The 72,089-nt window shown below is 43.0% G+C and overlaps 1 protein-coding gene and 1 long non-coding RNA gene across 3 annotated transcripts; one reads left to right on the forward strand and one right to left on the reverse strand.

Annotated features, from left to right (window-relative positions):
• Positions 1-16,466: 16,466 nt before the first annotated feature.
• LOC102559447 (carbonic anhydrase 2) lies at positions 16,467-35,231 on the reverse strand. 2 transcript variants are annotated; one of them, XR_009460685.1, is made up of 8 exons: positions 35,123-35,231; positions 34,294-34,491; positions 23,553-23,671; positions 20,846-20,938; positions 19,994-20,056; positions 18,851-19,006; positions 16,776-17,352; positions 16,467-16,724 (listed from the first exon to the last, which is right to left on the reverse strand). XR_009460685.1 is itself a non-coding variant. In XM_019486801.2 (7 exons), the coding sequence occupies exons 1-7, from the start codon at positions 35,154-35,156 to the stop codon at positions 17,233-17,235; spliced, it is 783 nt and encodes a 260-aa protein (XP_019342346.1). In that variant the 5' UTR covers positions 35,157-35,231; the 3' UTR covers positions 16,467-17,232. The 2 variants fall into 2 exon arrangements, 1 of the variants encoding a protein (XP_019342346.1); XM_019486801.2 differs by having other exon boundaries at positions 16,467-17,352.
• A 292-nt stretch (positions 35,232-35,523) lies between these two features.
• Positions 35,524-43,948, forward strand: LOC109282987 (uncharacterized). Its single transcript, XR_002090016.2, has 2 exons — positions 35,524-36,297; positions 43,027-43,948. It is a non-coding gene; the product is annotated as an uncharacterized LOC109282987 (long non-coding RNA).
• The last annotated feature ends 28,141 nt before the right edge of the window (positions 43,949-72,089 follow it).

Consider the following 72,089-nt stretch of genomic DNA (forward strand, 5'->3'; position numbering starts at 1 on the left):
TAATTGAAAGAATTTCCATTGATTTAACTGGATTCTGGATCAGAACCTCGGTCTTTGTTCTATCTAGGAAATTGCCAACAAAGGGGTCAATTACTGCTAACTAGGATGGTAAAAACTTATCCAGTAAGATTAGGACTATTCTTTCATCTGACATAGGCTATGAAGATCCATGAGATGATTAAAAATGGTTTTTAGGTCATATCTGAATTGGTCATTTGCAACAGGATCAGATGATTCCTTAGTCCATTACCAACCCCCAGTGTAAGAGTTAATTCAGGCCAAAGCCTTTTTTCAAAGTTAAGTGTTGGTATGTTATTGGCAGTCCTCCAGTTCTCTGAAATACTAGCTGCTTTTCAATGAAGCTGTTTTGTTACTTTGATACACTGGACCATATAGTGCCATCTGTTTTTAAGATTGATTCCCCACTGCAGTCAATGGGGAGCTCTTAGAAACTGATGACGTGATAAGTCCCTTTGTTCTTTTATTCCCTCAGAATCCTGGGCTGAACGCTGCCCTGTCCTGTTGATCAACTGAGCACTGATCTCTCTTGAGCTTTTCATCACTCTGCTTCTGACAGTACCTCATTTCCACACCCAATAAAGAATAATCCCAGGGTAGATACTTTCCTGTCATGCACTTTGAGAAACACCGCTGCAATGCAGTAATTGCCATCTCCTTAACTTTGGTTGGCTCCTTTTTGCCTGTTGTTCTAAATCCAGACTGACTAATGTATTTAACATTGTTTAAGTGTTTTCCTACGCTTGTTGTTCCCACTTCCTTCAGTTTTTGCTACATTCACTATGCTATCCTGGCATAGGCCATAGGGAGTAGTGTTGTGGAGTCACACTGTATCAAAAGGCATTTCTACCTTGAGGAGGTTACTCTTTCTGAAGTGCAGATGTAGTTGGTGGCAGTAACCAGACTGGAAGTAGGGCTCTTGCCTTCTGCTTACTCTTCTCCATGCCTCCATTGCTTCATTAATCAAATCAATCTAACAATCTGATTTTACAAATAGGTTTTGGTCCCAACTAATTCAGATAGTTTTTTGTGCTGTAATTCATAAAAGTTAATATGTTATCTTAACTAAATCCAATACCTGAATACATGCTAAGATACATTTTTGTACCTATGAATACTAGGTCTTACATAGTTCTACAACTAGGTCTGTATACTAGGTCTTACATAGTTCTCAACAAATTATGCAATGGCAGTAATCCATCTGATGACTACACCCTTTTTTTAAAAGCAGATATAACAGTAATTTACAAAGTTATATCTGCACATGATTTAAGATTTTTTCCCAATATTTTTAATATTTGACATTAATTATAGTACACTTTTACAAGTAATTCTATGCCAATATGTTGTTCATAAGAAGATGCAGTATTTTAAGTTTAAAATTCGTGGATTAATTTTGATTGCACACGAAGAATGTTGTTCTGTGCAATGACTGTATAAGGTTCTCAGAATCTGTTTTCTGATACACTGTACTGATTCCAGATGTTTTCTTCCTGAAAACATTCCCTAAATTCTGATTCTTGATAAATCAGCCCACAGCCATAGCCAGCTAGCACGGTTTTACTTAACAGGGCAAATCCTTTATTTCATGGTATTAGTACAATAACAAAAAGGAAAAAAAACACTTTAAACTATGAGGAAAAACTGCTTGTCAATCTGCTCCTGAGGCACAGGCGACTGGTAGGGGGGCACCCCCCTGAGATTAGCTCCTGACTTGGCACCGCTCAGGGCAGGACAGGTTTTCTTGCCACGTGGGCCAGCAGTGTGTGGGGAATGGGGGGGACTACACTGCGGTGCAGAAGTATAGGAGTGGATATGAAGAAGTATAGGAGGGGCTTTTGGCCCGCCCCTGGACCCGCCCCCAAATTGTACCCCCACAGACTCGGGAGGCACCAGTCACCCCTGTCCTGAGATTTATAGTATGTTCCACCCTGTCGTCCGAACCTGTGTTATGGACATTGTATGTATGATATTTTAGCATAAAAAGCGTGTCTAAGATCAAAATTTAAAACAATCCAACTTGACAAACATACCCCTATTAAGTTGAGAGATCTGTGTAAATTGATAAAAGGAGAGAGTTGTTATATAAATGATGGAAGATAAGAGATGCTCACTTTATTTTACTTGAGCAACGTGTACTTAATTTCTTACTACAAAGGCAGCCAGACATCTTTCACTTAACATGCTCTTGTTGGGTAATCTACGGAAAGCATGTGTATTCATTGAAAAAATACTGGCTTATTTGTTGCATGAAGATATTTGTCAAGTCATCGGAGCACCTGGTGTCTTTGAGAAAGTGTTAAATGTAATTGGAGAGAAAGAGAGCAATGATTTTATTTCAGCGTCACAGTATCTTGTTATAAACAGTGACCGACCTACTTTACTCTTATCCCCAGACTAGAAGGTTTAAGCACTACACAATGGACCATTTCTTTGCAGTTATATCACTCAGAGGAAATCTATAATAATCATACTAAATTATCTGGAGTTATTTGAGATTTATTTTAGCCAGAGTAACAGAACAGGAGCCAGATTAATTCTTCCTTCATCTTCACCAACTCTGCCCATAGAGAAGTCTGTCTTGGACTGTATTTCCTTGTTTCTTTCTTGGGAAAGCTGACTCGCATATTCCTGCAGTCCCCCTCCTCTGGACGCGATAGTGAGGTCAGTATGGATCTGGGATTCCCTCTGGGGAGAGGTTTTTGATTGGGGGGGGGGGGTATAGGAGGGTAGCAGAGGAATGGGCAGGTAGGGCCCTATGGGGTGGGTGGCAGAAGCACACCCACATGTCAGCCTCTTTCTGGGTCTTTGTAACCTGGGGAGAGTAAAACCTTAACTTTTCACAGGGAAGCAGTGGAAATCAGAGCTGCATGAATGCACACACCTGTTGTTGATCTCCATTGTATATAAGATTTGGAGATGTCCCTCACAGCCTTTTCAACTGTATCGCAATGATGAGACAACGCCGGAGGGGATCTCTGTGAGGGGTTTTGTGAATATTTCCTCCCTAGAGCCTTCTTTCTTGGGCTTATGTTATATATGAGAGGGGAAGAAAGAGGTCCAGAACTGGGCCCTGTGGCTTAAGTGGGAGGGCCAAAATGCAGGGGCTCTCCTCATGGGAATGCATGTTGTTGTATAGGTAAGACTATCTCTGTGGATATTCCCTGCACCCCAGCATGGAGGGTGGGCTTTGGTAAGGCAGGGCATTCAGATGAGGAGTGGTTGAGGGCCAATAATTTATCTGTAGGACTAGATGTAGCTGTAGACCCCTCTCTAGCATGTGTATGGCAGAAACATCACAAATCACCTTTAAAGTACCGACGGGTAAAATTTTACAGTGTTGAATAATTTTATGCATGAGTTATCACATAGTACTCCTTGGAGCTACTTACATGTGTAAAGTTACTTATGTATGAAATAGTCGCCTTTTAAGGGCCTTAGGCTTCTTTGTTCTAAGTGCACTATTATAAATCTCCATTTTAGTCTACTTCTATTAAATTTAAAAATGAAAAAAAAATCTCAAGGTACCAAAGTTCTCTGATTTTTTCACATGCTTATACTCTGAGTCATAGTTTCAGATTTGTTGAAAAAGAAACTGTGCTCTCGGGCTGAGACTTGATCTGCTTAGCTTCACCCAGGAGTAATTATTTACAGAGGTGTTGCAAACCCCTGGAATTAAGGATTTATAATGGAAACAGTGGCAGACACTTGACTCTAGCTAACTGTGTCTCTATGATACCTCTGCCTGCCCTTTCCTGGCTGGGTTTGCTGCATTAGATTTCACTTCCAGCTTAAAATAAATGCCTTGCAGTAGCTGAAGTTGTTGAGGCTGCTGGTATTTTCAGCCTTGGAAATCTGTAGAGACTGACTCATATTCTTCACAGATTGGTGATGTAGACAGCAACATGCAGGGTGAAAGCCTCTGTGCTGCAAAACTGACTGCTTAAGAGGAGGCTGTACCAGCTGTGCTACTGCCTGGTGCTAATCCTGACTCCCTTGTCACTATTTAAAGGGCTAAGAGGAAGCACTCTCTCAGAAGTAGCTCTATTCATCTGGCAGGCAGTGGGTCATCCCTTATAACCTACAAAGTGAGAATGGTCTTGTGAATAGCACCTAAACCTTGCCCTCTAGATACCTGAGTTTTATTTCTGGCACTGACACAGATTTTACTCTCTGACTTTGCTTCCATTTTCCTACGCACAAAATGGGTGTGTGACACATGGTACCCTATAGCAAGGTTGGTTAAGTCTTTGTGAGGGACTTGCATAGAATAGTGATGGAAGCCATTGTCTTCATCCCATAAATGTTGTCCTCTGTCCATATCTTTGTCCAGTGGTAGCTTCCAGTGTGAATTTTGCAGTGTGATCAGAATGAGGACAGGTCAAATATGAAGAGAGGCTGGGATGAGACGAGTGGTATTTCTTCAGCTTATCAAATCTTCTCTCTTCCACAGGGGACTTCTACTTAGAATTCAACATTAAGTATGCCAACTCCCTCACCAAATGAGAGAGGCAGGAAACTCCTCAAAGTTCAGGCATAACTGACACTGATAGAATTATTGAGAGTTATGGGTTATGGTTGGCTGTGTAATCCCTTTCAAATGTTATTTCACAGTATTGCAACCATAATAAATTTCCATGAGAGAGTCATATTTTAAAGAAAAATCATATAGTAAAAAGAAATCTTTACATTCTGTTATGTTACTTTGGTTTATCAAAAACTGTGAAAGTTTAACATTTAGGACTAGATCCGTTAAAAGACTTGGGTTCCTATTAGGTATGTCCCACAGTATCTAACCTTGTAGGGGCCTTGTCCCCAGAGTGGAGTACAAAACTCATATTTAGGTGCCAGAACTACCTCTACAATGTATGGAAGAATTTGACACCTCAGTTTGGTTTGGATGATCCAAAAAACCTTCACACTGAGTAGGGAACTGCCTAGAGCTACCTAGTGGTAACCCATGAGCACTGGCAGGTGCCTGACATCTTGCTCATTCCTGGAATTTTAAGCACTTCCATCCACTTGGAAGCCAGAACTCAGAATCTAGTCATTGGATAAAAAATAGAAATGATGCTAGGGACAGAACCTGGACTCTTCTGTACCAGAAACGTGTCCTGTTTCTACCGTACAAACACACTCATCCTGGTGCTTTCTTTTTTCTGGTCTCGAGAATATTGTACTCTACACTACCCAAAGCCCCAGCTTCAACAAGAGGGATGAAGAGCCTTTCCACCCATTCTACCCTGTAGCCTGGGGTCAAGAACACTTCCTTGGGAATGTGAGAACTGTGGGTCCCCTCTTTCCATGCCCCGCCCCCCGGCAAGCTGAAGAGGAGCTGGTTCTTTTTGTGCATTTATAATTTTCTTTTCCATTTTACTCCATTTGGATGCTGACACCAATCTACGCCCTAATCCAGCCATGTCACATGTAGGCAGACTCTAATTTCTGTGTGGAGATCCATGGCAGAAAGGGTGGCTTTATTCAGGTGTTTACAGGTGCCACCTTGCAGACCTGGGACCCAGATGTGTAGTGAGCAGAGGGGGACAATTATGCCAGCTACTGGAAGTCTTACCTGCCCTAGCTCTCTGCACTCTGGTGGCAGCTGCTACTGCTGTTGCTGTGATGCTTGTCACTGTTGCTGTTCCTAGTCACTTTTGACTTTTGGGTCTCACATTACCACAAGCCCTATCTTTACACAATGCTAAATTTTCTCAACATGGGAGAATGAATAGGCATCAAGTTTTAAAACCACTGTGGAAAAGATCTGACAGCTTTTCAGACGCCCATTATTAGCCAAATCACAGGATATATGCAAAGCTTGTGCCCATTTTCACCCATGCACTGCTCTCTTAACTTTAGGCTCTGGCAGCCCTCCCTGCATCCTTCACTGAATGCAGATTAGGCTTGCTGCCGTACCTAATCAGATTTTCAGTCTGTGAATTTCCTGAGAGTCTAGTTTTATTACATCTGCAGTCACCGGTAATGCAGTGAATAGGACTGACAGCTGTCTACCACAGGGCTGCTCTTGGCTTCATCCTTCATCTTTCTGGGCAATCAGTTTTATTTGAACCTTTTAAAACACCTTTTCAATTTAGGCTTTTTTACCATAATAATCTGTTTCTTGTAAGCAACCATAGTGGAGTGTATGGATTCTGAATGCACAGTATTTTGGAGGAAAATCTCAGACCTAGATTAATATTTTTTCATCTTTGTTATTAGAAATGAAAAGACCGGGGGTTATTTCTATGGTCCAAGTGAAAAGGGTCTAAAACAGCAGTTTAATAAATAAAGGCAACACCAATAAAAAAAAATTACATTTTGCTCACCTTTTGTATGGCTTATTAGTTTTGTATAACGATTGACATAGTGGTTTTCTTCGCTACCTGTAGTCTAAGTAAAACAGTTACAAGATGACAGAGATAAACACATTCAGTACAGCATGATTGCATTTGAAAGCAGAACATGTGGTAGGACCAGGGACAAGTTTTTAAAAAATAGACAAGCTAATAATACATCCCATTTTGAGTGAGTCAAAGAAAATGGAAAGTGACAGACTAGGCCTTTGGAAATGAGGCTGACATTTATCATCCAATTAGATATATTATTCTAAACAGGCAAGTTTTGTGATCTACAAAATCATTAATGTACTATCTTATCTTGCAGGGGTGTAGGTTGTAGCCGTGTTGGTCTAAGGACATGGGCAGACCAGGTTCCTTGGGTATCTTTTATTAGACCAACCCAAATAGTTGGAGAAAAGTTATTAAGCAAGCTTTCGGGTTCAAAAACCCTTCATCAGGCTAAGGAAGAGCACACACCAACTGCTGAAACTTCCTTAGCCTGACGAAGGGTTTTTGAACCCGAAAGCTTGCTTAATAACTTTTCTCCAACTATTTGGGTTGGTCTAATAAAAGATATCAAATTCACCCAAGGAACCTTGTCTGCCTATCTTATCTTGTGGTTTTTTTGCAATGTGGAAGGTGCTTTACAAGAAAGGTAGTTATTTCATTATTTCTTAGTGTATAGGATCTAGATGCCTTTCAGTTCTGACCCACCTTAACATCCTACTGTCTTGCTCTATGTTCCTTTTATAACTACCCATAAAGATTTTCATAGTTTACTTTTTCCCCAAAGAAACTTGGATAGTTACTTAGCCCTTGGAAAATCCCCAGAGAAATAGAAATGAATATTTAAGCAGGAATGAGTTATCATACCTGTCTCTCTGGGAATTTTAGAGAACTGGGTAACTGTGTGGAAAGAAGGGCTAAAAAATAGAAAATAAGAGTGGGATCTTGCAGACATTTAAAAAAAAAGAGTAGCTGATCATGTTAAGAGTCCCTGATCATTCCCAGTCCTGCAGGACAAACTCTGGAGAGAGAATTTTCTATGGAGGCCTTCGTGAAGTTCCTCCCTGATGGTTCTCTTGGGCCCAGCGGGCCTTAGCCTTGCTGGGCAGCTGTGGAGGGTCAGGAACTTTGGGTTAGGAATATCCTCATGGAGGTTTTGCCCCAGTTCCATGCTAATGATATGACACTCCTTGCTCATATAAAGTCTTTCAAGGAATCTCTGAAACGGGAACAGCAAGAGATGTACCTCCTGTGGTCTTTACTTCAGCCTGCCCTTCCTCCTTGCAAACCCATCCAGCCCCTGCTGCCTTTGCCAAAGTCAATACCTAATCATATGGAACTACTTGATGTGGTCTGAAGAAGGGGGAGCAGTGAATCAAATGTGATCCATCTTTCACCACACCCTACACTGAAGTGAAGAGATCTATGTGCCAGGAGTAGCTTCTATATGTGGACTGGGGGATCCTTGTCTGGGAAATCAGGACTATTAATTTTTGTGAACAGTTACTTGCATGCATATATGTTTGCATGATCAGGCACTAATGTTGTATATTCCTTCCCCCACAGTGGTGAATTATTCTCCAGAGACAGAGAATCCTGAGCTATGTTATGATATGCAGAAAGCAGAACATGATATTTAAGAAGGTACAGCGGGGGCATTTGTATTTATTCTGGGATTACAGCATCAGTTAGTTACATCTGTCGGCTTCATAATTTGTGGAACGATGATCTTACTTTACTGAGTTTCTAAAGCCTTTTCAAATGTTTTTTTTTTTAAATATGCAGTTTGGCTATGATTTCATTCCCATTTCAGCAGGACTTAATCGAGCATAATGGTTCCAAAGAGAGTAGGAGGAAATGACGTATTTCATGCTCCTTCAAGTTGATCTGCAAAATGTTGTCCTTTTAAATCTGTTTCAGGACCACGCACTAGGCAAAATTAGTGTTTACATTTTGTTCCTTCAAGCTTCATTTTCCTTTTGTCTGCAAGGTGCTCTTTTCATTACTGTTATTGTCATATCATTCCTCTAAGCATAATTGTGACTGGCCCTGAAAATATAAGAGATCTTCAGAAAGAAGGATCTAGATGCCTTTCAGTTCTGACCCTTTGATTCTAGGCATATGTATTTTACCCACGGACAGTCAAGTGATTAGATAGGATTTTACAAGTTGTGGAGTGACATGTAAGCCACATGATGGTGTTCATGAGCATTATCAAATGCAAGGAACATTTGATGATGAGCCCTTTACATAGGCCAAATCCTTCCCAAAGTGATAAAATTGGGGTCAGTAGAAGCGCTAAGGAATCCAACCCCCAGCCTCAGCAGCAACAGAGAGGATGCCATGGACCTGCCGAGACAGCACTATCCAGAGTTGCTGCTGCTTCTGCACTCCATGCAGGTTGCAACAGCTTCTGAACCAACTGTCCCTGTCCACATATGGAGCGCTGCGTGAGGATCATAGTGAGGTGTGGTAGGAGAGGAGCTCTTGCAGAGTGGTGGTCTGGTCCGCACTCTGAAATGTTATGGCTGAACGTGGTTGGGAGCCATGGTGTTAACTGGTGCTGGACATGGTTTAAGGGTTAGTACAGGCTGAGACAAACAGCGGACTATATCATGTCATCAAAGTGATTAAACCCTCCTCAGGCCAAGGTCAGTTCTCTTAGCTCACATTATGCAGAGCATGGTTCTTCATGCATACAACACAGTCACAGTCACACTCCCCTGAGGTAACATTTCATAGTACAGGCCAGGCCAGGCCTAGGGCATGCAGGGGTTATGAGCTCCACTTTTACAGAAGAATCCTGCCATCCCATAGCATCTGAAGCCCTCCCCAGCCACTGAGAAGCAGAATATCACCCTGTGCATTTAGTCTACACTGTGGGCTGGGAGAAGGGGATATCCAGCACTGTGCCAGCAGCAGTACTGGGCAGAAGATACGAGGCACAGTCAGGTTCCCTTTGCTCCCCTCCAGGCTCAATTTGATCAAGGTACCTGTACCTTTTGAAAGCATCCTCCAGGGAAACAAAGCCTTGTGAAGCTGAGTTTTGCTGCCTTGGAGCTTGAAAATAAAAGCGTACATTCCTCCAGCAGAGCCAGCTTCTAGAGCCAAGAAGACACCCCTTGTAGTGGCATCCATTAGTGTTTCTGTAAAAAGTTAGGCCTCGATCCACTAAAGGACTTAGATGCCTGAAGTTAGGTGCTATAAGGCATAACCTATAAGCATATAACTCCTATGATGGTATTCAGAACCCAGAGTTGTGTGCCCAGGCTCCCAATAAAATGTGCATGGTGGAGAGAGGTGCTCCAGAAGGGCTATTCATGTGCATTGAACAGGAAGCCACTAAGATCTGGCCAATAGGAGATGCCGAGTACTGGTCTATCTGAGTTCCATCTCCGGATCTTAGGCACCTGGTCAGTCAGCATCCAGAGTCTGGAATCCTTTTCTAGAGCAAGTGTTTACGCCTACCTTTGGAAGAACAGCGCAGGATCTGCTAGTGTTGGTGGAGGAAATGTGAATCTATAGCTTGGTGGTTGAGGCACTTATCCACAGGGTAAGCCCCTAGGCTTACTGGCTCAATCACTAGTGACTAAGTTATAAAAACGAAGAAGCGGCATTTTGTAGCATTCCCAGTTCTGTCAGTGTGTTTATGGTGTACTCTTAGCAGGCCTATTGGATCAGCCCTCCAGAGGACTTAAACTCTACTGAGTTTCTGGATTCCAATGGGGAGTACGTAAGAGCTCAACACAACCTTGGCAGTGCTGGGTGTGCACAAAAGTAAAACTACTAGTGTCTAGGGCCCTTTTAGGCTGAACAGGAGGCACTGTCTTTTCAGGTAGTGCTGTTGAATGGAACTATATGGATAACAATTTTGGACATCTACCTGCTTTTTTAGCTCAGGCCCTCAGTTAATAAAGTCCATGTAGCACATAGCAAAACTCTTGGACCTTGTAGGGTCAATCAGACTCATGTTGTATTGCACTCAGTCTTTTACTCTGTGTAAGTCCCTTACCTGGAAGCAGAGAAAGAGCTGATGTCCTCCTCGATTTCTCCCAGTTCTGGACCTGCTGACTAGGGGGCATCCCAGGGCCAGGTGTTCTGGACTCTCATCTCCTCACCATGTCTTTTTCAAGGATAGTAGTAGCATGAATTCCTAGAGGCAGTCTGTGTCCCATGACTAGTCTCCAGGCACCAGAACACCATGTGAATCAGACCATACAAGCTAGTGGATACTAGTGACATTATCCCATTCATTGAAACTCGTACTGAAGACAAAACAACAAAATCATAAAATTAGCATCATTTTTGCTAACCACCTGCTCTGATCGCTTCAGATATTAATTGAAGCCCTTCCCCATATTTCTTGTCTATTTAGATTAGAATTTTTCCAGGTCAGTGACTGTTCCTTGCTGGGTGCATCCACATGTGTAATTACCCCAATGCAATAAACTCCAACGCAGTTCATGCCAAAGTCAGCTGCTCCCAGGTGCAGCGTTACATGTGTGCCCAGGATTGCAACAATTTGAGCTGGGGGTGGAGCAGCCCCAGGCTGGCAGGGTGTCTGGAGGCATCAGCTCCAGGCCTTGGCTGGCAGCATCAGACGATACAGGGGCTGGCTGTGGCATGAGAGTGATGAAGTTCAGGGTTAGGTGGCAGGCACTCAGCAGCCCCTGCACTGTAGCACTCTCATGCATTGTGCGGCAAAAATTACTCTGCCATAGGATAGTACTGGTCCTGGACAGTACTATTCTATGGTGGACTTAGTTTACTGCACCCTAATACTGGTGCATATGTAGAAGGTGACACTTTATTGCACAGCTAATTAGCCAACTACAGCAAAGCACATGTGTAGATGTACTTGATGTGTAACAGCAGGGGGTTGGACTCTGGCCTCTGGAGGTCCCTTCCAGCCCTACTTATCTATGATTCTATGAGTTTGTACAGTACCTAGCACAACAGGGCCCTAGTCTAGTTAAAAATGGGGTTTCCAAAAGCACCTAACTGATTGCAAAACACAGGTCTGACTTAAAAGAGGCTTGTGCTCTAAGCTTAGGTAAGTACTTTGGGAAATTTTCCACCCCATGTGCTACAGTAAAACAATTAAACGTGAATATTAGCTGCAAAAGCAGGGAAGCGTTAATAGATATGAGAACAATTTTAACTTTCCACTGCATGCCCTTTTTGCACGTCTTAAATTGGCCGACGGAGAGATTCTTCCAGTGTGAGGGAATCCTTTTTTGTCGGGGAGAAGGAGGGGAAGGATTCGGCAACCTTTGGGAATTTGGGGTTGACAACTGTTCAGTAATGGTAGGCCAAAATATTGCAGCTCAATCCTAAAATGGGTCACAGCTGATTTCCCTTGCAGCCGCTGCATGGGCTTGGCAATCCAGGTGCAACCTCTCCATAGGTTGGAAGTTGCCAGCCTCTGGTGTAGACCAATCATGACTGCCATTCCAGCTCCCCCCTCAGCTTGAGAGACAAAAGGGACATGATGGCCTCATGATACCCTCTGACTGTTCTTATTGATGATTAGGTTGCTAAAAATTTCCTGTTACTAACGGACTAAAAATGACTCAAACGTTTCATTGATGTTAGTCTATCACGTAAACAACCTCTGGGGATCTTCTGTGATTGTGCAGATTGTTCTACTTTGGAAGAGGAAGTTGTCCATGTGACGATGGGTGGATGGGGTCATGGTCTATGAGAAACTCTAGGAAGATGTTGGCTACATTTTCTTAGTCCCTACTTGTTCCAGTGACCTTAGATTTAAAAAAGCTTCTGCTTGCTGGTGGCTTTTATTTGAAGTGACAGAAAATCCTGGCACTGACTTCTAGTGAGTGACAACCGCCTGTGATAAATTGTGCTAGCTTTGACTCCGTGTGGGGTACTAATAATCCAGTCTTACTGGGACTGTCTATGATTACATCGTACACACCCAGATCATTCTTGGACAAAGCCAACCCTTGGAAATATCAAGGAGAAATCACAAAATGTTCCAGAACATGGAGCTGGCAGCTGGGTTTCAACAAGAGTGAACACCACAATGTGTTTTCTTTTCTTTTTTTTTTTATTAACAAAAAAAGAAGAAAGAAACCACAGTTGACAAGTGAGTGCCCATCTGTCTGTCTGTTTCTGACTACTTTACAATGACAAGGTATCCAGCTGACCATGTCTTGCTCTGTCCCTTTTGTTATGAATGAGCATATTATTTCTCTGTTATCAAAGTTGCAGTCTGGGTGGTAACAATACATAATTTCTGTACTGCAAAACATGTCAACTTCTTTGCTAGTCCAACAAAGATGCTTTGGGTTTGTTTTAGCTAATGGCTACTGGTCATGTTGTGATGTTGTGTATCTTGATGTTTCTTTATCCTCTGCTTTGAAAGAATAATGAAGTATAATTATGACCTAATAATAACAAGGAAGGAGAACCAAGGTCATGAGCCCCCTGCTGTTCCACTCATAGTCATCTTGAACAATCTTCCAATTGAGGAAACAGCCTGTGAATGTCAGGAAAGTCACTTCCTTTTGTCTCGTTCAGTTAGTTTCAGCACATACAGCTTTCTTGAAACAGATGGATGTTGTGCAATATTTTAACTGAGTGAGCACTTGTGGGGAACCTGCACTTCGCTTTATGCTGCGTAAGCTGTTTATGGTGGGGCATTTTTTGCTTGATTTTGTTGTTATTTTTTGGTTCTCCCCACTTTCTCATGACTGAGACCACAGAACAAAGAAGTACAGCTACCAACCAACGTTCTTGGGTAGATGGTAACCGTTCCGCACATTCGCCAGGCCATTAGTGCTATTCCCTCATTGCCAGGCTGCACATACAGCCCTCTTTGCATATTTGGTATAGGCAAATAGGCAGCCACGCTGATGTACAAACACAGAGTTATAAATAAACAGTGGATGTTGGGTGACTTTGCTAACTGCTTATTAGCAGAAGGCAGGGCAGTGTGGCACCCTACAGAATAACTCATGTATTAGTATTTACAGAGCACATAACAGTGTACTGTGTTATCCTGAGCAAATAGAGAGACACAGGGCTGCATTTTCAAAGCTATTTAGCTATTTCAGTTGTGCACCTAAATAGCTCCAACTATTACCCCTAGTCCCTGTCCCAAATGACTCTATCTAATTTTAGATGCAGTGCAATGAGTAGGAGTATCAAACAATAGTGAGGGTTACAGTAATGGCATTGTGCACTTACTCAATATGAACTTGTGCAAATCCTGATGCCTCAATTACAGTTTTTAAATAAATCATTACATCAGACTCGCATCTCAGTCTCCGCATAGGATTATCCACCTTGAACAGCAGAGGCTTCAGTCCTGGTAGAAATATCAGCCATTGCATCAGCCATGCCTAACTCACTTAGACTTGTAACCTGATTGACCTACCCCAGGGGCACGTTCCATAGACAGCATCTTGTTTTTTGTGCTTGAATTATAGCATCTTAGATTCCCTGTGTCCTCTTCATCTGTGTCACTCTCATTTCATATGTCCTGAATGCAGTGTGAGCTAATCTTCAAAAAGGTGCTATTATTATTCTGAATATGATTACTATTCTGTGTGTGCGTGCACGCGCGTGTGTACACACACAGACACACACACTGCCTGACATTTTTAGCTGTCTGCAGAGACTGAGTTAATGAATAGATATCTTAAAACAGTTAAATATTTATTGGAGCAGAAAATTTAATTTAGATTTCTTTTCTCCCAGCCAGTAGTCTATAGTGTCCTACTTGATTTTGTTCTGTTTTACCTTGGCTTAATTATTCATTACTTCAAGAGGTGGGATCGAGAGTTCGCTCTTGTACTCTAGCATGCCCTACTGTCTGGCAGAGGATTCACATGGTAGATGGACATTCACATCCCCACAAGGTGGGACTAGACTTAGACCCAGTGGGAGGTGCCTTAGAAGTCAATTTGGATCTGGCTCAAAGAACCTAATTTGGATGTTGCGGATTCCATCAGGTACCTAAAAGTTAGATCCTCCAATACGTGTCAGCGTAACACCAAAGTCCTTTTGAGACTTTAGCCAGAGGTACCTAAGTTCCAGCTAAGGGCTCCTAGAGGTGCCCACGTCCAAACTGCCCTCTGACTGGCAAAAAGGCTGGCATAAGTGCCTCAGTCTGGGAGAGGTCAGGATTATGACTCATGATCAAAAACAGGCACCTTCCTGCAGGCTAGTTCCTAAGATGGGAAGGGCTTGAGCCCCACCCCTCCTAAGTATTTCCTAGTAGCCTTAGTAGCTCACTATTCAGCTTTCTAGTTTTCATGGATCCCATTCTAAAGAGCCGAAGGGCTATGGATAACATTTGGATATCGAAGTGCAATTTTGTTCTACCCTGTTCAAATAAGCGAAAAATTGTTAATACAAAAGGTGAGTAGGTCCCATCTCCTTGCTGTTTTTTTCTGACTCAGTCTTAAGGCTGAGATGTTGGGGTGTTACAAGAGTAGATTCATTCAGTGATTTTAGGTGGTTGAATAGGATGGAATAGATGCAGAGGGTGCCTATACATGCGCCCTGAGATGGAAGATGGGCATTTTAATTAGACACCCGTAGTGTCTCATGTATCCACTGCCCCGTGTTCCAAAATGGTGGTGGAGGCACTTTGAATGAGGATTAGTTAAAGTGCTCCTGCTGCAATTTTGAAAGATGGGATGCTGAATACATGAGACGTTGCAGCACGCTGGAGTGTTCTGACTAGAGTGCTCCAGCAGACAATCAAATCCGCTCTGAAGTGTTCTAATCGGAACACGTCAAAGCACATGTATAGGTACCCATAAGGCACACTTAGGCACTGAAGTCCATTTAATTGCTGAAAACGTAAATTAGAATCTGGCCCTAAAAGTTACCATTGCAGCAGCTCAGTTCTATTTTGGATCTAACCTCTATAAGGAATTTCAAAAGCTCCTAAGCATGTTAGATCAAGGATGACCAAGATACAGCCCATAATTGAAACTTCAAATTTACTCTTCTTTGAACCTATTATACAGGTACCCATTAACACATGCTAGTAGTTTTCAAACTTCCTGAAGTTACAGAACCCTTTCTATCCTATAGGCTGATGGGGAGCCAGATAACCGAGTCTGGCAATAGCAGCACACTGCCTCCAGGTCCACACTGCCATTACCTCCAATCTCTTTGCAGATCCCCTGATGACCTATTGTGGCACCCCAGGGTCTGTGGAACACACTTGGAAAACCATGTGCTAGAGCATGAGGGGCTAGCTGCTGGAGGTTCACGGAAATCAGAGTAAGAGGCAGTTGCATACTCAACACATGAAGACCGAGCCATGTACATATATCAGCGATTCTCAACCAGTGTGCTGGGGCACGGTGGAATGCCACAGGGATGCCACGAGATGTGAAATGTGTAGGTGCAGACTCATCCGTGCCCGGCCTTTGCCCTGCCTCCACTGCCCAGCTGCTCTGCAAGGAGGTAAGCACTGTAATAAATTAGTTTTTGAAACGGGGTGCCGCTTGATTCACACAAGTTATGGAGGGGTGCCTGGAGTCAAATGAGGGGTGCTTCCACTCTGCAAAGGTTGAGAACCACTGCCATACATACATACATACATACCTGTGGACTTGGGAACTGAATTTTGGGCACCTAATTTTGAAAGTATTTTCATGCTAGATAGAGAGAACAAAGGCAAAAAAGGTCTTGCGTAAATACACTGCAACTTGTATCACAGGTTCTCATCTGTGGCCAAGCTTGAAGTAACCAATTTAAAGTTTCCCCAGTGTCTTAAATATAGTTTTGCTCAACCTTTTGTTAAGGAGCAACACCATTACAAAACTATTTTGGCTGATTATCTGGGGATGGTTGCTTAGGGCAATGTCATAACGAATTGCTTCCTTCTTTTCTTTATGAGCAGCACTGTTGGGAAATTACCCTCCTACCAAAACTGATCCACATTCAATTTGTTTTCTTGAACTCTGCCACAAAACCCATGGGACTGATCCTTCTGTGTTACAATAAATGAATAAGAATTAATCAATAAGCAGGTATTTAGATTGTAAGTTTTACATATATTTGATGCACAAAATTCCTTGACATTTCTTTTTGTTTGAAATAAGAGTTCAGAAACAGAAATATAATTATATATTTTATTATAGAATTATCTAAAATACAATCTTAATCTCTTTTTTAAATTAGAGCATATATTATCTTAATGAAAAGATATTTTGTATTACATCTATAGTAAGAATTTTTACAGATGATACTTAATTTAAGATGGTATTTGTTTTAATTGCAAACTAACACACTAAAGACATAATTGTGGTTGATAGTATGGCTAAAAAATTAAAACATTTAAAAAATATGTATACTTTATCTGCTTAAAACCTAAGCCTGTAATATTACCTTTATTATAATATATTATTTTTACTATATTATTAAAACCGTCTAACCTGTAATATTACCTTTGTTTTTCACTATGTCAATGCAATTTAAGCTATTCAATCATATTTAAAATGTTCAAGTTATTCTGTATTCCTGTGCTTTGGGAAAAGCTTCAAGTTACTGAGTACAATTAATCTTATGTACTACCACCTGTGAATCAGGTTATTTAAAATGGCTTATTTTGCTGTCAAAAGTACTATTGTAGTCAAAATGTCAGTCACAGTAAATATCAAACTTCACACAAGGACGTTCCTCCCACCCCATTTATTATAAACCCTTTCCCTTGGTCTAGGGTCTTTCACATTTCATTAGCTAATATTTTAGATGCAGAGTGGAAGAAACAGAGGATCTGAGAGATGAGACGTTGCCATTGCACAGATGGCAAAGGTTTGATTTTTGTGCTTAGCAGAAGGGCTCCTCACAAACACAGCAATTTCTGTCAAGCTCAGCACTTTGCTTATCGGAATGAGGCTCTCACTCCTCTCCTCTTCAGAGGCTGGCATGGGCGCCAGTTGTCGACCATGTGGCATATGGGCTCACTCTCAGAACTGAAGCAAAGGCCACGGAGTTTGCATATCTGCAGTGGGGGGAGAGAAGACCGCACCAGCATTAGTCTTCAGTTGCAGCCTTAGACCTCAAGAGACCTGTTTGCAGTATACACTATGGATCAGAGCCAATCAGAACTTTTGAGAGTAGGAAGAAGGTGACTTAAAGCCAACTCTTATTTTTGCCTGCTTTAATAGCCCCCTAGGGAATATTTTCTGAGTCAACAATCTCACTACAAGGAAACATACCCTTTCCTGCCCTCAGCATTCCCCTTTAATATCAGAACTGGGAAAAGGTGACATAGGACCATCCAGAGGCAATTTTCTAGGCACTTTGTAGCACAGAACAGCACAAAGAGCCAAGGCTGGCTTTGTATTTGTTTCAGCTGAACCCTGTTCAAAAATCTCTCTCAGCAGTCTATTGGTTATTTAAAATTGGAACATTTTTGGCACTTCAGTGTTTAAATAAAACTGACCCAATCAGCAAGAATGAAAAAAAAATCAATGAAACTCTCCTGGTGTGAGAGGCAAATCAGTCCCAACATCAGTAAGAAGGTGCTGTAGGTACTGGAATACTAGCATCTGATCAAAAAAATCAGGATCTGCAAGTGCACTATTCTCGAAGGCACAATTTATTTAGACAGTTAGCAGGGAGCTCTAAGAAAAAGATAATTCTGCCATAAAAGTCCTGTGTTCCAAAGGTACATTAGGATAGTTTTATCTACTGAAATACTGGAGGTAAAGCATGTGGGAAATCAGTAAGATATTTTATTCTATTAAACATTTATTTGCCCATTATAAACAAGTCTACAGTTCAGGCATCTGCTTAAACAAACACCACATAGGAGAGTGTCCAGATGTAGACTCTGTCTCAGTTAATTCAGATCTAATGGTGAAACCCAGTATTCCAGTACAGCACATGGATTTCTCATATGGACAATCATCCATAAGCGGGGTATGATTTTGTCACACATGAAAAAAGCATTATTCAATGCAAGTGAAAGTATGTCATGTCATGCAGATTTCTTTAGGGAGGTGCTCCACAGACAAGAAATTTCAGCTGACTAAAGAAATCCAGAATTGTGTGTCCTACAGTTGGTGCAGCAGCTATTGATAAAATGGATTTAAATTGTTGAAGGGTAAGGCAGATGCCCTTTAGATATGGCTTATATTTGTGGCGCTCAGATCCTATTTATATCCTTCAACCTAAACACGTGCAGACCTGAAGGAGGAATTCTGCATGTATACAGTTTCATTAAAGAAGGTTGAACAGAACCTAAGCCTAGAGAATGGCAGTGCCTTATCTTCCCCACTCTCCTCAAGCTCCACAATACAAGAGGGTTTTTTCCTTCCTTTTTCTTTAAATAAAATAAAGATTTCTGGAAGCCGGGAGCTTTCAACATGCCAACCTATGGGAGATCTATTTGGCTTCCGTTCCTAGCAAAGTCCACTTATGCATACGCAGATACACAATAAGGAAAGCAAAATATGTGGATATAAAATATTGCTCTTTAACCATCAAAGATATACCTGTTCTGGGCTCACATAGACAGGCTCTCTCAAAACATGCCAAATAACACATTCAAGTAGAGGGGGAGTGGTCAGTGAGCCTGGGTATGTCCAGAAATCCAGGGATGCAGGAAGCAGTCCTGTGGGATCATAGTCTGTGAAGGCAGCTCGTTTGCCCTATAACAGAAAAAGCAACTTGTTAAACCAATATGATGTGAAGTCAGCTTGTACACATTTTGCTTGCAGGAAGAGAGTCTAAGGAGGTTCCATAGTTGGAGGGGGAGGGAGAGAGACAGACAGACATGCGCATATGGCAAACATGTGCACACACACACATCAATCCTGCACAGTGCCCAGCCTATTTAAAATTTAAAAGTTTTCAACTTAAATAGGCTTGTAAAGTGCTCAGAACATTGCAGGTCCAAACCCTGGTCTGTGCTTCAAATGTCACCGTCAGTGCCTCTTCCTATTAATATGCTCCTTGATTGTATTGTTCTTGTGGAAAGGATCAAACAGAACTACATGTTCTGATGGCTAGGGAGATCTAGCACTTATGAAAATGGTGGGTCTAGTTCAGCACCAATGGATGTCAGTAGCAAAGCTCTCATTAACCTCAGTGGAATCTGGATTGTTGACCTGGATGTGACAAAAAGGTAGGAGCAAAATGTCCCTTTCTCTGTTTTTCTTTCCTCAAATGTCCATCACCTTAGAATCTGGACAGCTAACTTTGCAATAAATAGCAAAAAAACATAGTAGGCTATATTTTAACTACCTATTTCATAAAAATACAGTCATAAGATTTACACCGTATATAAATGTGACACAGTATTCTGACTACAGACTCAACCACAACTAAAAATCAGGATAAGACAATCATATTTAAATAAATCAATATTCATAGTTCCCTTCTCCAAGTGCTATGTGATACCACAATGCCATACTACCCATTATTATAGCCTAATCTAAAAAAAAAACAAACCCAAAACTATTTGAGCCCTCCTTAAAGTAGGGAATACAAATGCATCAGTGCAACTGACATGGAGCAACCCCACTGTAGTACACAAGCAGAATGAACAGAAATCAAAATAGCTATTTTGCATGTCAGGTGAAGGACACAGGAAACGGTTGTGATTGCTGTCATTTAGCACATGGTTCATTAACTACCTTGGTTTGAATGGCATCCAGTGCATCAACAACCTTCTGTATTTCAGGTTTGGCATTTCCCACCTGCAATGCAAGACAAATGAAACACAAGTGAGTATGTGACAATTCAGGCTGAGCTGACTAACAACTAAAGAAACATTTTATATTACACCACCACCACACCACTGGAATGGCTCACAGTGTTTCACGATAAACATGATTGTAAACTGGCCTTATAAAGAATTTAAGAGTTTGCCAGTTGGCACAAATGGGCTGTGTTGACTATCTGTGGAAGTCATCAATAATGGGAATAGAATTGCGTTAATATATGATGGCTTTATCTTTGGACCTGTGCCTTTTGGTTTCTCATAAAAATTCAAATTCAAACTCTTACTTAAGTCAAGCTAATGCCAGTAGGGCAAAAGATTCTGCATACCGAGCAATGGTCTGCATGCAAATGTTGTGCTAATGTGACCATGTTAGTGTGAAATGTGATTCTACTGAGATGGTTATACTAATACTACACCTAGCATGGATGCAAGTGTATCAGTATTGAAGGTGATTTATACCAGTATAGCTTGTTGTCCATCCTGTATGGAAGGATGGATGGGAGAATAAGCACTTTTATACCAATATAACTTTGTCCACACTTGCAGAAATTGTACTTTTTTCTTTTTTTTTTTTAATCTATACTGGTATTATGAGAATGCTATGAATTTTGTGTGTTGCTAAGCCATTAAGTTGGGCAGGGACCATCTTTTTGTTGCATGTTTGTGCAGCCTAGCACAGAAAGCTCCTAATCCATTATCAGGGACCCTACTAACTACTGCAATACAAATAACACATTACCATAATAAAAAAGGTTTAACTAACCTTAAGTAAAATACCCAGCACAGCCAAGCCATCAGGATGTTTCACAGCCTCACTAAATGTACCATATCTTGTGTTCCAGTGAACCAGGTGAAGCTAAAAACAGGGGGACAAGAAAGCATTTGTGAAGAGTGCATTACAACAGACAGAGCATCTCAACTAATAATTTACAAAATGAGGAACCAGGAAGGTCATTAATTAAACATTAACAACAGATGGTATTTTACAGCTCAGACTTTAAAAGTTCTCCATGCAACTAAGAATTTGCTGAATCATTCATCTGCTTTATGTATTATGTAGTAACCTTTATTCATATAGATATTGATAAGCTGTTACTCATTCTCTCTGCCAGGTGAATTTAAGTGCAAACTGTGAACTACATCTTGCCTATTCTGATCAAAATCATATGGTTTTAATAGGAGTTTTGCCTAAACAAAGACTGCAGGATTTCACTTGTTTTAAATTTAGTATTCCATTTTTTCCAGAGGACACAGGTAAAAAACTCAGCCCCCAAATCTGAGGAAGTCATACCTGTTACACAAAGGGTTAGTCTGGCCTATAATCTAGGGAATGTTTTTAATAAAACACACCTCCTGGAAAACACTGGAGACTTTCTGTTGAAAATAAATGCAATGTTAATTGGGTTTCTCCCCTTCTTTGCCCAAATAGCTGAGGAAACCAGGACAAAGAGAAGCTTTTGGTTCTTCAGACTCTTCTTCATCTAGAACCCAGCGGCTCCTGTGGATTTTCCCTCATTTGACATCAGAACAATTTGTGCCATCATAGCAAGTTAAATAGCTAGTTAATGTACAATGAGCAAAATTTCATAACAGGAAGAATCCAAGCCAACCAGGTGCTCCAAGAGGTCCTAAAACTGAAAGCTGTTCCATACCTTATAAAGAAGAAGCAGGGAAGATGAACCCAGGCCAGACTGTTTCTGGCCCTACATAAGTAAATGAGAGAGAGAGAGAGAGGAGAGAACGTGCTAAGAGTAACTTTCCCCTTACTCAATTACAAGGACCAGGCAGAACTCCAGCCGGGTGCTATCTGGGTGAAAAATATCAGGAAAATTTAGTTCTGCTTCTGTTGCTATACTTCCAAAGTGGATAGGAAGTGACAGATTAGGGTTAGTACATAGCTTCATCCTCCTGGAGCAGGGGTGGGCCAGGGGCTAATGGAGTATGAATCCCTTGTGCACAGGACAATGTAGCTAATGCTTGGCATAGAGTCTGAAAGCATCCTGGAGGCATTATATTGAGCCAGTAAGATTCTCTCCTTAAATTTGTTTTGCTGCATGTCTCTGCTACAGCTGCCCTTGCTCACTTATCACCACAGGCTCTGCCTTTAAAGCCACAAAAAGCCTTTTAGGAACCATTTGTTTTCATGCAAACATCTCCAAGTCATAAACTGAAGCAAGTAAAAAGGAACATATAGGGCTAAATCCTAAGTGGCATTTATGTAGTGCTGTAATGGCAATGCATAGCACTAATGCACAATTTGCATTCTGTTTCTACTCATGGCACAATAAGCTTATCCTATGCATGTACCTGTCAGAAGAAAGGTGACAGCCCTTCAGGCTTTTAGTGCAATGGCTAGGGCATTTTCCCATGCAGTAAGAGATCCAGATTCTAAGCCTCCTCATCCTACACCTAGAGGGGGACTTGATTCCCAGGAAAGTGCTCTACCTACAGGTTCCAGGCCAGGCATTGCCCAGGGCCCTCTGCAGCTCTTTACATCTTGCATTTCCAATTGTCTTTGTATAAAATGGATAAACACTAGTGAGATAGTGATTTTTACTCTACTGGGGGATAGGGGTGCAGACAAGACTGCAGGGCCCCTTCCCTTCTAGGGCAGTGGCCATCTCATTGAGTCACTCTCTCTCTCTCTACTCTGCCCTACTCCTTCTAGCCATACGTATCTTCCCCCCATGCTGGCTGCCCAGTGTTCCAGCTTCATAAAGGAAGGCTGGAGACTACTCCAGGTAAAGGCTAGTCTGTGGCCTGATGTTTTAGGCACTTGCATGAAAAGTAAGGGAGTAAAGTAAATTCAAAACCCACTCTGGAAGCCAGGCCTGTCAGACTCCAGGCATGGTCCCTGAGCACTAGATTACTGGGATAAACAGTGGAGGCTGCTCCTTTTGCAACATGCATCCATTAGTAGGGACTTTTCCATGACTAAAGTTTGGGGTTTTACAGTGTTACATGCACAGCAAGGCAATCTTATTTCATCCGGACAACTACAATTGTCAGAGGGCATCCTACTGAACACATTCAGTATGGAAACACAGGCTGAGTCTAACTATACAAAATCAAAACTGTGTGCAAGTGCCCCCCAAAAATCAGTTGCACAGTCATAGAAGTGCCACTTAATTATGTGAAGGTGACCTAGTATTTAGCCCATGTTGTAGACCTGCACAGCAAATTTTCTAGCACTTTCCATGACCTATTGAGAGTGCTGAAAAAAACAGCTGATGTAGCTAATTTACTTCATGAATTGAAGTAGCTGCAACAATTTTAGAAGGAAGATGATACCTCCCACTCAAGCGTGGGGCAGCCCCAGTGGAAGTACTAACATTGACCAGATGTTAACAATAAATCACTTTTACCCTGCTCAAATTCTTATGCTGCTACCACTGTGGATTTGCATTGATGGGAAATTTCAAGAGTTTCAAACACAGCCAAGGCTTTAGCAGATAAAAAGGAAGTCCTACCTCTGCATCATATTTCACACCATCCACGGTGTGCTCAGACCCTTGGCCTTCACAGGATCCCCAATGGATGTGAAACTGAATCAGTCTGTAGGTTCCGTCCAGCGCTCCACCTCTCAGCACTGCAAACCAAAGTTTTTATCAGTACATGCCTCGCACCCTTCATTGCAGACCCTTCCTTTATAACAGAGCACCCAACTCAAGTCTAAAGGAAACTGTACTTTGATGCTCTGCCTGATGTTCTGCTATTCTGGAACTGTTTACAGCCCAAAGCTAAAATTAGCCAGAGTCACTGCAAGATATATAAAAACATAAGTGCCATCACTGTATATCCTGTCAACAATTAGCCAACTATACTACTTATACAAGGTGATCAGAGTTTTGGAGAACATTATAGGATTAACTCCTCTGCTGTGAATAAGAAAAGCCACAAAGCTGAATGGCCAGAATACTGGAGCCATACACTAGGGCCAGCAAAGTACATCTTGTGTGATGCACTCGTGCCCTTCCCTGTTATGCTATTTGGGTATTGATCCTGAAAATCATGCACTGGAGTCCAAAGTTGCCATGCTACAATGCAAATCTGAGTGAAGTTTATGCATGGAATTTAGGGGATTCAAGTCTCCATTCCTTACCATTCCTATGGTCCTCAGTTTGGAAGAAAGGCATATACTTTTGTTCTCCCTATTGGCATTACTACCCAATAGGAGTAACTGGAGCGCGGAGAAGACAGGCACGCATGCAGGAGCAGGCTTCCCAGAGCTGTTTCATAGTGTTGCTAATTTTTACCCTGTGTTTATACTCAACAGTCCACACTTGTGATTGGTAGGATCAGGAACTAACTTGGACTGTAGAACACTCAAGGCAGGGACAATGTCTTCTAAATTGCCACACCAAGCAGAGAACAAGCATGAAAAAGAGCCTTATTGAAGTCAATGGAGCTATTCATGTGAGTAAAGAAAACAAAGACTGGTTCAGATTGTTCAACTGTGGAGCATTTGGTTATCACAAATTAATTCTTTGCTTAGGTTGATAATATGTTTAAAACAAAGATATCTAAAAATAAAAGTGTGGGTGATAATATACCTTAGAAACCAATACTTGTATTTGCAAACTGTAACAAAAGCAAATTACACTTCAGTTTCCATCATTGTGCCTACAGATTTGTAGGTGTGACATAAAAAGAAGAAATAATATGCCCCTTTGGCTAATACTCCTCCTTTGGGACCTAAAATCAGAACTTTGTAAAATATGAATGCATGCTCTATTTTAGTCTTTGCAATTTCAAGCATGCTAGACCAAGTTGAACAGACCAGGATTCATTCTGCCTCAGGCCAAATTCTATGAAGCATGTATACAATGCTCAAAGAGGTGCTCTGCCTACAGTAGCTAGTTAGAGGTTTATATTTTAAACTAAATATCCATTTTTAAAAGCTGCCATATGTTTTGAAGGATGGCCATTTCAAATTAGCATTAAAATTAGTACATTTTAATAAAAAGTAGATACTGTGAATGAACAGTAGTTTCTTTTCCAAGTTAAATAACTGCTTTAAAAAAAAAAAAAACCACAAAAAATGTGCCTGTATTATATCATTTCATTGCCAGTAGACCAGTGATAGAGATATAAAAGGAGATAAGTTTCCAAAAATCTTTGAATACCAGAATAACAACAACATTGTGGCAGTATGACCTGCCGATTTTGAATAAATGGAAAGCATGCTGAGAAGCACATTCTTCAATTAATCTGCAGCACTGTTCCTTTAGGATTCTAGGTAGAAACCATAAAAATTAGATATGCACAAAAGTCTCCTTGCATTTTTGTGTCTTGCTTTTTGTGTTTTGTGGTTTTCAAATTCAGTACCTGCTTATTTTGAGTCACAGCAAAGCATTTAAAGAAAGTAATTAATTATATTAGTGTGAATAAATGTAAATCCAGCAGGCTTAATTACACAACAGCCTTCTTGTGTTAGTCTATATTAGGCAGGTTTTTTACCACTTCTCAGTGATGCCACCGAAGTAAATTGGACAGGCAAAAAATAAATACTGGGAAGTCATTTTATCCAGAGCAATCTTTTTTATCCATTAATAAACATTACCAGCTCTCCAAATTTATAAGCTTCTTCCTTCATTGCTTTAGCTATTTCACTTGACATTAGACACAGACCCAAACTCAAATTAGGCATCAAATCTTCCTATCCCATTGTTTTGAAGATTGCAGTTGGCATCCAGATCTGAATATCTTGGCTTTACCCCCTTTCCACTGGAAACTGGTTGTATACAAAAACTGTCCACTCTTCCTCCCCCCCTCCCCCACCAAACCTTTGCTGAGTCTCACAATTACAGAAAGACAGGGAAAGAGAAGTAGCACTACCTCCCATTGCATACCAATATGTAGCTCCTCCATGGGTGCACAGTGCTAGCTCAATACACATGAGCAAGAGAAAACAGCTAGCCGGCTGTAGGATGAAGAGGGGAGACAGCCAAGCTGTGACACATAGTTCTTTTTCAGAGAAGCACAATTTACAATGTGTTATGTATCAGTAACTTCAACTCTGGCTTTGTGACAGCTGCAGCAGAAGCCTGAATGTATGAGAGGCGTTGGGCTAAAACTATGATGAGTTCTATTTGACAATAGCATGAGAAATGTTAAGGTAAAAATCATAGGACTGTAGGAAAATAGGGCTGGAAGGGACCTCACAAGATCACCTAGTCCAGACCCCTGTATAGTAATAGAAGTTATAGTTTGGAGATACTAACAGGAATATATACAAAAACTGTCCACTCTTCCCCCCCCCCATATATATATTTTTTATATATACAAAAACTTGCCTAACAGGAAGCTGATGGAGTTGGGAATTAGAAGATAGCCCCTCAGTTAGGGAACACCTACTCAGGAAAAGAGAGAGACTACAGGTCTGTAAAAGCTTATTTACTGCTCACAATAAAACTTTTCATTTGTTCTAATTCTTTATATGCCTACATTTACTGAACTCAGTGATCACTACACTCTGTTCAAGGCAGGAGCACCCATGACTAACCCATCCCACCCAAGTGTATGTCCAGTTTTCTTTTAAATGAGTTTGGGGGCACTGGAGAAATGGTAACTTGATATTTACTGTATCAAGATGATGCTAGGCACATTTGAGAGAATAATAATAATGGGATCTTTATTTTATTTCTTGGAATATCTAAAAATATTTTCCAAAATATTTTCTCTCTCACTATTTGCAATGTCCTAAGGCTTGGAAAATTGAGTAAATTGTACTTGATTTTCCTATATAAACAATCCCATTGAGGTCAATGAGATTTCTAGGATAGGCTATAAAACTGTTTTGTGAAATAACTCAAACAATGGAGTTAAATCCTCTGCTTCACACATATCAGTTTGATAACAATTATTCTATTCTAGAACATGTTAATCTCAATGATTACAAACTAAGGAAATACTTTCCAAAGGGAAATTCTTCAGATACAGTGGATTTTCCTGCAGCTGAAACAGTCCTCAAAATATGCTGAAAGTACATGGTTCAAACCCCAGAAAATCTAATGCTAGTTCTGCCCTCCCCTTCACCCCAACCAAACTCCAACAGCTTGTGTAGTATATATACACAATACATACACGGTGTGTGTGCGTGCAATGGAAGTATATGTATAATACACTCAAGTCATTGTGTATGTATATGTGTACATGTACATATAGAGAGATGTATATATGATAGAAGCAAACTTGGAAACATCATATTTAAGCACGCTGCTCTGTTAATGGCATAAGTAAGACTCTAATTAATATTATCAGGACTCAGTCTTGTCTTTATGTGCAGGGCTGGGCTTTTCTAGCTGTTCTACTGAAGATTTCAGCCAAACTGGCTGTGTCCAGACGAGTGTGGCCGCACAGTATACTGCATATTTAGCTGTTCTCTGTGCAGCGCAGAGGGATTTTTTGATCCCTGGATATCCAGTGGTCAAAAAAGCCTGTGGGGAAAAAAAAGCAGAGTGACACACGTGATTGCAGCATGCACTGACCAAAGCTGGAGCGTGGCCAGCCAGAGCCATGCTCCATTGCTGGCCAGGATCCACATAGCAGGAGTACTGCTGCTGCAGCCCCAGGAGGCCCCCAGGTAAGGCTGCTGGGGCCAGTCTAGTGCTAGCCCCAGCCTCCTACCCCACCCTCGGTAACTTGCCACATGCCGGAGTGTACATGGCATAGGCATTCCCCCCAGGACAACTAGTGGCAGCACAAGGCGCACCATCGCTAGTTGCCCCCGGAGAACCAAACATTCATGCATGCCTGGACATGGCTGCTGAGTCTCAGTTTCTAGAAAGCTCCCAGCATGCAGTTCAGACTTTTTGTGAGAGATGCTTCCTTGCCAAAGAAACAATCCTCCTGGATTAATTTATTGCCACAAGTGAGGAAAGCAGAACCCAGGGTTCTGAGGGTATGGATCATGGTTGTGATGGAAGGCCATCATGGAAAACATCCATAATAATCTTCACCAAAATGTGTACTGGTGACCTCAGAGAAACAGCCTCCTCTAACCCTAGTGGAAACAGGTGGGAAAGCCTGATAGCATGAAAGGGGTGTTTGGGAAAGATAACATGAAAGTAACGTGAAATGTCTTCCAAAGTGCGCCAGACTTGTACGCACTGCATATTCAGTGCGTACAGTTTGGAAGTGACCCTGACTCGCCTTGACTGACCTATTTGATGTGACCTGCATGTCAGCTAAGGAGAGCACACCCTTGCTTAAGGACACAAGGCTGCTCTGTGGGCCAGAATGGTTCTCATATCATTAGTATTTAATGCACCGGAATTGTGTTCAGCTGTGTGTACATACTTGCATAGGCATGCAAATAAATGTGCTGTGCATAAATACGCACACACAAACACATATATCACATGTACATGTTCACACACACAAATATGCACACACAAGAGATTATTATTAATGCCCTGAAAAGTTAAAAATCAAGAGCCTGTTCAGGAAGCAGCCTTATGTCCTTAAACAGGGAGGGCTCGCCCTAGCTGACATACAGCCACTATCAAATAGGTCAATCAGGTTGAGTCACAGTCACTATCAAGATGCCAGCATGTAGCGTATGCATTTTAGGAGGCATTTCATTACTTTCTTGTTATCTCTAGCAAGCACCTTTTCTACCCCAACAGGTGGCCACTTTGACCAGAAAAAGATGTTTTTGGATAATGAATTGCCATCCCTGATCCCAGGAGCTCACAAGCGTTTTTATACTTAAAAAAGTGAAACAGGTTAAGCAAATGAAACAGGATATCAAGCAGAGGAGTCCTACGAGGACTGGCACAGAAATAAACTTTCAAGTGGCCCTTGACCTAGCTGCTAGCAGATGACTCATTTCTTCTGGTGTCACTGTCCGAGTGATACTCCAGGAGGATTTGAACAAAGGGGAGAAAGCTATATGACCACTCCAAAGCCGATTTTTGGCCAAAAGACTTAAAAGTTTTTAAATGATTGTAAGAAATAGATCATGGCCACCTTGATCTATGCATAATAGTGGAAAAGGTCTGAATCACAGGCATTTATTTAAGCCCAGTGTTCACATTCTCTATTTCTTCAAGGTACTGGGGCTCTAAACAGACAGTTCTCTTTATGATTCAGAACAATTATTATATAGACTCGGCAGGAGAGTCATGTGAAGATTCAGAGTTGAGAACATATATGGTAAGGTATAACACTATTCTGCACTAGCTAATGTTATGCTGTCAGAGCTGTTGGCTCTAAAAATAGACCTCCTGTCAGTAGCTCTATTCAGAAGGTCTTGTCTTAAGAGAGAGCAAATGTGTTATGATTTCCTCTCAAGTGACCCTTCTTGAAGTGGAAAACGAAAATAAAAAAAACCCAGTGACAACTTTCTGTATAACTCACTATACACAAAGCAGTGCAAACCCAGAAGTGTCTACGGTAACAAATATCCACTGGTCTCTCTATACTGGGCACTTTTACATGTGGCCGTACAACACCATCATTTAATATTTCCTTTTGGAAGTACTAAAAACACCGTGCAATAACAGCCCATACTGTGCTGTGCTGGCCGTACAGTTATTTTTGGCTGCTACATCGCCGTAGCAACCCGCTATAATGAAGGAGCACATTGCTACGGTGACACAGCAGCGGCACCATGGTTTTTGCCAATAGTAAAGATTATTTAGCGTCTTGTGTAAACATGCCCACTGACTCATAATTCAACTGGATGCGTCTCTGTGAGTAGCCGTCTCCCTAATCATCCTTTTCATTCTAAATAGAATCAGCTGGAAAAATATACTTGCTTAAAATGACTAAGGAGACATTTTTTATCCAGGGCCAAAGTGATCCAATATTTTGACCTCCCAGCTGTGATACTGTAACAAAGGTTTTACTAGGATTACATTTTCATAAAAATGTCCAATCTACATAAATTTCTACATGACTTTAAATATTTTCTCTACCTTTGAGGGAAATGAAAAGGAATGACACAAAATGTTAACCAAAACAAAAAATGTATCAGTCTATTTAGTAACAGCATTGGCAGTTTAAATCAAACTTTCCAATTAAATCCTACTGCTGCTATAGATAAAATATTGATCTTTTCAATTATGGTAATAAAACTAAATCTTTATTGACTTCTTAAAACTTTAGTTGTATTTGTACAAAGCACATTATAAACAGGTTGCAGACTTTAGTTGCTTGCTGCCATTAGCAATTATAAAAATGTACATAGTTCCCCACACAAGGTTTAAAGTGTCTGTCACGTCATATAAGTACCAGTATCTTCTTTGTTATAAGTGGCAAACTGAATAATCCCCAAAATAAAAGTATATTTATTGTGATATATCAACACCCAGTCTACCAAACTTTTACTTCTTAGCATAATGCTTACCACACTGTGCTTTGTGCAGAAACAAGCCCTAAGATATCCGAATGGGTACACTTTTGTCTTGAGATAAGTTCTTAGGACATTTGTAACCTAGAAAAACGTGTCTTTATTTAAATTTCCAAACATTTAAATACTATTGCTTGGAAGGACTTATACTTTAATACCACTAAAAAATAACAGGCTGGCCAACTGAAAAATGTAGCCATAAGGACTGAATTAGATAGATAAGCTAATTATTATTTGGAGAAATTTGTAACCCACTTTGTACACATTTCCTCAGAAAACATTTAATAAAACTGCCATTTAAGCAAAATAACATAAATTGTCTATACTATGAGAAAATCATGACATTTGAACATATAAAAGACACATGAGTAACGTGTATCCAATGATGATCCTGATGTGTCAACATTCTGCTAACTATACCATTTCTAAGGATGAATTAAACACAAAGTCTGAAGGACATATTTAAGAAGCAAAGGGTCCAATCCTACCCACCAGTTTCATGGGCTTTGGAAAAACGACTTTAGTGAATAAGGGCTAAAAGCTTTTATAAAATTAAAATTTCAAAGATTTCACTTAATACTCATTTTGTAAACATATCTCAAATTATCATATACAAGAGACAGGAATATCAAATTTCCAAAACTATTACAAACTTTTCTCTATTGGGATCAATTTAGAAACCTTAAAACAACACTATAAGAGGGTGTTTTATGGCAGATGTGTGTGTTTGGTAAATCAGAATACTGAAAATGGAACTGGAATCAAGAATTATGTTTGTAAATCTCCTCTTATTAATGTAGAGCAACTTCCCTAACAAAGCAGAGCAAAGTGTTTTCCCTATGACCACACAATATTCCTAAACTGAATATGACCTTCTTTTTCTTTTAAACAATTCAGAACATGCACAACAGGATATGCACACTTATTTCAATGGGTTTACTTACACGAATAAAATTAACAATATAAGCTATACATGTGCTTCAGGGCTTTTAGAATCTAGACCAGGGATGTCTGTCTAACATAAGGCCTGCAGCTGGATCTGGCTTGCAAAGCCACATCATCAGGCCTGTGGGTCTCCTGGAGGCCAGGTATTCAGAGACTGGGTGAGCAATGGATTAATCACGTGCCCCACCACTGCTGCTGCTGCATTAAGATCCAGCTGGCAAGGAACTCTGGAGTCCAGATCCAACCAGGGAGATCCAACCAGAGGAGCCAGATGAGTTTGAGAGCCCAGATCTAAGCCAATGGGATCTAGGCCAATTTTACTTAACTCACTTGTAAGTAATAAGCAAGTAAAATTGGGCCCTTCATTTTTAATGGCAGAATTTTTAATTTGTGCAGGATTGGGTCCTTAATTTTTAATGCAAGGGACAGAGGATAAAATCAACTCTTATAGTTTCTATTTTTGCTGGTGGCATTTTGTTTAATCAGGAACTCGGTACAGAAATAATTATCCTCTGCACAAGAATGTTGTAAACAAGAAGTGAATGAAATGCCATCAATCCATACACAGGTTTATTTTGTGTTATAAAAGTAGGATAAATAGTTAACTGCATACAAACAGGCTAGTTCAGTGTGCCAGCGGGTAGATTTTGCATACTATGATTTTCCATACACTGTCGGATTCTGAAGGATGTACACTCAGGTAAATTTGGAGATATCTATATAGCGTTCTCTTTTTTTTTTTTAAATCAGTCCAGTCTGATGAACTGTTTAGCTATTGCATATATTTTCCCTTCAATCCCCTTACCTCTCACTCCCTAAAAGCAGCTAGTTGCATGTGGATCACTATCATAGAAAGATGTTCCATTCCTGGGATGTTTTGGATTTTAAGTTACTGAATATAGTTTCACAACTACCTTCCCATACACACACATGCACACACACTGCTCCTGGTTTTCAGAGGTACTGAATCCTGGCAGTTCGCACTACCTTCAGCAGCACTTGTGGCATACTGCTTCTGAAAAATCAGGACCAAAATAAATACCCTTTAGTAGTTCAGTTCAGGGGTGTCAAACATAGGACCTAAGAATGCTCAATACCTCATGAACTGGATACCAAGAAAACTGTATGGGTCAGAATACCCTGCTGAAGCTAAAAAGACATTCCTGGTGTCATGGATGCTCTGAGTGAATTCTATACATGAATCAATACAATGGCAAAACACACTCTTAGCTATCCATTTAGTTTAGTAAAATGGATGCTGAGTTTTTAAGTGTAATTTTGAACTGCTGCAGTTCTGCCTAAGACCTTAAAAAGAACAAGATTTTTCTAGGCATGGCAATTTATTTACATTACAGCACCAACCCCTAAATGACATTGCCAAGGAAATGCCTAGGAAAAAATAGGGCACTTGCTACAGCAAGTTAAATCAGGCAGTGTCTGGAGAAGACAGTTACTATCTCTACAATGGGATTGTTTTCCCCTTCTAAATTAAAAATAGAGGCACATTCATCATAGCAGAGTGGCAGTTTTTGCAAATGCAGTCAGCTGAGAAATTACAATTAGGCAGAGATCCTGCAAGCCCTTGCTCATATGAGCAGCCCTGACTCGTGCCAGTTGCTCCATTAATTTCAATGGGACAAACCATGTACCTCATAGGATCTGGTTGTTAATTTGGCAGTACAGCAGGGGTTGGCAACGTTTTTGGCCAGAGTGCCAACCCCCCCCCCCCTCAATTTGTAAGACATTGGCATGCCAGGGGTGGATGGCGCAAAAGCCATGAGTGGCCCAATCCTTCCGGCAGTGCAACCCTGACTCCTTCCCTGCCATCCACCTCGAGGCACACACGCACCCATCGCCGGCAAGGAGCCAGGCCTGGACTCTGTGAACCCCCTTGCTGCTGCAAGAAGCCCAAGCTCGGTGGGCCCCAAGCCCAGGCCATCTGTGGTAGGCATCCGAGAGGCTGAAAGCAGCTGCACCAGGGTCCATGGAGTCCTAGCCTGGCTCATTGCTGGAGGCAGTGTATCTGTGCCTCAGGGTGGATGGCAGGGAAGAGTCTGGGTTTATGCTGCCACAACAAGGATTGGGCCCCTCATAGTTCCTCCACCATCCACCCTGAGGGCTGGCATGTCAAGCCAAATATCTTCACATGCCACACACTGGCATGCATGCCAGGGGTTGTTGACCCCTACAGTACAGTATTATGAGCACACTGCTGGCATGCTGAAGAATAGCAAGTTCTAAGTTAACTGTGTAGGGATATGTTAAACGTACTGCTATCTTTATCCTGAAAGTCCTTACTCAGGGAAAGCCTAGGCTGATGCTTTTTTAAATTAGAGGATATCAGATTGGTATTTCCTAACCATCCCTCCATTCCTGCCTGCCCTGGAAATATGCCACATTTGCAACTTCTGGCAGTGAAAGTATGAAACAATATTGTTGATAACAAAAGACTATTTTGCTATTCTAGTCTTATTTCACCTCTGCAGCATATCCTGCCTCTTATTTTAACTATCTGGTCAAAAGTCAGTACTTTACAGGTGAAAAAATAAGCCTTAAGTCACTCCACTCAAAGTACTTTACTTTGGTCTATTACGCATTTTGAGCATGATCCAAATCCTATTGAATTCACTGAAAAACCTTGCATCTACTGCAAAGGGCTTTCGATCAGAACAGATCAAAGCCATATAGATAAGCGTAGGTTTCTTTTTAATTAGAGCAAAGATGCTTATGTGCACTGAATAGTCATGGGTTAAATACTGATCCCACTGAAGTCAAGATACCCACTGACTTCAACAGGGCCAAGCTTTCACCCCCTTGTCTAGTAACATTTTCAAACCCTCTCTCCTGTTCCTTCCCCTACAGAAGATGGATTCAGTTTTGTAGAAAAAACCCTAAACATGAGGACTCACCTGATTTGTCAGCAGAGTCATCGAACTCCACATTGAAAGAGTGACCATTGTTGACGATGCTTCTAGTTGTGGAGGGATCATAACTGATACTTAAGGGCTTCAGAGAAGGGTCGTACTTGGCGGACCTGGTGTTAATATCAATAGGAGACTGACGTTCTCCATTGGCAACAGGGAATTCCTTATACCAGTGAGCGGGTCCTACAAAAGGATACACATAGAAACGCAACATGAAAGGATGAGCACAAGACACAGAGGGTGGCCATAAGTCATAACCAAGTCAACTTGAAGTGCAGGGCAGAAGCTCTCACACATGAAGAGTGGAGCGTCTTATCTCTGCCAGCTCCCACTGCTTGTTCCAGCAATGGGGGTGAGAAAGCCACAGGCCAGGGGTTACCGCCAGTTCCCGCTGGTGACCTGGGGGGTGTCATGGGCCTGAGGACGTGGGAGCCCCGAGGCACAGGGCAAGGCTTCCGAAAGAGCTGGTGCCCCACTACTTCTAAAACCTGAGCCTGCCACCACACCAAACTGGGGACGTGCGGGGGTACAGGCTGGCACGACCTCCTGCGGCATGGTGAGAAGCCTTGGGGAAGTGCTGGAGAAGCTGCCCGGGTCCCCCACTAGCTCAGGTGCCACAGGCAGGTAGCTGCAGGTGGCACGAGAGAGGCAGGCAGGTCTGCCAGGGAAGCAGCAGCACATGGCCATGGGGAGGCTGCCGGTCCCGCATCCGCGGACCCTGGGGCTGAGCACGGACCAGCGCCCGCCTCACCCCCACGTCCCCCTCGGCCCGCGGGGCTGGGCACGGGCAGAGGCGGCGGCGTGGGGCACTCACCGTTGTCACAGCCGTAGCCCCAGTGCTGGGACATGGTGCGGGCAGCTCGTGCTCGGGCAGGACGCTGGCCCCGGCTCGCCGTCAGGGGCTTTTATACGCTCCCGCCAAGTGCATGGCCGGGCGGGGGGGGGGGGCGGCAGGTGGGGGCGGGCGGGCCGGGGGCGGGGAGAGGCGGCGGCGGTGCCGAGCCCTTCATAATCTGTCCTCGCGATCTGATCTGCCCTCCCCGCTGCTCGCTGCCGGCCGGCGGCGGCGGCGGCGGGGCGGGCGGAGCCCATGGGGGCGGCGGCCGCCCCAGCCCCGCGCCCGTGCCCTCGCCCCTCACCTGCGAGCGCCGGCGGCGGCGGCGGCCGTGACCTTGGGACGTGCGCTGGCTGGCGGTGCGGCGCTGCGGGAGGCAGCGCGTGGCGGCGGCTGCTGCGCCCTGCCGGCCGCGCGGGGAAGGCTGCGGCCGTCACGTGCGGGCCCCGGCTCGGCGGCACCGGCGGGAGCCCCCCCCCCCTCCACAGCCACGGGCCGGGCCCCGACTCGCAGCTCCCCGCGGCCACGGCCTGGCTGCGGCGCCCCGAGAGCGCGGGCTTAGGCGCGGCGTCCCAATACTAATGGGGGGGGGGAGGGATGATCAAGATCTGCCTGGGACACGGGGAAGCGGGCGCGGGGTCTCGGGCCGGAACGAGGGCAGCGAGCAGAGCAAGGGTGGCTGGAAACGGGGCTGCCCCCGGTTTGATACGCTTCAGTGTTGGGCTGTGCCCCACGGAGCAGCCCCCGGCTCGCCCCTCCGCCGCTCGGGACGGAACCGCACACCTGGAATCGCAGCAGCCGGGGACCGCAGCGCTTGTCCCCGAACGGGCAGGGAACGGCCGTGTGTCCGTGCGCAGTGGAGCTACTGTTCATACAAGAAACAAACTGGGAAACTGCTTGGAAGAAATCAAGGCATTTCTTTATGCCACACTGGAAAAGATCATGACCAATTTTAAAAAAAAAGAAGTATTCCCATTTCATACGTGTGTGGTTCCAGTCAAGCTGAAGTAGTGACTCCCCAACAGAAGCATGAAGGCAAAGCAATACCTAATACAGTAATCTAGAAGCAGCTGTAACGCACATCATGTAAAGCAACTGGAAATTTGCAGGGGAGACACCACTGGGAGCTGCTTTGCTCTTTTCATCCATGTTTGGTAATTATTCTTCGTCTTTTAGATTTCTTTTTTGTGGATAGTCATAGTTTTCTGCACGCAGACACATATTAGTGTGGGTATGTGTAGAAAAACTATGAATATTCATAAAATGTACGTGTTTGTGTTTGTCTGTGTGTGTATGTATGGATGAAAAAACAATGAAGTATCCATTTGGGCTGTGGACTCTGCATGAGGAAGGACTAAGACTTCTAGATATTTCTGAATGTCTGCTACAGTTTCATAACTACTTATTATATGTATTGTTACATGTATTCTGTTAAATGGACTCTAATTCCACTGCCTTATCCCATGCAAAGTTTGTGTGATTTCAGTGGGAGCTGCACCCCCAGAGCAGCAGCAGGTTTAGGGACTCTAATATGTGGTGTGGTAAACAGTCTTGAAGAACTGCTCAGAAGTCTCCCATAACAAATGACACCACTTGGTCAATGGCAGTTTCAGGGTATTTTTTATTACTGGGTTCTACAGTTTATCACATAGTTATTGCTACCATATATTTTGCAAATTCAGGCCTTAAAGTCAGGCATGTGACGAACTGTTCAGAATCAGAGGTCTCAGTATCCTATAGGGCTGTGCTCTGAGCTACAAAGTTAAAAATCCCCTGGCTCTGCTTTGGGGCATTTCTTCAATTTTCTTGCACTCCACCCGCATAAAGCCTGAATTCTTGGGCTCTATAAAGGTACATCTGTAGTTCTAATGTAGTTGGTGAAATGACTGCACACCTAGCAAGTGTGGGCTTGAGCACCAGGTTCTCAAATACTATGGCAGTAGAAGCAATATAAATAGATTAGAAGCAATACAAATAGAGTGATTAGGATGACTACATTTGATAGTAGCCATGGGATTATCCACAGCCCTTACCTTTGCATTTCCTTCAAAAATTACATAAAATGTGGGAATTAAAATGGCATCAAGGTAAGCACATTTCTCGATTTTAGTCACTGCTGCAACAATATAAAAATTATAAAATGTGATTTTGATTAGAGCAATATCCAGCTATTGTAGTGTAAGTCTTCAGTAAATTATGCAACCCAATGGTTTTGTCTATGCCTGTCTTTTTCTTAATTTCTGGGAATTATATTAGGCCTAAGCAGGTTATTTTCCCCCCAAAGTATTCTTAGATTTGATGGCACCTTTGAGTTATCTCTAAATCTAAATGCAGATATAAGCCTTGTCAAAAAATGCACCTAATCACAGTAGAAGCAAACTGTTCCCTCACACCAGATGAAATTCACTTGTGTGCAAAGGACTAGAAAAATGTGTACGCTTCATTTGTTTTGAATGCTCAGAAACTCAGATCCATAGGGTTGGAGGGATCTCAAGGGCTGTGTAATCCAGTTCCCTGCACACATACTGCTGTACAAACCTTTATGCCATCCCTCTGCACAGAGAGGGATTTTACCTATATGTCAATACAGTCTCAAGGATCCAGGTGTTTTCTCAAAGGTTCTCACTGTGTTCTTGTGAGTGTTTATTATTGCAGTAGTACCATAACTGCACAGCGCTTCACACAAGTGAAAAATATGCAGTTCGTGCCTCTCAGGACTTTCTGTCCAAGAACCAATCCTTTTCACTTCATAATCTATTGCAAAATGTCCTTGAACTGCAACAAGGGGAGCAGAGGGGAGGGGAAGCGGGGGGCTTACATGGGACAAGCGCAAATCCAGGAAATGATGGTTACAACAAATGAAAATACAGTTCCTACTGTTTCAGATTCTCAAATCTGGCCAAGCTGTGTTCTCAGCTATCTTCTTTGCTACTGTGAACCTAGGACTAACTGAGAGCTGAACAAGAGCCTCAAATAACTTAGGGGGTTATTACATGTTACCTTTAGGCTATACTGAGTGCTGTGGAATGTTAAGCAGCGTTAATGTTGGAATCAAGACTTAACACCCTCTCTAACCTGCACAACTGTGACATACCACTAGATGGCTGGCAAACCAGGATGGGGTGGGACAGGTGGATTACAGTGACCAAAGCATGGAGCTGGAAGGTATAGAGGCATACAGAGGTGGGGGTGTGGTGAAAAGAAGTCAGCCACTGAAGTGAAATGAAAGAAATGAAACTCGTGCTAAGAAATAAAACCCCGTAAAATGAAGGAAGTAAAAAAAAAAAAGACAAATTGTATGTGTTAATGAATTGGGATTGGGACAAGGGAAGGGTGTGTGGGGAACCAATAACACAAGGTGGGTAACATAGCTCAAAGATAAATCTTGCTCAAAGTGGCATAACTTTGAAATGCCCCAAGGGTGCTTAGCACTATTTTTATGCTTTCAAGCATGGACACTCCTGTATTAAGAGCTCTTAGTATAGCCTAAGGGCAACATGTAACAGCATCCTTAGAATGGCCTAAGAGATGCTATAAATACCATCAGGACTGAAAGAAATGCAAAACTGTAGAACTCGTGGTTCAGAGATGATACCTTTTATTAGACCAACTAAGAAATCACAAAAAAAAAAAATTTCTGCAAGCTTTGGGGCACACACAAATTTCCTTTTCCTTTGGGGAAAAGGAAATTTTCCTTTCCTCAGGCTCAGGGAAAATTAAAGATGGTAAGAAGTCCCCACAGGTAGAAAATAATCAGAAGGACTGATTCATTCCAGCTGTGCCCATATTTGCCATCAGCTATGTCTCAAGTCTTTCCTTCATGGTATCATGTGGGGGACCAATTAGCATAGAGGCCAGGTCAGCAGAATTGGCAGCTGAGAGACCTGACATCCAGACTACCTATCTTTGAAGATTTTTAATTTCTAGATATTTTCTCACTTCAGATCCAACAGGACCTGAATATTTTCCCAGATTTCATGCCTGGATATAAGATAAAGACTCCAGATATTTTAAAATAAAGCTTTGGAAGAATCTGGGGAGCTCAGATAGTTACCTATCAGTTACTGGAATGGGCTGAATCTGAATGCATTCAGATCCTGCCCTCGGAAAACAGGCTGTTTCTGAGTGTATATCCTCCAAATTCAGTCTGGTAACATCTAGTTCCCACATTTAGGCTCTGAACCTGCTCCTCTGAAAGTCCAAAGTTTTTTTTATCGTTGATTGTAATGGGAACAAGCTGTAGTTATTTTTACAGAACAACTCTTAGTATTTGTAATAACTTGAACTGTTAAACTATCTATCAGCATTACCAAACTAAGCTTCACAGCACACTCAGGAGGTGGAAAAAGATTAAATAAGGATCACTGCCACCCCTGCTGTGTTCTGCCTGCCTCTGGCAACAGCTGCTTTAAAGTGCACAAGATTTTAGGAATATTTTTAGGACAAAAATGCAACGAAGTATTATTAAGCCATCTGTTTTGTTAAAAGTAAAGGCTAAGTCAGCATTTCCCAAACTGTGGGGTGCGCACCCCAGGAGGGGAATGAAAGGTTCCTGGGGTGGGGTGTGAATCACAGCAGCAATCATCTCTGACTTCAGTCACTCTTGTACGCCCCCTCTCCCCCTAACTTCAACCACTGCCACCATTTCCCTTGTTGCCGTTTCTCTTGTGTCCCACTATGCCCAGTCCATCTCTGCTTCCTTTGCCACCAAATTTCCCTCTGCTTTGCCTGGTGTTGATGGAAACTGGCAGCCGCAGAGATAAGGGGGCATGAAAGAACTGAAAACAAAGGAAGGAGTGGTGGTGGCTGAAGACACAGAAATATGGAAGAGTCACAAAACTTCCCTAGAGTGGGGCATAAACCCACCAGGCTTGGGAAACGCTGAGATAAATCATTTGTCCCAATTCATTGTAGCAACGCAAGTCAAGTCTTAGAACTGATATACATAAGGACATTTCAATCTGGTGCCATTTTATTTTGAGTCAAGTAAACGGGCTCATTCACATGCAGGTGTGCTCTCATGACTTTCCAAGTAGCCCTGTTTTACACTGTCACTAGACTTAGCCATTCCTTATTTGTGTGGCTTTGCTGCTCTTGGAGTCATGGTGATCAGACATCACCTTCCTCTCAAAATGCTGGTGCAAAGCCAGATTCTTCCACTTCACTCTAGGACACTCCTGGGAGAGCAGCCTGGCAACTCACTGGTATTCCTTATTTGCAAACAATACTCCTCATCTTTTTTATGACTGTTACTGAATTGGTAGATGTGATCAACACAGACTTGTTTCCACGCCCATGATTTGGCCACAATTTTGGCCAGGAAATATGCTACTCCACTTCCCTTCTTCACTCTGCAGTGCAGCCTCCCTCCACTTGTCCAAGACACAGTTGCCAAAAAGCCTCTGCTCCTTCCAACTATCTATCCCTTGTTTCTAGGCTCTGCCTCCCCCACTGCCTAGGCTCCAGCTGCAGCAAAATTCAAAAAGCAACCTAAAGAATTTTTCCTTACTATGGTTTTTTGTTTATTAAAGAAAGATACTCTAGGGAGGCTTGCAGTGGGAAATCAGTATAGCATTGTTAGAGTCTGTCAGTCCAGCAAAGCAATTTGCAGTATTCTTCTAGCACTGTAAACATTTTTATCAAAGTAATTCTAACTTTCTCAAATAGCTGTGGCAGAGCCATGACTTGCAAAAGGGTAAAAAACAATTCAAAATAACTAAAACTAATTCTGAATTAGAAGGTAGAAATGTTAGCACATCTTATAAAATGCATAACAGCAAATTTCATCATGTCTACTTGGGAGATCAAATGGACACATGCAGAAAATGCTTTAGTGGGCCGCCTTGTCCGAGTTCCCAGATAGGTCATTAAATCCTTCCACTCACACAGTACCTCTGGAGGCACCATCCTTGTGAATATCAGCAACGCATAGCTAGCAGGATTCTCCTTAAGTCTTTGCAAATAAGTATTTCATTGCTGTTTCATCACACAGGAGTAAGCACATGTCTTCCAAGGTTAGTACTACCTGCAGAAATACAAATGCAATCACTAGCATGGCCTAACCAGTCCCAGATCCCACCACCTCTGCTTAATTAGCACTAGGCAAATGACAAGCTATAACACCAGAGCAATATGAAAGCTCCAGTGCCTATGGCTTGGAATAGAATTCCTAAAGTGGCCCAAAAGGTAATTCCGAAAGGTAAGTGAGATGGCTAAATTTGATGCCTACCCTATGCCCAGAGTAGAGGACTTAATTGAGAAGATCGGAGGAGCCCATTTTATCTCCACCTTAGACCTTTCCAAGGGATTTTGGCAGATTCCCTTGGAGCAGCATCCAGACAAAATGGTCTTTGCCTCCCTTTGAGGCCTCTATGAGTTCCTGTGCATGCCTTTCAGATTGCATGGGGCTGCAGCCACTTTTCAGTGACTCATGAACCATGTGCTAGCCTGCACCAGGGTTATGCTGTGGAATAGATTGATAATGTGATAATTTATTCTAGAAATTGGGAAGAACACCTAAAAGCCTTTGTGGCCTTCTGGAGGAGCTGCAAATGGCAGGCCTAACAGCAATCCAAAAATGTGCTTTTGGCCATCAGGAAATGCCTTATTTAGGATTTCTCATGGGTGGGGTGCAGTGGGGCAGATAAAACCCCTGATGGACAAAGTATAGGATTTAAGGTAGATACAGGCATTCCTAGGGTTAGCCATCTATTACTGAAGCTTGGTACCCATGGTTTCAGAGCTTCTGTTGGAGTTAACTAGAGCTGCAGCCCTGAACAAAGTTCAGTGGACAGATGATTTAATAGATTTCATAGATTTCAGGGTTGGAAGGGACCTATTAGATCAGGGGTGGGCAAAATGTGGCCCGGGGACTGGATACGCCCCACCAGGCCATTCTATCTGGCCCGTGTGGCCCCTAAAATATTTAGAAAATTAATATTAATCTGCTGTGGGCTGCCTGTCATGCGGCCCTTGATAGCTTGCTGTAACTCAGTAAGCGGCCCTCGGCCCAAAATAATTGCCCGCCCCTGTATTAGATCATTGAGCCTGACCCCCTGCCCTGGACAGGAAAGAGTGTTGGGGTCAGAGGAGGCGGCATTTTGGAGACTGAAAAAATGCATCGTGTGATACATTTGCCAGACTTTACAAAACCCTTCCTGGTACAAATGGATGCTTCCAACCTAGCTATAGGAGCAGTGTTGTCCCAAAGGGACAAAGGGTAGGAGCGTCCCATAGTTACATAAGCTGCAAGCTGCGCCTGAATGAGCAGGCTTATGCCAACAGGCTTAAGCGACACAGCAATGCAGATTTTTTTCTACAAGAAGGAAGACCTGAAGACCCTACAAGACTGTAAGCCTCAAAAAGGAAAAGGGAGGTGTGTAGTGGGATCCCTAACCCATTGCTAGATGGGGGGGGGAAGTGGTTGGAGTGCCTGGGCTTTCCCTCCCCCTTCCTTCTCACCCTCCTCTCATCCCCCTCTTGCTCCCACTCTCCTTTGTGGTCTGCCAACTCATTGCTGACATGTAGTGGGTGCACATGGCACTCACCCCCTGCCGCCCCGCCGCCCCCCCTCCCCTGGGCAGTCCCTGATCACCACTGATTGCTGCCAACGCTGCCGGCAGCGTCTGTGGGGCACTCGCCATGCTCCCCCCCCCACCGCCTGCAGAAGCCCACTGCTTTTCACCGCCATGCCCCCACCATTCCCACCATCTGCAGGAGCACACTGTGCTCCCCACCCAGTTTCTGGGGGCATGCGACGTTCATGGTTTGTCTCTTCCCTTTGTGGTGTTTTTGTGCCTATTTCTTTTGTTATCTAGCCCCTCCCCTCTACCTTCCCCGTGTTATTTGTTTTCTTTTATTTCTGCTTTCTTGTGCTGCTTCAGTAAACTAACAGGCGGAGGAGCCTGAAACAAGAAGGCTGCCAGGTCCAGCTGCAGGCAGTCTCTGATGGCCCAAGGCCGGAAGTAGAAGAGTCATGTGACCGGAGCATCTTATATAAGCCGAAGCCTCAGGCCTGAGAGACAGTGTGGCCTTAGGAACACAGAAGAAGGGAGCTTCGTATGAAAAGGCAAAGGGACTGAACTCCAGGGCCTGGAAGAAGGGACTTAGAGTGGCACCTGGGGTGAAGGAGACCTGAGACTCTGCATTGGGAGCCAGATAATTTCCAGAACTTTTTCTATCTTTGTTTGTAGCTTGGAGAACACAGTCTCAGGGTGAGGCAGTCCCAGGTGAGGAGACCTTCAGGAGCTGGACACTTGTCTGGGCCAGGACTCTCCTGGGCTTGTGCCACTTTTACTCTATCTGTGCCCTGTAGCTCACAGCCCACTATTCATGGCTGCAAGCTTTGGAGCATACTCTCAGGCTCCAGGACCCATCGCCCCAAATCCTACCACCACCTTTCAGTCTCTGACAGGCTTTGCCCTTCCAGGCTAGGAACTTATTCCCCAGTCTCTATCTTCTTTCCTCTCAATCATGCTTGAAATTTAGGATGTTTCCCAAGCACCCCTTTCAGTGGACTCTGCCTTCCCTACAGGTGCAACTCAGACCACCAGGAACAAAAATCACCACAACCATGGGTGCCTGCTCAGCTTAAAACCAAAATGGCTGGCAGCGTTCCCTGTCTGTTTGTTCCATCAAGACATTCAGGCAAGAGTACAGAAAGGGAGAGCCAGAGGAGACGAGAGAAGCTAGTGGGAAGAAGCTCCTAAAGTCAGGTATGCTGGGCCAACGCCTGTGGGCAGCATACAACATCACTCTGATATTCCCGTGGATATCAGAGCCTGGTTGTACTTTGGGTGAAGAAAGGAGTGAATGACACCCTGAATAATGATGACTAGACCGTGTTATCCTTGGTGGTGTTGCATCACCGGGCTTTAAATACTTTGTTCACTTTGCCTACATTTCCTTATTAAGTTTCACTCTGGGCTTGGAGTTCCAATTGATTCAGTCTCTCAAAGCTACATACAGTCCAAATGGCCAAATTTTGCCTCAAATCCATAGTGAAATCAAGCATGCATACTGAGGACTTCAATTTAAGATGACCCTAAACCAGAATGCCAGATCTGAAGCCCATAGTTTGAGGAAATTTGAACCCAACTCTGGAGCCAAGTTTGATGCTTGAGACAGTCTCTAGTTTTGATGACAAGCTGTAAATCAATCCCATTCGGGAGCCTGGGCTGGAAGGATACCTAAATGCGACTGAGCATTTCAGAAATATCTGTTTACAACTTCATAAAATTGGTAAAATAATCACCATAATGCAGACTATATTCAGCATTTGTTGTTCTTCCTGGAAAGAAATGTAAGCTTTGTTCTTATTGAATACCTATTAACTTGTTTGTGTAGCCTCTTGCATAATAATAATTACTAGTAAGAATTGTGAGATGGATTTTGCTATCCTATTCCCTGTGAAGCTGCTGTTGCACGACAGCCTCCCTGTTCCCAACAAATCATTTAAGAAGTTAAATTATTGGATTAGCCAGCTTGGCTTCTTTAAAAAACAATGCAGGCATTGATCATAATAAATAATAAAGCAATCTTCAAACACTTTCTGGTCTAATCTCTCTTTCTTTCCCCCTCATTTTTCTAGCTGTTTATTCACTGTCTTATTCCTAAGCAATATATTCTTATTTGCTTAGTGTCAGCATTTTGTTACATGGTTTACACCATGATAAGAAGATCTTATCCAAAGGAGACTATAAGCTAGAAGTCAATGTATAAATACTGGGGGATGAGAGACAACAAAAAACATTATGACTGAATGGTGGAGTTAAGTATGTAATATAATTTCCTGCTTTCCTTTACATTCCCTTTCCTTCAAGTCCACCTGTCAACATGCACATTTCAGTTTGTTGAATTAATTATTTTTCTGTTTTGCCCTGGTTTCTGTGCGCTGCATTCAGTATGAAAAATGATATTAGACTTATCCTTTCCTTTCTGCTCTTCTCCTATCTTAGCAGGACAATTCAGTCTCAACTGAGGTTGCAGCTGCAACAATGGGATACTCTTTTGAAAACAAATTTTCTTTATTGAAATAATGATGATGACAGGGTTTGGCTGAAACTGTACATTCATAAAGTCAAGGCTAGAAATTTAAACTAAAAGTAACTGGAGTCACAAAGCAGAAGAGCTTTCCAACAGTTTAGTTTCACATCTGCCTTTTGGCCCACAAACTTCAAACACGTTACTTCTTTTTCCCCCGTCACTACCTGAAATCTTAGAAAATACTAAAGATAAAATCTGGAGAACTGGCATCAGTCTTCTCACTGCAGATGTTGAGGAGGAGACAAGGGTAACTTCATCCTTATGGCCTAGTGATCCTAGACAGCAACTGATGACTTGTTCAATCGTTGGCATAAAGGATGATACATTTCTACATGAGAGGCAACATCCCCTGAAAGGGAAATCTAAAACTGATAGCTAAAACTCTGAAGAACAACTACAAAATTTATCTATGATCCTCCAATCAGGACTTATACACCAGAGTTTGGAAAACTGTCCTTTGCAGAATGAGCAGAAGGGTCTGAGCATCTGGTTTTTCATATATCTATGTCTTTTGGGATGAGTTTAAAACACAAACTTTGAACCTGAATTGCTTTGAATTGGTCTAATCTAATCCTAAAAAAAAAAAATCTAGTCTGGATACTGCTCCATTTTATATCTGGATGCTGGTTTTCAACATTCTCCTCAATCCAAGATTCTCTGAGACTTTATTAAATCATATTTTTATCTAGATATGTGAAAGCTTGGCCAGACCTACACATGAAATCTATATGACCAGATTAAAATACTCTTGCACAAAAATGCAAGACAGTGACTGGGGCAAGATTGGGTTGTGGTGACAAGTCTGTCACAAAGAAAATCAAACTGTGCTAATGGCTGCAACCCATTAGGTGTAGAGAAAGTGGAGTTTGCGGTACCCAATACCAGACCCATGTCATAAATTTATAACAGTCATGATAACAGTCCTCAACCTTCTACCACACCCGAGCCTAAAAAATAAAAGTTATGGTTAAAATTATTGGCAGAGACCTGACACGCTCATTACATTTATATAACGAGAGTCAGAGAGCAAACTAGAAAGCCAAATGGCCTAGGAAGAAAACTACAAACTACATATACCTCTCAGTTGAGCTAAGTGTCACTAAAGGAAAGAAAAGCACTAAAATATCCACTTCAAAGCAAAGCCTGTAAGAGACGGAGGAGCCAAAGTGCACTAAAACCATGACTGTAAATATATCCTGGTTAACCCATTTCCCCTTTGATTAAGACATATTTCCCAAAGCAAACATCCAATATCTGTCTAAAGTTTTACAAATGTTTAAATATTTATTATGCTAAACCAGTGCATTCTCCTGAAACTCACACCTATTGTATCCAATGGCCTCTGATCTTCACTATCTCCACTTACATTTTAACAGACCGGTTTTGGTCTAATAAAAAGTATCACATATATCCCAAGAACCTTGCAACATCTTCCCTTAATCAAGGCATATCTCTCAAAGCAGGCATCCAATGTATGTCTGAAGTTTCCTAAACATACAATTATTTATTAGGCCATTGTAAATTCTGCTCCAGTGTCAAAACAACTGACAAAAGGCAGTACTAACCAAAACCGCCATCCCGTCTGATTCCAAACTGATCAAAAGCTTGCAAAAGCAAAACAACCGCATGGACAGGATACAATTGTATTTTGTTAATTCCATCCTTGCCTGCTTTGTTCAGACTTTCATTAACCAACTATCAAGATGAGATGCTTTGAAGGTATACAATTAAAACTATAAAATGCAAAACAGAACTGCCAGCAAGGTGTGCAGTCCAGAGAAGATCAAGAAGCCATTCTGCACCCAGCTCACAAGTGAAGGACCCACGCTCTATGAAAGCTGTAAAGACAAGAACCGCTTCCTGCCTGCTTGGGTAAAAATCTCCTGCAGCTAAAATAATTCGAGGATTGTAATAGTTCATTTACGGAATATTAAGAAAAAGTCTTTTTTCTGTCATATAATTTTGTAGCAGCATTAGAAATGGACCTACCTGAAGAAATAGGAAGGGCTGCCCTGCAGAGGGACAGTGCAAAGAGACGAGTTTGTCCCAGTAGGGACACCGTTTGCCCTGAGAGCGAGTGAAACTGCTTTGGAGGTAGCCCTCTTGGAAGTGGGAAGGGTGATGTAACCCCAGCAGGGTTAGAATGAGAGACCTTAGCAAAAGCTGGGGAAGAGCCCTGGCCTTGGATTGTCTGAGAGGCTTGGTTAAAAGTGGGGAGCAGTTTTCCGGAAGTGAGAACAAAGGAGAAAGAGAGGGGGTGAGAGACAGGCTGGAGACCAGGGAAAGGATCTCCCCATGGCCGCCCCTCAGAGAGCCCCTGGCAGAGCCCTGCAGAAGTAGCAGCAGCAGGGAAGAACCTGCACTCTGCCCACTCTCCCCCACTTCCCCTGGGAGCCCTGCCAGGCAGGGCAAGAGAGGAGCTGCCTGTGAGAAGACTCCAAGCCTGGGAAGACCCTCCCTCCAGGGAAGACCCTGTGTGAGCACAGCAGGGGAGGGGGTCGCAGGGCAGGGGAGAGGCTGGAGACTGCCCTGGTTTTTCCCCTGTGAGTGAGAAGTAACCAGGAAGGGGCTGCATTTGCTGGGTGCTGTGAGGCTATACTGAGCAACCTGCAGCCCAGACACTGCTCTCTGCTGAGCCAGGGCAGGGGTCTGGGCAGGAATAAGCTTTCTTGCAGGGACTGCAGAGCAGGAACCACCGCCTGCTGCGCCCAGACACTGGAGCTCGTGTGAGGGACCGCCCACAAGTCCTGTGCAGGGGCACAGACAGTCCTGCTCCCCGAGACCCTGCCAGGGGCAGTGCACACAGGGTCCTCAGTACACACTGGATGAGTTATAAATTGTGTAAATAAGTTCTTGATGGTTTATTATTTGGAATATTAATGTATTTATGTATTGGTTCATTATTTATTATGGGTAATTTGCATACCTTCCCCTAGTGTAAAGTGTATCCAAGAAACATTAACCCTTAAGCCACCATTACCAGGTCATGCGGTGGAACATTTGTTCTATTGTATTGGTTATATGTTACCTTGCAATTAAGTAAATCTTGTAAATAGTTTTATAATGGTCTGCAAGGTTGTTCAATTGTAAGGGGAGGCTCTCCGCTCAGGGACCCTGCAGCAGCTGCACAGGGAGCTGAGCAGGGCCACTGGCTACCTGGTATCCCAGGATCCCACTATTCAGGTGAGGGCATAGGTAGTCTCTCACCCAGGGTTACAGTTTTATAGCTTGTTGGTAGTTATTAAAGCAAACCTTTCTGCTATTAATTAACTGAATGTTGTATCAATTGTTAAAGCGCTAGGTTTAAAAATCCAGTTTGTTAGTGCAACAAGGTATATATCTATCATATTCTCAAATATTATCTGGTGTTCTGTGACAGAGGTTCTTTCAGATCTGGCCCGTGGAGCTGTGTCATCTGGCCTGCAGGGCTCCCCAGTGGTCTGGAAATTTGGCAGCAGTGGAGGGGTGGCAGAATTAATTGCCACTTCCCTGATATCAAATTTTCAGACCCTTAGGCTAGGGACAGACATTACACACAAACCGGTTTAAGTGATCAGAAATTGGTTTAAATCTATAACAGAACAGATGTTCAGTGCACATAAACCAGTTTGAAAATGGCTGAAACTGGTTTGAGATAAACCTGGTTGAATATAATATCAGACTTAACTGATTTGGGTCAAACCAGACACTTATGCAATGTCTGTCTCAGACTCCTTGCTGGTTTAAGTTAAAACAGACTCCCCCAGCATCTTGGCATGCTCTCTGGGCTGGGTGGGGCTCTGTGCTCCACAGCACGACTGGCCACTCCCCTGTGTTCTCTGGCTGGACCTCAGCAGAGACTGTAGGTGTCTGCCTGGCTTCCCCCTGCTCTCCCCCTCCCCTCCCCACTCCCTGCTAAGCAGGGATTCCCCATCCCCTCTGCCTTACACAGACACCTCTCAGCATTAGCTAGCAGACTACATGCTGGCTATGGTCCATGCTGTGGCAGATGGTACAAAGGCAGAATCAGCTGGTAATGTCCCTCTGTTGTTTTCTTAATGGGGTGATAAACACTGTTATCAATTCCCTGCTGGGTTGGTCAGGAGCGGGGAACCCCTCCCTAATCAGATCGTCTTGCCTGGACCTGGCCACACCCCACTCAGCTCAGCCCTGGAGAAAGGAAGGGAAGGCTACTCTACTGCCCCTCCCCCCCCCAGCTTTTAGCCTGAGCCACTGCAGGCATGTGCCTGCATTTCTGGGATGTCTGTGTGGTTACAAACTAATTCAGCCTAGCCAGGTTAGACTAACCTGCAAAGATTGAATCAATTCAGGCTCCGGCTTTTTTAATGTTTGTGCCTAGCCTTAGGGAGACCCACAGGTTAGATCATATGGCACTATGTCCCAGATCATGCCAGTGTACAGCCAGATCCGGGCACACAGCTGGATTGGGCCAGCACAGGATCAGGGTAGTATGCAGGCAAATCCAGGAGCATAGGATTGGGCCCATGGACCAAACCCATGAGCCAACCTCATGCAGCATCGGGCCCAAAGACTGATCCTGTGCCACTCCTCTGGCCTCTTGGGCCAGAAGGTTGGGCACTGCTGTTCTGTGAAGTTTCTTATACATGGCTTTCAGAGAATCACCATTCAGTAAGTATTAGTATTCCTCAATACTCTGAAAGATTCAGATAGGCTTACTGTTCTCTTGAGATTTATATCTCTGATCTGACAACCCTGATTATTCTAGAAAGTACTGCAAAAATATAGATAACATTGTGTACAAAATTACTAGCAACACCAACTAACAAATGCAGCTAAATAATGTGCAGCTGTCACCCATCCTGTATCAGAGCATTCAAAATACTGCTTTCTATTTTAAGTTCCTATCCCTTTTCTATGATGCACTGTCATCAGGATATAAAACACTTCACACAACAGATCTTAGACCAGTATCCTGCACTACTTATGTGAATGGGATCCATATTAATTCAGTCCACTCGAGTTAGTTGTGTATGTTAAAAAGAGAAATTTTCTCAGCATGTTTGAAAAAGGGCCAATTTTTTAAATGTGCACAGAGGCTTGGACAGGGCTAATGTAGGATGGTGTAGGATACTGTGTATCATTACTGCTTGCATCCTATACCTGGCCTGAATACTGCATGTTAATATTTCACTGGGAGCATCAAAGCCACATAGTAGATTGTGCTTTAGCTATGATCTGTCAGTACAAAACAAGACATGTTTACATGATGCAAGCAACCCAGGATTTCAATGTCTTAATTAAGGAAGGCTCAATAATCCTTAATGAGAGATATGCACAAGATAACAATACATTCCTTGCTGTTAATCTTTTCTTAAATAAACTCCATTGTGTGGCATTTGGCATTGTTACAAACTAAATATTTTGTTTGATTCCTATGCCTGTGATACCCTGAAGAGATTTACGAGAGAGGCTGAGGCATCATGACAGAACACCTACCTATAAGCTCCACTTTTATATTAAATGGAGTTTATATTAAGACTTTTAAGCTACTTTTTATAAATGTTTATAAATCTTTTATATCAAGATTTGCATATTGGTGATGGGGGGGACGGGGCGGGCGGTAATTTCTGTTTTTCCATCAGCTAAATCAATTTAGACAGTCATTTGGAAAAACAAAACCAGAATGACATATCGCATTAGATTCTTCATCTTCCCTGGCTTTAGACTAGCATCCATCTTGCTTATTTGGTTTCAAGGTATCACCAGAATGTTTACACTCACACTTTCCTACAAGCTAAGTGTCTCTTTTTGTCATTTACTCTCATAAATTGTGCTTACTATAGAAAAGGCTTTGTTTCTACAGAAGTAATCAGCTCTCCTCTGCAGCCATGTGATTTCTGTCTAGGCTGAACTGCCATCACTTTTAACCCAGGCTATCTGGATTTCCTGCCTTGCTCTCTCCTCATGTTAGAATTCAGAGTAGATCTTCTCTGGAGATCTTCTCTATCAAGAATTGAATCCCTTCTCTGAATTCTCCTTTGGGACAATTGTTGTCTACTTCTCTAAGGCTAAAAACAGATGCTGTGTTTACCGCAGGACTAGTTGTGTCATGATGACGTCTCCTAGAGTTACCATATTTCCAGGTCCAAAAAAGAGGACACCTGTCACCGGGAGAGAGGGGTGGGGGGCAGATGGGGGAATATGATGGTGGGGGGGGCAGTGACATGCCACTGTCCTGCCCCTGCCCATTCTGTTGCCCCTCACTAACAAGCCCCCCTCCCCGCCCGTGCCCCTCACTCCCAAACAGCAGTACCCTGTTCCCCACCCCTTGCTGGTGCCCCTCACTCCCAACCTGCAGCCCCCTGGTGCTGCCGGTGTCCTGCACACCTAACCCACAGTCACCCGTCCCATCCCCCATGCCCCTCACTCTTGATCCACAGCCCCCTGCCCCCCTCCCAGCCCCGGCAGTGCCCTTCACTCCCTACCCACATCCCCTGCACCCCTCCCAGCCCTTATGATGGCCCTCACTCCCAACCCGAAGCCCCTTGCCCCCCAGCCCTGCCAGTACCCCTCACTCCTGACCTGCAGCCCCCTGCCCTGCCCCCCAGCCCTGCTGGTGCCCCTCAGTCCCTACCCACAGTCCCTGCCGCCCCACCGCTGCTGGTGTCCCACACTCTGGACCCACAGCCTCTCCCCCCGCCACCGCAGTCCTACTGGTGCCCCTCACTCCCGACCTGCAGACCCTTGCCCCCCCCAGCCCTGCTGCCCAAGCAACTCCTACATTGCACATGTGCCCACTTGCACTCTCTCTCTCTCACATACACAGTCTCACTCACTCACTCTACCTGACTTGCTGTAGTCCGCGCAGGGAGCACATGACTTCTGACAGTCAATCACCTTGCCCACTACTTCCAGCCCAAGCAGCCAGCCCAGGACAGCAGAAAACCCAGACATTTGCTCTTATTTTAAAAACCCACCCAGACACAGCACAGGGAACCAAAAAAGAGGACATGTCTGGGAAAACCCAGATGTAGAACTGAGAAGTTGTGGGACTGGTATGCCCACACATCACCCTTTCAATTGAATTTGAAGAGTGGCTGAATGTACTTCTGGCAGCAGGTGGCCAGAGAGAACACACATCCTCTTGTGCCTTGCACTGGTCAAGTGTCTGTAAGTTACCCTGACTTGTTCCAACAGGGACCCAGTGCTGAGCGAAGGACTCACTGGGTGTTCAAATTATGTAGTTTGCACAGACTGAATAAGCGGCAGACCTGATGATTTAAAAGTAATTTGTCTTCCCCTTTCCTCACTCAGCAGCTTGTAATGCATTCCTTGCAATAAAATGACTTTATCTATCCCCAGTGAGTTGTCTGCATGACAGTGAAAGCCATCACCTCTACTTTCTCACGGTGGGAGCAGAGTGAAAAGTAGAAGGCACTGGCAAAGGAGGTAGTGCATCGAAGTAGCAGGGCCCTCATTTTGTTTTTCTGGTATGCCCGCACTCTGGCACCTTCCAAGGGAGACATTGTGGTTTTTTCGGCACTCCGGCCAAAAAATATTGCCTACCCCTGTGTTACAGGTTTAAGCCAGTTTCTGATCACTTAAACCAGTTTATGTGTAATGTCTGTCCCTAGCCTAGGATGCTCAGATGTTCTTGAGGAGGGATCCCAGGAGCAGACCATAGTCAATGTAGATTAATCCCCAGTTAACCAAGAACCTCCTGCTAAGTAAGCAATTCTACCAGATATCCTGGGAGAATTCTTTGGGCCCTGTTTAGAGCAAGTGGGCCTAAAGATACAGAAGCGTAGGACAGGAAACAACAAGTCTGCCTCATAAGGAGTGCCTGCCATGGTAGGAATATAAGACGGGTTGGAGCCACCTCAGTTTTGAGTACAGTCCTCCAGTTTTGTAACCACATACCGTGCTCCTGCTCCAGAAGTATTTGTACATATTAAGAGATTGCATAGCATTTATGGCATGCCTAATGTCTCAGAGCATTAACCTCAGAGTTCAATACGCTCTAAGATTTCAGACAGGCCCAAGAGGCCATCCACATCTTCTGTAAATAACAAAAAGCATAAACAGCTGGCCCACAGTTAGGATGAGCTCATCAGCTAGTATGACTGAATTACAGTGAGAATCTTGTAGACCTAAAAGAATCTAAAATTACTTCCGTTTTAGGGGCCTGAAAGAAAGACAGGCCAATTCCTTAAAAGATTTTACTCTATATTGTTTTAGGAAACCTAGGATATACCTCTAACAGCCCTATTACCAGTGAGCAGGGACAAGAATCTGTAGGGAGTAGCGTGCAAAGTTCATAATGCAATGTGAACCACCAGAGGCAGACTTGCTTGGTTCCAGCTGTCTCAGACGAGAACATACGCTGTAGTGTTGACATACCCAGAATCAGATGGTCCTTGACATTTCAAAGAAATGTCCATGTTAAAGGAAGGTCCAAGTTACCGTATGCAGTTAGAGGAAAGATTACCCCAGCCATGACTCAATTCACATCCTTATCCCTCTGAGATCAGGTTCAGACATCTCCAATTAGGATACAAAATACTTTGTTCAGGCAAAAAAATAAAATAAAATCTATAGTATTTAAAGATTATGGCCCATTTTCTCTTCTTTATATCACTATAAAGTCTGCATAATTCTTTTGTAATTTGTGTAAAGCTGATGTAAGGAAGATGAGATTAAAGTTGAGTAGAATGATACAGGTGTGATGTGTGTATAAGTGAGAGGTGTGGAGGATTCAGGATTGGTAAGACTGATGCAGTCTGGTCAAAAATCTCCTCAGCAAACCAAAGGTCCACTCCCTCTTGTTGGATGGTCATTGGACTCCTGACTCTCATTGCTCTGACAGAGCTACCAAGGCTATTTCCCTGCTGTGAGTTTACTCCCAACATCAACCTATCTACACACCAACATCAAAGCTCCATGGTCCACCAGCCCCCTCAGCCCAGAGCCTGATTCTAAGAATTCTGTCTTGCCCCACTTCTAACTAACAGCACATTAAGGTATGTGGCATTACTCTGACTTCACCATGCCACTCTGGATTTATGGTATCTATCCTACAGCAGCAGTATGAGGTGTAAAGCAATGTAGACTTTGGTATCTGTCTCTGATTGGACAAGGAAATGTCAGTGCTAGGGGAAATCTACCCTTGTACAATGAGGCAAAAAGGAATTGAGTGAAGAGAATAGGATATAAAATTGCCTGAATTTTAACATTATGGTATATAAAGATATACTTTGAAGAAGGAGGAGTGCACAGATCCTGCTTTCCCTCACCAAAGTTATATGAATAGAAGGTTTTTTTTCTCATGATAGGAAAACCATGACCCCACAAACAATGTTGGCCTGCAATTTAACTCTCCCTTGGGATCTTTCTGCCTGCATGAGACACAGCATAAAATGGAACCAGCAGCTGAACAGTTCCACATTGGCTGTACAAAGGTAGCACAAGGACAACTCTCTAATGACCCTCTTAGGGAAGAAGCTCCCAAAGAGCAATATGGCATCAATACACTCCACATCTAATTACTAGGGCTATACCCTGGTTTAGACCAAAGTTGGACTAGTTCAGCTCATGAAGACAGGGTGTTGATTTACTTCCATTATTGATAAGTTGAATCATGGCACTGACATCACAGTAAATGTGATTTGTTTCATAGAAATTATTTGTGCATCATTTCAAATATCATTGTTTCCTCCTTTCACATTTCCAGCCTCTCCTGGGTAAGAAGAGTGGAGGTTAATTATAAACACTGGGGCTAGTGACTGAAATTACACATAAACCAGTATAAGTGATCAGAAACCGACTCAAATCTGTAACACAATAGAAGTTCAGAGCACATAAACTGCTTTCAAAATGGCCAAAACTGGTTTAAGATAAACCTGGATGGATATAGTATCAGACTTAACTGATTTAATTTAAATTGGTGTATGGAACTTCTGTCCCAGATCCCCTCCAGATTCAAGTTAACTCATAGTTGCCCAGCATCAGAGGATCCTTTGTACTTCCCCCACAAACCTCTCTTCTCAGGGTGGGCAGGCTAACCTTGGCTCAAGCTGTCTGCTCCAGCCAAGCAGGGAGGTGTGTTCCAGTGCCCCCCAGCATCTGGCCTGAGCCACTGCAAGCATGTGTCTGCATTTCTGGAATCAAAAAAGTGAAGGTCTGTTCACTTGCTTATCGGCTCAATCTACTCAGTTTAGACTAACCTGTAAAGATTTAATCAATTCAGCACTGGGATTTTTGACTGTCGGTAATTAGTCTGCGAGAGCTTAATTTTCTGTTTTGAGGGTAAAGGATACAGCAGAATGTGTCTGGTTTCAGCAACAAACTTGTCACTGAAAGTTCAGCTCAGATGGATATGTAGAGAAAGGTTATATTTATTTTGCCTTTCAGCCTTTTCAACAGAAACCACCTTGGACAATAATGGGTTAATCCTTTCTGTTGTTGTTTTGTATTGCCCTCTGCTTCTGCATTTGGCCTTTAAATGCAGGAAATACAACCTAACTGTTTCCTTGTGCATGTCACCTAAGGAATATATTTCAGATATAATAATTATTATTGTCTCATACAATCATATGGAATAATTTCACTGATAAAACCTTCTGACAGTTACCAGGCAGAAGGCAGGACAGGGTGGCACTTTAAAGACTATCTTGTTCAAAAAAGATAGCATGCACTTCCATAAGCTATAGCCCAACTCAACAGATACTACAAAAACACACACCTGTCTGGATGAGTTAGTCTGTAAGGTGCCTTCTGCCTAATATCAGACTAACATGGCTAACTACCTCACTCTACAACTACCAAGAAAATCTTTCCTATGCTGTAAAGGTAAAAAGAGTACATCTGTGGAATTAAAATCAGCACATGGTTGAAGAAGGTAAGGAAATATTTAATCAAACATGAATGTATCCTAAATGTCTGCTCAAACTTCCTCCTGGGGTTCGTCCCTCAATGCTTTCCAATCTGCTTAATCTTCTCCCTATATGCAGTTCACTGATCAATTTACATCTCCCACTGCCCTCCTCCCAGAGTTTAACTGCTGTGTTGTACCTATGCACATTAGATTTCATAAGATGCCAAAGGCATTCTCTGATCCATGGGTATGATTTTGCCTCTGCTTACTCCAATTTTATATCTATTGGGTTAAATCTCAACTTCACTGAGGGCAGCAGCAAGATGCTCATTAACTTAAACAAGCTCAGGTTTTCACCTTCTAACTTGAATATAATTACTCCTCATTGACACTGCTGTGCTGGATACTAAATTTCAGGTCCAATGGGTTTTGGTAGATATCAACCCAGTGTTATGGGATAATATATAATAAACATACATGCACACATTGACCAAAATATGGAACATAAAATATGCTTTTATTTCAATCTTCCATACTCCACATTTGCTAGTATCGCTACTAAAATGCTATGGATACTATCTACTACCCTTAATTGGTCTATTTCCCAGGCCCCTTTCCCCCTTTTTTAAGAGAGAGGCACTATGTTACTAGAGTAACTGAAATGGGCTGATATTCATTGGTGCAAGAAAATTAGCATTGCCTGTTTTCCAAATTCTTCAGGAAAATTCTTCACCTCCCTTTTCTGGATTTTAATGATAGTCCATCATGCTTTTTGTAAGGGAAATACCAGGTCAGCCACAACCAAAACATTTCTGGATTTAAACAAAAGACATATAGAGGATGCGTCTAGAATTCTATTTCGTACAAAATGTTATCTCTGGTCTAAGATAATTTATGGCAAATCCTGCATCGCTAAACTCAGTGTGAGCTGGCTGTAGAATTCAGTGAAGGTAGGAGGAGGATAGTTCTTATCCTTGTAGTTTTGCTGCCATCTTCTGGTCAATGTGTAACAATATCAATGTGTATAAATAATCTGGTTAAAGGACAAAAAACTTCTATCTGTCTCTTCTTCCTTGTTCCACCCTTTTTTGATTCAGCCATTACACTTCGGGCTACACACTGTTTTATTATATTGTATGCATGTTAGCATCCTGTTTTCATTGTTGTGCTTTTGCCTAGTTGGACTTGGTATTACTATTTTACAACTTCTCCTAAAAAGCACATCTTATTGTTAGGATATAATTAATCATTAGCTGTGCAACTATTTCTAATGGAACAAATTATCTTGGATCTTGTAACCTGGAACATATAACAAATTCTAGTTTTTGGCAACAATGTCTTCAGTTGATTTATTATAGTAGATCTATACATAAACAAGTAGCTACATTTCAGAATTCATAGGGGGAAAAGAAATCAGAGTTTTTGCAAGGAGGTCTGTAGCCTTATAGTTTGACAAGAGGAAATCTGACCTGCAAGGCCTTAGTTTTAAGTAGTTTATCAAATTAAACTTTGGTTTATAAATGTAGGCATCGTGGATCTAATTTTGCAGGTCTTACTATTGTCACATCCTTGTGATGTCAATGGGTTTGCTTTTATTGAGATCTGGAGAAGAATGTACTACATTGAAAAACTTTTCTAAGTCTATCCCAAATATACAGTTGGTCCAATTAAACATATCACCCACGACACGTCTTGCCTCTCACTTATTTTGCGACCATCACAGCTACAATATCACACCAACATTACCAAAACACTGAGCTTAATGCTTTTCAAGATATCCTTAATTCTTCCATACTGTCATTTTGCTTTTGATTTTTCCTTCCTTAGTGCCTCACTTAGAATTTACCTTTATGAAACATTTCAGTGGAATTCAGAACATTTCTTTACTTTCTCAATGTTCTTTAATTTCTTCAGTTTCACAGGACAAGAGGAAAACGTAGTGCCACTCTCTTAAAAAAGGGGGAAATAGACTAATTAAACTAATTTTGAATCCTGGAAAGATACTATAAATAACTATTACATAATCCATTTTTTAGCACATAGAGAATAAAAATAAACACTATGGCCAGGATTAGAATTGAAACTGATCTTGATTATCTGGAGAGATGATCTGAAATCAATAGGACAAATTCAATAAAGGTTAAAATTCATGAGAGACCAAATGTATAAATGTGAAATGAGAGTAGCAGGCTAGGCAGCAATACAGAAGAAAGGGATGATGTGGTACAAGTGGATTACAAATTAAACTTGAATCAGCAGCATGATGGGATTGCAAAGGTCAGTGTCTCTCATCTTGGGCTATGTAGCAGGGCACTAAGGTGCCTGCTACTTGGAGAGCTGGTATAACTCTCCAGGTGTTGGTCGCTGGGGCAGCTAGGGGGAGCCAGTGACCCACACCTGCTAGCAGTCAGCTGACCGGAAGGGGCAGGGCCGGGCTCCCATTTAAACTCCACGGCTAAGGCCAGTGGGAGGGTTCCCCGCTGGCAACCAAGGGGGGTAGGAACCCTGCTGGAATGAGTAATGCATAGAGACCAAACTGCAGGTACGGCTCGAGACTGGGGACAGATGAAGCAACTCTGGGGTGGTGAGAAGAAGGTTGGAGCTAGATGGCTTAGATTTATGTTATAGCCCAGGGGCTTTTGTTATGTTTGTTGCTGTGACCGGAGGTTTGGGTGAGGCTAAGAGGGGATGGAGGAGGCCTCATAGGTGACCCGCAGCAGCGTGGGAATCCCAGCCCCAGAGAGAGAGGCAGTGTTCGAGAAGCCCCCAGAAAGGGGGCAGTGATTGCCGAGCGCCAGAGAGGGCGCAGAGAGAGATGGGGCCGCGGAGAGCCCAAGCGCCAGAGAGGGCGCAGAGCAAGACCGAACAACGTCAGTTACGTCTGAGAGGATTGGGTCATGGTACAGGGATGGTTGGAGCCACGCATAGCCCATAAGGCTGGGGTGCACCGAAACACCCCTTACAGAAGGGGACTAGTAATAACAGGAGAACTGTGGCCAAGAGGACGAAAGGCCTCCCTATAAAATATATATGACATCAAAGTCGTGGTGGATGAGAGTTGAGGGTGCTTGTAGGCAGCTTGGCATGGTAAAGGAGGCTGCAAGGGAGAGCACAGCAATCCTGCCCGCCCTCCTGTTACAGGCTATATTAGCAGGGGTGCTATATACAAAATATAAGCAGAAAGTATTCTGCTTTGCTAGGCATTGGTGAAGACTCCACTGATCCATTTTCTTCAGTTTAGGGTAACACCTTTAAGAAAACTGTAGACAAATGGAAGGGAGTCCAGAAGACAGCAACAATAATTAAGAGTTTTAGAAAAATATGACCAACGATGAAAGGTTGAAGGACTGGGTTTAGTTAGTTTAGAAAGAGAACACTAAGAGGGAGATAAGGACAGAGTTCCAGTATATAAAAGGCTGTTAAAAGAGGACAATAATCAATTGTTCCCTATGTCTTAGACAGGGTTCAAATTATACTCTTACTCTGGTGGGGGGGTCTGTGGCGGTGGCAGATGGAAGCCGGAAAGAACCACCGACACCAGAGATGGTCTAAATCAGAGTTTCTCAACCTGTGGGTTGTGACCCAGAAGTGGGTCGCAAGGATGCAAACAAACTTTAGAAATGGATTCTCCTTTAAAATAGAAAAATGTGGGAAACAATGGCTTTTCCCGTGCAGGCTGGCAGTTCCAGGCTGCTTGGGGACCCCCATGTCCCACTCCCACCCTGCCCCACACACCACCCCCTGTGCCTCTGAGTTTGTTAATATGCTTATTTGATTATTAACAACAATCTAGTAATATTTCATCCTTTCCATGCTTATGTACGCATGGAGAACAATTCTTTCCCTTTAGTTACACCTATGAATCCTTATCGACTGACACTGGTACAAATTATAGCAGCATTTGGACTATATTTTCTATCTTAAATAGAAAACAACTCAAGGTTGTGAATTCCTCACAGCAGCAGAGTACCTTGGACCTTGGTGCTGCAATTCTGGATATTTTGAATCTCACCCTAAAACTTTTTCCCCCTTCCTCATACATATTCTATTCAATGCTAATAGAGAAGCTTATTATATTCCTTATGAGAAGCTCTTGCTAAATCTTCTGTTACAACAAGGAAAACACATTAATTTCCATATTAAGGTCAGAATTTGCCTCAGGTAACTATTGTGCCCTAAAAATTAGGCTTGGTGACCTGTCATGCTTTTCTTAGTCACTGTTTCAGGCTTGGGAACACAGATCTACATCCAAAAGAAGAACAGCAGAGGGCACAGAATTAACTAAACTTCGGCATCTAGGGATTTCCTTACTCATAGACACCAACTTTCAGCAGAGATATACTTGAACAAAACTCTCACCACGCTGCCCTCCAAAGGCTCCAGAGGGCACCAGTTATCCACTGGGAGTGACGAGATTCATTTTCAGCATAAAGAGAATGGAAAAGTTATGTCAGCTGGGAAACCTGAAATTCATTTGGGGGCAAGTCTGGAGTCTAATACCTTGACCAAGCACCTGGGCTGAGACCTAGAGATTGGGAAGGAATCTTCCTACAAGGTTGCAGGTGCCTTAGCATGGAGACAAACACAGTGCAATGGCTGGGAGAGCCAGTGGATCCTTGCATAGTAGATCAGCATAGCAATGAAGAAACCCTCATTATGTGATTCTGGGTTTTGAAACTACAATGCAGCTACTTGCTCTGAAAGCATTTACATGAAAATGGAGGCAAAGGAAAGTGTTTACAGACTGAAAAAAAGTCTTGACTATGTAACGCAAGTGTAAATGTGAAATGTAAATAGCTTAAGAGATTTTGTTATTAACTCCTCAAATAAAGGGATAAAAGGCTGATTTAGAGAACTGGAGGCATACATTTCCAATTCTCTGAGAGATCTACCCATAACAGCATGAAAGGAAGGCAAACAATAAGGAGCTGCAGAGGTAAAAAGCTTAGTATGCAACTGGATTGAGGAATTCTGACCTTTTATCCCAACCCTTTAACCAGCCCATAACCCAAACACCGGGTTTATGCCCTGAACATCTCACAGGGAGAAGAAATTCTTTTTAAAGGCCACAGAGCCACAGTGACTGCTGCAACCCTTGTGGCCAGCACATTATTCTTTGAGTAGTAAAATAGCCAGGGGATCTTTCAAATGATAAGTCCTGCAATGGTACTCTATAAATATCTACAAGACAAATACATATAAACACAGAGTGGATATACTGAAATAATTTCAGAGCCATTGGTTTCACCTCTGCTCTCTCTGGTTCTGTGTTTTCCTGAGGTATATGGAATAGAGATGTCGCCTATTTACACAGGGCCCAAACTCCTCACACTGGTAAAGCCCTCAAAAGTCATGGAGTAGGAGGCAGGACTAGGTCCTTTCTAAGAAGGCCCAGGGGCTGGATTTTCCAACAAATTCACTTCAGGGCAAAACTGAGACAGAGAATTGATTCTGCTGCAGTATAGCAGAAAAAGTCCATTCTAGTGGCAGGAATGGTAAGAAAGCAGAATACAAAATACAATGCTCAAAATAAAAAAGACCTGCTGTTTGCTTCTTTTTAACTAAAGCAAATTGAAAATCCCAGGTCAGTGTCCCTCTGACAGGTCTGACAAATAACATGTTGCTGTAACTTGTAAGAAAGTTATGCCATTCTTTCCTGACTATACTTACAGAAGCCAAATTTTAATGGAACCAATTCCTATTGTGTTCATCTACTCCATATATTTAGATGCATTGGGTGGCTATGCACAGTTTAATGCAACTGGAATGCACATAATATCCAGGTGCATCTGTTGTACACCGTGGACATTAACAGACAGGCAGCTCCCTGGTTTAACTCATGGAGCTTCACAGAAAGAACCATGAGTTAGACCAACCCCCCCAACCCAACAGATGTTCAGTGTTGGGTTGGAAAAATGGCAGATTGAACTCCAGTTTGGAGCCAATCCAGTCGAGGAGCTGCAGACATGGGACTTCTCTCTCATAGCCCTGCTCCCTCCCTCCCCATGATGGGATGGGGGGCAGGGGAGGCAGGGGAGAGAGCTTGGGCTGGCCTCTGCCCAGCCTGTGCTGGAGGTGAGGGGGTGGATGGATTGGAGACTCCCCAAGGTGGGGGGCTCCAATCCACTCAATCCTCCCCTCTTTTTTCCTCCCCTCCCATTGTGCAGATACTACCAGGGGCAGGGTTGGGCTGCATTAGCCCAGCCTCCCAATCAGACACAAGTTAATGAAGGGACTCTGCTTTGGATCATCTTCATTTGAACCCTCATATAATGAGGATTACTTTGTTGCATGATCAGGTAATGGGTATCTAGGATTAAAAATCACCAAGGACCTGATGCTGCAAACCTTCCTTATGAGAAGCTCTTGTAACAGGGACCATCTTTTTTGTTATTATGCATATAGCACTTAATACAGTAGAGTCCTGATCCATGACTGAGAGCCAATGGTATTACTGCAATACAGAAAAAATACATCTGTCTAGAAAGCAGCACAACCCAAATCAGTGAATAAGTACTGTGTACACATACAGGTATTAATGATCCATTTTACTGAATGGATCAGTCTTTTCTGATTATCAGGTCAAACTGCTTATCTGAACATTAGATGTGTGTCCTCTTGGCTATCTGGGAGAACAATGAATGCCTTTCTAAAAACCTACTATTAGAAGCATTTCACAAGAAGAGCATTGTCTGAATATAGCAATGACCTGAAACATATAACATGAAGTTGGATCACTGATTCAGTACTTTGCTGTTGAAATGTAAATGCATGTCCCATTAGAACAAGCATGATACATTGGAGGGAGGAGAGTATGTTGACATTTTTATTGCTGCTGCAACACTGAGAGCTGTTCGCTAATGGCTATGCTTTCATTAGAGTTCCAAATAAATCTGTAGTTGATCCTTTGTAATGTAAATAGCCAAGCCTGTAATGAGGTTCTAACCAGATCTGTGGTGTGGAGCCAGGAAAGCAGATTAGAGTCCGTTTGCATTTTGCATGAAAGGGGAAGCCTCTAAATATCTAACCCTTTCATTATAAAAAGATAAAATAGGGAAGTTACTTTCAGACGAGCTCAGTAGTTGGTTGAGTTAAATAAATGCAACCCCGAGCAATGTGCACATTCTCATGAAGGAGCTTATCTTAGTTTTCACCTAAGGACTGAGGATCGAGTTAGACCTGGGTCCTAATGACCACATAACACTCCAATTGCCCAGTTTTCATCAAATATACAGCAAGAAGTGTGCAATATCCTGATGTCAAACAGAATTTTTAGGCAGGATAAAAAGGCCTATGCTGGTATTCATAAAGCACTGAGAGAGCCTAGGATGAAAAAATAGATTACATATGTGTAATCTATATAAGTGTACCACAGCATCCAATTTCCTACTAAATAATGAATATTTATACTGCCAGTGAGCCAGAATATGGAAGTTTGAGGTGCTCATTCATGCTGAATGGAGAAATGATAACCATTAGCCACTAAAAGGATCATTGGTTAATTTAATCAGGTTTCAACCATTAAAGTACCCTTATACATATACAAGGTGGAAATTTACAACTGTAATTATTTCTTCTGCAAAACCATTATTGCGCATGTGAAACCTTTTTGCTTGTGAAATGAAGGGATGCATGATGATACAACAGTTACATTGTAATAGCTTATAGCAGTATGGCTTGATAGTGATACAATAGGAATGCGTGTATCAGTTGAATTTTGTTTTTTCACAATTAGAAAAGACCCTGATGTTGATCACAGACAAATATTTTTAGGAGAAAAGTACATGCAAACACAAAGTACTAGTGATAAACAGACACAGGCTTGATACTCTAATCTTTGTACAAACAAAACCTCCTAGTGTAGGGGTCCTGTTTATATTATTATGGAATTAGGCTCTTAGATAATGAATTATTTGAAAACCACCTGAGGATAGGGATTGCAATAAAATTTCTGTGAATATCAATGAAGGCTGCCTGCCAACTGTACTCAGGAATTTATATCAAAGCAAGGGGTGTACTCTGCTGTTGATTCCTCCTTCACTCAAACTTTAAAATCAATTACCTGGGAAGAGCAGTAGCATTTTCATTCAGACCGTGCTGAGAAAGTCAATTGAATTCAGGGCTCATTCTCATTTCCTTGATTCCTACTAATCTGTCTCCACTCCACAGGTGTTAACAGCCCTGTGCATATGGGAAGATCTAGAATTTTGAAATGGGAGGTGCAAACGGTGAGGTACATCATCATATACAAAACACCACATATTTTTTCCAGTTAAAAATAAACTAAAAGCTTTACTAATATGCTAGGGGCCTAGGGCTGGATTATTCAATTTAAGATTAAGCACCAACAAATATAACTTCATTAGGATTAATTAAAACAGTCTTCAGAGCTGTGAAATAGAATTACAAAACAAAGGGTAGCTTGACTGGTGGAACACCAAGACCGTTAAATGAAAAGAGGGTTGTTAACACCTGTGGAATTGAGTTAAGGAGGGATCAGGTAAATTATGAGCCATGAAGTCAATTGACACCTTTCAGCACTGCCTGACTTAAAATGCTGCTGTCACTGCTAGGCAGTTGGTTTTAAACTCTGGGTGGATCAGGAATCAAAGGGGAGTGCAAGTATACCAGACAAGCCCTGGATCTGACCCTGCCTCTATCCTTTTTAATGGTCTTGAAATGCCACTGTACAAACTATCCTTTTTTCTTCAATTTTGCTGTCTACTAGCCATTCCTGGTAATATTTCCTTCTATTTCACAGCCCTGAAGATTATTTTTAGCTCTAGCTAAAAACATTAACTCTGGTGGATAAATGGCTGACAGTGAAGTACTAGAGGCATTGCCAAGTTGCTCAAGAAGGTTAGATTTCGTTTTATGAATTTGAATACAAGATGTACATTTAACTATAATGACTCCAGGACTAATGATATAATATCTTTTGACTGTTTTATTCCTAGTTTGTTGTGCTTTACTTTTCAAATTATATATATATATATATATATATATATATATATATATATATATAAAATCTAGGAAATAATTTAGTGGATATTCCAATAGTTATATTTGATGTTTTTGCTTTGATCTTAAACCACAGAATATAGTGTTAGGCCCCTAGCATATTAGTAAAGCATCTAGTTTCACGAAAAAAATATCTGTTGTGTTTTATGTGAAGAATTGCTATGCCATCTGCACCCCCAATTTCTAAATCCCATATCCAAAGCCCATTAGTCACTGAGGGTCCTTACTGACGTGATGTAAAATTACATTTATGCTTATAGAAGAGGGTATTCTAAATTGTATACCAGTATGCTTGGACTGCTAATGTAGTGCAAAAAGGCAACAGACTTGTAACCGGGGAGGGCAGAGGGGGTGTGGAGAATGTGTCCCGGGCACCCAAAGAGATCAATGCCCCTCCTGTTTAAGGCAGTCTGCCCTCCTCTTGTCTGCTACACCTTTGATGTAAAATGAGCAGATGTAACAGGAGAGGCTGACCCATTTGCAGCCCTTGGGTACTGGGCCAATCACACAGCTCCAAACTGCCCCTATACCATGTCCCATGCCTCACAGGTGGCATCTAAATCCATTACTCCCCCAGTCCCTTACTGAGCCATTCTCAGCCTCTGGCCCACCCAGGCCTCAGGTCCCACTTGGTGGACCTTGACCCCTTGGCCTCTTACCGGACCACTTCCCTAACCCCCCTCTGGGCCATGCTCAATCACCCTCTTTCTGGGTTGCATTTTACTCTCCCGGTGGACCTTGGCCCAGCCTTTCCCCTCTATGGGGTGACTCACAAGGCAGTGGGGCTGTGGCTTTCTGGTGCCCCATCCTTGCCTTTTCGTGGGGAGGCACAGGTGTAGCACTTCCTGGGGGCTGCCCCACCACAGGCAGTCCCACCACACCATCCAACCCCAGCAGGGTGCAGTTTCAGGTCTTACTCAAGACCAAAAGGAACCTCCTCCCTCCCCCTAGTTCCTACCCTGACCTCCAGGTGTTAAAGGAACTGCAGGCTCCTGCCTGAGGTATGTTACTCCTCTGGCTCCCCAGATGCAACTGAGGGCCCTGCTCCCAGGGTCTGGGCTTATACTCTGCCTGCTCAGCCCTCCTCCAATCAGGTGGTCCCCTGCAGTCAGGTGACTACCTAATGGGCCTGGACCCACCTGCCAGTTGCTCCACAGCCTGCCTGATGGTCTTAAAGTGGCAGGCACAACCAGTGCCCTGCCATGAGACTGGTTAATCTGGCCACCTAATATTCACTTCATCTGCTACTGTGTTAACCTAGTACAATAAGAACTATTTTGTTGCCTTTCCTTAATATTATTTATTTCTTCAAGAATTATTTCATCTTTTGTTTGGGAGTTCTCTCTACCCATGATGCAGAAAGCATAACTCAAACAAGCAATTATACTGGCTGATTTTTTTTCCTTCAACATACCTAACAACATCTTAAAAATTTGAACTCAGACCATCCCATCTGTCAATTAATACAGCATTCCCAGAACATCTTGCACTGAATGACAGCAAAAGTTACAACTGACAGAGGTAAAAATCCTGAATAATATTAGACTCAAGTAAGTAATTGCTTAATTTTTCATAATGTTAGTATTTGCTAAAAGCACTCAGAAGCCACAACCCCATGAGCAGGAACATTCACTTTGTGGCACCTCAAAGGCTTTTGAGGTGCCATAAAACACACATGGCACACTTGAATTGGTTCGCTGTGCTTTATATTTGCAGCACAGTGGCAAAATTAGATACAAAGAAATCCTAGCACCTAAGAGAAAGCGGCACGGCGCACATGACAGCAGTATGTGCCACCCAACACCAGAGCCTAGCTGGCCATAGCCACACTCTGGCTGCCAGCCAGGCCCTGCGTGCCTGGATAGCCACCACTGCAGCCCTGGGAGGTCGCCAGGATCCCAGGTAAGACTGCTGGAGCCAGCCCAGGTGCTGGCCCCAGCCTTCCCTCCCCCACCTGGGGCAAGTTGTCATGTGCCAGAGCCCACATTCAGGGGTGTTCCCTGGGGACAATTAGCAGCAGCCACTGCTAGTTGTCTCCAGAGAAACACATATGAGTTCTCCTGGGGGCACACCCAGAAGGCTTGATCATGCTTCACTAAAAGTGAATGGCCTACTCACAACACCTACTCACTTGGGGGGAGGAAAGGGGCACACAGGATGCTCCTACAGTATTTTATTACAAACTTGATGTGTAAAGAAACTCAATGATTAGCAGTAACTGGTTTCACAACTCTCACAATTCTTATTTAGGAACAAATAGAAATTCATAATTTCTTTAGCATACATTGGTACCATTTGGTAATTTTCTGACCAATGCAGTTGCTTGACTTAATTAAAAAATAAAACTATATGCTGTCCAGGGCACCTATAGGAAGACAGCTGGTATCTTTTCAAATGGTCTGAGCTAATGGAAATAGCAGAAGAGCAAAGAAACACTGTATTATACATTTCAGAAGAATAAAAGAGAGTAATACCTTATGGGAAACATTACTGAAGTTCAACATCAAAGGGACTTTCATCATGCCATTACTACCAGACTCATTAAAGGCCTTCTTACACCTTACACTGTGAGCTCCACAAAGCTTGATGGGTGTTAGTGCTAGTTTGAGTTTGAAGCAGTCACATTTCAGGCCAGCAGGGGCCTAGAGGACTGAAAGGTAAGAATCCTTCCTCCCATTCTGGGCTTCCCTCCAATGCCCTGGGCTCTCCCAGTCACCCCACACCAGGAATCACCCCATGCCCCTTGGGGTTTGCCCCTGCCTCCCCCTGTCCCCAAGGCATTACTTACTTGTGGCTATCTACACCGTCTGTCCCACAGCAGCAGGCAGGGAAAGGTTAACGTGCTTGCCTGGCCACTGCTGCTGCTGCTTTTCTGGCCCAGAGAGAAGTGGTAGCTGGACAGTCAGGTTAACCCTTCCCTGCCTGCTCCCTGGGACAGACAGTGCCACAAGCAAATGGGGGGGGAGGAGGTGGGGGCAGAGTGAGTAGGGATCTGTGGTGCTGGGAAGCGCATGGAGGCCTGATCCAAGCCAGTGGGGGAGGGTGGGTAGGTAGGGTGTTTCCACTAAAATGTAGCTTAGAGTGTCTACACCTTAGTGTAACACGAGATGGGTAACACAAAGATTCAAAGATTCATAGATTCTAGGGTAGGAAGGGACCTCAGTGGGCCATCTAGTCTGACCCCCTGCGCCTGGCAGGCAAGAAAAGGGTCACCAAACCTGCGGTCATGTGAACCTAGACAGCTGCCTGTCCAGTCTCCTGTTGAAGACCCCCAAGGATGGGGCGAGCACCACCTCCTTTGGAAGCCCATTCCAGATCCTGGCAACCTGGACTGCAAAGAACTTTTTTCTAATGTCCAGCCTAAACCTTCTTTCCAGTAGCTTATGGCCATTGTTCCTTGTTGTTCCAGGGGCTGGCCTGGTAAACAGATCATCGCCTACTTCATGTTGCTCTCCCCTTATGAATTTGTATGCCGCCACAAGGTCCCCTCTCAGCCTTCTCTTGGAGAGGCTGAAATGGTTACAGTCCCTTAGCTTTTCCTCATAGGGCCTTCCCTGCAGGCCTCTAATCAGATGAGTTACTCTTCTTTGGACCCTCTCCAGGTTGTCTGCATCCCACTTGAATTGCAGCATCCAGAACTAAACACAGTACTCCAGCTGCGGCCTGACCAGTGCTGCATAGAGAGGGAGAATCACCTCCCTGGACCTACTTGTGAAGCACCTACGGATGCATGACAAGGTGCAATTGGGTCTGCCGACTACTTCATCACATTGACAACTCATGTTCATCCTGGAGTCTACAGTGACTCCAAGATCTCTTTCTGTCTCAGTGGTGCTGAAAAGGTCGTCCCCCAGCCTATAGGTATGATGGTAGTTCTTTCTCTCTAGATGCAGCACCTTGCACTTGTCCTTATTGAATTACATCCTGTTGCTCTCTGCCCACTTGCCCTGCCTTGGAATAGCATACTTTGAGCCACATAATGAGTGCTTAAAATGAGTTTCAAGTGTTAATGTGGGTTAAGAGCTCCAGGACTTACCAAAACTTACTATGCAACAAGGCCCTATGTTTTTTTCTCAGTACAGATGAAGAATTCTGTAAGGATGTTGCTGTTTCAGCCTGCTAGTATTAGAGATGGCCTGATCCAAACAGTTTGTCCAATTAGAGAATGTAGAGGGAATGTGAATCTGATCCTAATTTCTATTTCTTGACTGAATCCTACTTCCACAAAACCTGGCATCTGAACACTGAATATTTTCTAAAGGACCCCAATCTAAAATCTGACTCAGGGCCTCTCTCTTTATGATTTCTGCTTCTTGAGAACTTCTGTCTATAGCTACAGTTATCAAAATATCAGAACATTTGTCAAACATTTCTTCGCATAACATTAATATGGTATTTTTGCATTCAGAATGAGGTTATCTAATCATTTTATTCAATTTAGTAAAGAGGCAGGTCTACTTTAAAAACACCCATAGGTTGACCCCAGTCTCCCTGAATATGAAATGTCCTGAGTTCTTCTTTGTTTCCTTCTCTGTTGGCACATCCTGCCATTGTTAGCAATAGAAGTTGTGCAGTTGCAGGTTTCCAGTCATGTTCTAGCAAAGCCCCATATACTCCATATATTCCTAGACCAGCAAGTAAAAGGGCCAAGTAAGAAGGTTTGGGGTGACAGAATCCACCCACTCAGCCTTGCAAGCAGGAACTAGTTAACCCATTAACCTTGACCATAACTGATGCTATAAGACAGGACAGGGAAAGAGAAAGATTTTGGGCTCAAAGATCTATATTATGCTACTTGCCTGCCAAAATTATTATGGGCAGAGGTACACCAATCAGTTCTGCAACATAACATGGGCTTTCAGAACACTAAGAGGTTGCTGTGCAGTAGGGTTGTGTGAAGCTTCAGTCCCTGATTCGATTCAGTGGAGATTCAGCCCAATTCGGTGACTGAATTTCTGAATCCAAATTGAATCAGAGGACCCTTTACTCTCTCTCTCCAAATCGAATCGGCACCCTCCGAATTGATTCGGAAAGATTCGGTGATTCGGACACACGTAGCTTTAAATGTTTTTTCTACATCCCTCTAGGTAGCAGGGACTTGTGAATACTGCGATGCTGGGACACATGGAGCATCCCACAGAAGCGCGGGGGGCTCCCCAGCACGCTCAGCAGCAGACCCGGAAGGGGACCAGAAGCAGTTCTGGTCCATTAATGGGTCCACTGGAGAGTGTGCTAGGGGGCCCCCACATCTTCCCTGGCTCAGTGACTGGTGCTTCCTGGGTCTGGGGGGGCACCTGGGGTCCCCCCGTGGCCAATTGCTGAGCCGGGGAGGTGTAGGGGGGCCCCCACAGCACAATCCCTGGCAGACCCGGAAGTGGACTGGAAGTAGTTCTGGTCCACTTCTGGGTTCACTGCCAAGCACGTGGTCCCCCCCCCCCCGTGCTCCTGTGGGATGCTCTATTCACCCCAGCATCACAGTGTTCACGGGCCACGCTGATACCTCGAGGTATGTAGAAAAAACATTTAAAGCTGTGTGTATGTCCGAATTGCTGATTCTCCAAATCAGCATTGAATCTTCAGATTCGGATTTGGCCAAATCAAATCAGGGACGGTGATCCAAATCAATAAATCAAATCACTGTCCCCAATTCAGGCTGAATCTGAATCGAATAGGACCCACTTTGCACACCCCTACTGCGCAGCTCTTCACACAGTAAGAATACAGCATTCCCACTTGAGTTTGGTAATGCCTTGTGCTCTCATGTAGGATGCAGGAAGAGAGCAAAAATTGTTATTATTTCCTGGTACCAGAGAGTTAGGGAGAATGCAGGTCCACAGTGAACATGAATAGGATTAGATCCACCCATTAACATACATGATTTTGGTCCTTTGACTTTAAAAGATGCCACACTGTGAATAGTTTCATAATTTCATAGTTGGTAGGGTCGGAAGGGACCTGAGCAGATCATCAAGTCTGACCCCCTGCCATGGCAGGAAAAAGTACTGGGGTCAAACGACCCCAGCAAGGTGTTTGTCTAACATCCTCTTAAAGACCCCCAGGGTAGGAGCCAGAACCACTTCACTTGGAAGTGGGTTCCAGGTCCTAGCCACCCTGACAGTGAAGTAGTGCCTCCTGATGTCTAGTCTGAATCTACCCTCTGCCAGCTTGTGACCGTTATTTCTTGTCACTCCTGGTAGTGCTCGGGGAAACAGGGACTCCCCCAATGCCTACTGGTCCGCTCTGACTAGTTTGTAACAGGCCACTAGATCCCCCCTCAGCCTTCTCTTGTGGAGGCTGAACAGGTTCAGGTCCCGTAGCCTCTCCTCGTAGGGCCTGCCCTGCTACCCCCTGATCATGCGGGTGGCCTTCCTCTGAACCCTCTCAATGCTGTCCACATCCCTCCTGAAGTGTGGCGCCTATATATATAGAATATAATTTTAGAAATAATTAGAAACATAAATACATTCTAATGATTATAAATAAGAATTGTGAAAAGTGAAAAAATGAAACACTTTTTCACCCTAAAAACAAACACACACAAACACTGCGAATGATCTTGTTGGAAATGGTGCTTTTCAGACCACAGCATGTTTGTTAAATAATTACATTTTTGCCAAGAGCAGAGGTTTGTATTTTTGTGGTGAAAAGCTGAGTTTGTTGGAAGAAAAGATTAATCATCCTTCACACTTATGAATAATCACAAGAATAATAACAGGTTTCATAAACAAATCAATAAACACAAATAAGACACTTGCAAAATGAAAATGGACATTTTGCCCAGCTGCATATTCATTTGCACCATATGGTAGTATCTGTGAGGGCCAAGGGGGATCCGGGAAAGGGTCGGCTGAGTTGTGGCCACAAACCCGGCACGTACAGATGGGTACTTTCGACCGCTGGAGTAGAATTAGGCACAAACGCATACTGGTTCAAACAAAGATGGCTTTACTTACACTGTCGAGATGTACAGTGTAGGAAGAAAGTTAACTTCAAACTTCAGTTCAGTTTCAGTTTAACCGAGGAGCTCTGATAAGACGAGATATCTTT

This window comes from Alligator mississippiensis, chromosome 3 (genome assembly GCF_030867095.1).
Source record: "Alligator mississippiensis isolate rAllMis1 chromosome 3, rAllMis1, whole genome shotgun sequence".
Classification (NCBI taxonomy): Eukaryota; Metazoa; Chordata; order Crocodylia; family Alligatoridae; genus Alligator; species Alligator mississippiensis.

Bases quoted from the DNA above. Each gene is read 5' to 3' on its own strand.
- LOC102559447 (XM_019486801.2), bottom strand. From the start codon at position 35,156: ATGTCCCAGCACTGGGGCTACGGCTGTGACAACG. The intron at 19,007-19,993 runs GTAGTTAATGAA...TTTCTGTTATAG, and splicing joins TGGATGCCATTCAAACCAAG to GGCAAACGAGCTGCCTTCAC. The intron at 17,353-18,850 runs GTATATCTTTGA...CCCCCACTGCAG, and splicing joins TCTATGTGAGCCCAGAACAG to ATATGCAAACTCCGTGGCCT.